General features: G+C 35.6%; 4 protein-coding genes across 8 annotated transcripts; 1 reads left to right on the top strand and 3 right to left on the bottom strand.

Annotated features, from left to right (window-relative positions):
• Nucleotides 1–9,269: 9,269 nt before the first annotated feature.
• LOC127519756 (gastrula zinc finger protein XlCGF26.1-like) lies at nt 9,270–12,948 on the bottom strand. Its single transcript, XM_051907278.1, has 2 exons — nt 12,675–12,948; nt 9,270–11,440 (listed from the first exon to the last, which is right to left on the bottom strand). Exon 2 carries the CDS (start codon nt 11,396–11,398, stop codon nt 9,716–9,718), a length of 1,683 nt encoding a protein of 560 aa, XP_051763238.1. The 5' UTR covers nt 11,399–11,440; nt 12,675–12,948; the 3' UTR covers nt 9,270–9,715.
• Nucleotides 12,949–14,346: 1,398 nt separating this feature from the next.
• On the bottom strand, nt 14,347–20,039 carry LOC127519767 (zinc finger protein 501-like). The gene is made up of 2 exons (XM_051907305.1): nt 19,756–20,039; nt 14,347–17,767 (listed from the first exon to the last, which is right to left on the bottom strand). The coding sequence occupies exons 1-2, from the start codon at nt 19,877–19,879 to the stop codon at nt 16,461–16,463; spliced, it is 1,431 nt and encodes a 476-aa protein (XP_051763265.1). The 5' UTR covers nt 19,880–20,039; the 3' UTR covers nt 14,347–16,460.
• A 5,071-nt stretch (nt 20,040–25,110) lies between these two features.
• LOC127519760 (uncharacterized) lies at nt 25,111–51,840 on the top strand. Of its 5 annotated transcripts, none has more exons than XR_007931887.1 (13): nt 25,111–25,656; nt 29,171–29,506; nt 32,695–33,021; nt 33,232–33,372; nt 33,569–33,907; nt 34,774–35,064; nt 35,712–38,194; nt 41,804–42,139; nt 42,435–42,759; nt 43,728–43,859; nt 46,305–46,619; nt 48,204–48,494; nt 49,266–51,840. XR_007931887.1 is itself a non-coding variant. In XM_051907292.1 (7 exons), the coding sequence occupies exons 3-7, from the start codon at nt 42,540–42,542 to the stop codon at nt 49,361–49,363; spliced, it is 936 nt and encodes a 311-aa protein (XP_051763252.1). In that variant the 5' UTR covers nt 37,825–38,194; nt 41,804–42,139; nt 42,435–42,539; the 3' UTR covers nt 49,364–51,840. The 5 variants fall into 5 exon arrangements, 2 of the variants coding, with proteins under 2 accessions (XP_051763252.1, XP_051763251.1); XR_007931886.1 differs by having other exon boundaries at nt 25,111–25,661; nt 48,324–48,494; XR_007931885.1 differs by having other exon boundaries at nt 25,111–25,661.
• A 1,654-nt stretch (nt 51,841–53,494) lies between these two features.
• Nucleotides 53,495–59,542, bottom strand: LOC127519795 (uncharacterized). The gene is made up of 5 exons (XM_051907380.1): nt 59,425–59,542; nt 57,388–57,714; nt 54,705–55,010; nt 54,351–54,485; nt 53,495–53,996 (listed from the first exon to the last, which is right to left on the bottom strand). Exons 1-5 carry the CDS (start codon nt 59,471–59,473, stop codon nt 53,764–53,766), a joined length of 1,050 nt encoding a protein of 349 aa, XP_051763340.1. The 5' UTR covers nt 59,474–59,542; the 3' UTR covers nt 53,495–53,763.
• Between the last annotated feature and the right edge of the window lie 9,557 nt (nt 59,543–69,099).

The following is a 69,099-nucleotide window of genomic DNA, read 5'->3' as shown; positions in this document are numbered from 1 at the left end:
ACATGTAGAAGGGAAGAGCTTGAGCTTTTCAAAGTATGTTTGTGATAATGATTATGAAGGTTTGCTTCAATGTAATCAAATGTTTCATAATATGGAAAAGAACGGGGGATGAATGATCTAGAGATCAAATTTGAGTTAGCAACATCTGTGCATGTTTGTGGCTTCAATGAAGAAACTTCATTTATGTTTTATCTCTTTCATATTACTTTATCTTTCTCTTTCTGTATATACCTGTATATAATTAGGTATTTCATTTTAATTATTCAATTATTCACTTATTGCTTTTCAAGTATATTTTTTTCTGTTAGTTCTATGCTGTGTTGTCTTTATAAGTTAATGATAAAATGTCTCCACCTCAAGGTTTGTAACGTCACATGTTGTGAAGCAGTAATTTTCCTTTGCGTTTGCTTTGGTATAACACTTGTTAAATTTGTGCTGGTCAGATAAAATCCGACTGAACATTGAGAAAGACGCAACTAAGATTATTTAATAAACAAATTTTTACCATCACTTCTTCTCCTTCCTCCTGCTCTTTCCCTGACTTGTCTGGTTGGTTGTTTGATTGATTAATGTAATTCACTGAGAGAGCGGATAAAAACAGAATGTGTTTTCATATTCAGTCACAAGGGGGAGCCAAAGCAGCAGCATCTGCATTATGAGAGTCAGCGTCACACTCTGAAAGCATCCAAAAAGAATCAGTCACTGGTAAAACATCTATTATAACATAATATTTGCAATTTATGTTGCTTGCAAATACTCTTGTCATCAGGATACACAAAAGATGTGTATTTTTTATTGTTATGACCTCTACCAGCAGAAACAAACAGGCCATGCTAACCAAAAGAGAAGATAGAAAACAATACATGAGCCACTGAAAATACATATACTGTGGAAATTCTCCAAACTAAAGTGTGTTTTGCAAACTTAAGGCTTTTAACACTGTTGTTTTTCTATGTTCAGTCATTAGTTGGCACTTAACAGCATAGCCTTGTCAAACATCTAATTTATATCTATCACACCTGATTCAACTCATGAGCATATATATGGATATATTATGCTGCTGTACGGTAATTGTAGCATTTTATAAAACAGTTTTAGTGTGGCCCAGATCCGGCCCACATCTGGCATATGTGGATTACATGCGGACCAGATGTGGGCCGGATCTGGGCCAACACTATGTTGCTGTACGGGTATAAAATATGGTTACATTTTCTAATAACTATCAATAAGGGAATTAGATCATTTACATCTTTCACTTTTGTATGTGAAAGCGGCAATTATCATGCCTTTTTAAACCTTTATTTAAATCAGCACACACCAGAAAATAGGCATGAATAACATTGTACCACCAAAAATTCCGAGACTGTTTTCGATGAAAGTAGAATCAGCTAGCAATAAAAAATTACCAATCAAAAGTTGATGATGAAATAAGAAATTTATTTAATCAATTACAAAAATCAGATGAATGACCAGTGAGAATGCAGATGAATTTTGAGACATTAAGTCCATGAAACTGTCCACAATTATATTCAGCTTTAGTCCAAACGGAAGGACATCTTAGATCCGTGCCAGTTTTTCTGTAGCAAACGTCTTTAGAAATATGAATTGAAGCTGGTCTTAAAGATGAACTTTGTTCACTGTAACAACTTCTACTAATGATGTTTTAATGAGGCTGGTTGTGACAGATTTATATGAAAGAGAGCTTTTATTACGTTATTGGCTCACATTTGGCGAGGACGCAGCAACTTTATATGTGCTGGATCTGAACTAGTTTAACTACTTTAATTTCAGACAGCTGAACTACTTCAATTTCAGACAGCTGACGGTGTAGTGACCCTGAGTGAAACTTTTCCCACACCGATCACATGTAAAAGGCTTCTCTCTGGTGTGAATCCTCTGGTGCTTTTTCAATAGCCGATTTTCCACCGTCGGGCCGAATGGTTCTTAATGATAAGGAACGGTTCCAGTTGTGTTTCCACTGCAGCCTGGTATGGCATGGCACGATTACAAACCGTTCTCGCCCCAGAATTCTCGGCACGGTTGTCTAACCGCACACAGGATTGGTCACTTGTCTGTTGCCTGGCTACCAGTTTCTCCATAGCTGGCTAAGCGCTGTATTTGAGCGACGTAAACACACATTATTAATAAAATTTAAAGAAATATCTGATCATCCTCCATAACACAGCCCCAGAGTGGAAAATGAAACCGTACCGGCTGGCCCGGATCAGGACGGAATGGAACGGTTACACAATGAGAACCGTTCGGCTAGACGGTGGAAAAGCGGCTTGTCTCAGCTGCATTCAAAGCACATTTAATCCTTCACACCACTGTGTCTTTTCTGGTGTACTTTTAATTTACCCAGTCGACCAAAACTCTTTCCACATGAAGAACGTGTGTAAGGCTTCTACTTTGTATGGACTTTCAGGTGGTCCTTCAGGTGATCTGCCCTAAGAAATGTTTTACCACATTGATCACAGGTAAATGGTCTTTCTCCAGAGTGAATACGCAGATGTGATTTAAGAGTGTATGCATGTGTGAAACTCTTCCCACATTGATCACATTTATAAAACTTCTCTCCGTTGTGGATTTTCATGTGGCCATTAAGGTGTCCTTTAAGTGTAAAACTCTTCCCGCATTGATCACATGTGTGCGGCTTCTCTCCAGAGTGGATTATCTCATGTCTTTTCAGGTTTCCAGACTGACTGAATCTCTTGTCACATTGTGAACACTTGTAAGGTTTTTCTCCAGTGTGAATTCTCTGGTGCTGTTTCAATACAGCTGCTGTTGTAAAAGTATTGCCACAATCAAAGCACATATGATCCTTTACAACGCTGTGACTTTTCTGGTGTAATTTTAAATTAGCTGACTAAAACTCTTTCCACATGAAGAACACATGTAAGGCTTCTCTTTTATATGGACTTTCAGGTGACTCTTCAGGTTTCCTACGCAAATAAAATTTTTCCCGCACTGATCACAGTTAAATGGTTTTTCTCCAGAGTGAATACGAAGATGTAATTTAAGAATGTATGCATGTGTGAAACTCTTCCTACATTGATCACATTTATAACTCTTCTCTCCGGTGTGGATTTTCATGTGTGACTTAAGAGATCCTTTTAGTGTAAAACTCATCCCGCATTGATCACATGTGTGCAGCTTCTCGCCAGCATGGATCCTCTCATGTGTTTTCAGACTTCCTGACAGCCTGAATCTCTTATCACAGTATGAACACAGGTTTTTCTCCAGTATGAATTCTTTGGTGGTCTTTCAATGTGTCAGATCTAGTAAAGGTCTTCCCACAATCAAAGCACATATGATTCTTCACACCGCTGTGTATTTTCTGGTGTACTTTTAAATTACCCAGGTGACTAAAACTCTTTCCACACAGAGAACACACGTGAAGCTTCCGCTTTGCATGAACTTTCAGGTGGACCTTCAGGGATTCTGCACTATGAATTTTTTTGCCGCATTGATCAGAGTTAAATGGTCTTTCTCCAGAGTGAGAACGCAGATGTAATTTAAGACTGTTTGCATATGTGAAACTCTTCCCACACTGATCACATTTATAAAGCTTCTCTCCAGTGTGGATTTTACCTTGCAGCAGCCATTTTGTAAAATGCATTTTTTATGAAAATTGTCACTGGTGTTTCAGTCACTGGTGTCACCTTCCTTATGGGTAACACCAGTAAACATCAGTAACACCTGTGACTCCCATTTATAGAAATTAATGGCTTTGAATAAAGTTTTTTTTTTTTTTTTTTTCAAATATTTTCATTGCAAATAAACTAACATCATTCAATCACACTTTTAACAAACATGATCAAAATAAATAACACAATCTAATTTTCATAAAAACTTTTAATATTGCCAAAGAAGTAAGGTAATGAATGTGATGAAAAAAAAAAAAAATAAATGGTACATGCGGTCTTTAAATAAATGCACACACAAAAAATAATTAAGCTGTCATTTATGTGTATTCATAAAGTCAAAGGGTAATCTAATAATGTGGTCTAAGTTTAAATGTTAGAAAAAGAAATACATTTTAAGACATCTTGCCATACCAAAAGTGGACATTTCTGTATAATGGCCCACAGAATAGTCACTTCCTGTCCTCCAACTGCATTTCGTGCCACAGCAATGACGTCATGTGCAAACAGCCTATATTTCATTAGATTAGGCCTGTCACGATAACTACTTTTTGTTGTGCGATATATTGTTCCAGAAATAATTGTGATAAACGATATTATTGTCATTTTAAGACCATTTTATGCTACTGAATATATAATCATAATATAACAGCATAATAATGCAAGTAGACCTACACACTTTCAAATGACAACAACCATTTAATTCTTTAGATCATGGAAATGAAGGATCAAAACATGTAATATCCTAAATAAAAAACTTGAATAAATGGTTAATATTTTCTAAAAAAAAAAAAAAGAAAGAAAGAAAGAAAGAAAGAAAGAAAGAAAGAAAGAAAAGAAGAAAAGAAAAGAAAAAAGTGCAAAGTGACAAGTAAAAAAAAAAAAAAAAACCATGCACAAAAGGCACGGAGATTTTCCATTTTCCAGATTTTTCCCTGACCTTCTTTTCTCAGTAAAGTAAGGGTGCACTATTGCTGAAAACACAAACCCTACTTAGCAGTCAGATGTCCATATGATCAAAGACATTCATATTTGCACCGGAACAGTGGATTGCGACTATGAAATCGAGAGAATTCGGACTTGTTCTTCCAAACTGTTTGTAGTTGTCAGAAAAACACTATAACGCCTCAAATAACGCTTTTTTCGCCTGTCAGTGACTGCTTTGTGTAGGAACTGCAGATGACAGCATGATTGGCAAAATGTTGGTGACATTCATTATCATGTAAACATAATGTATGAATATATTATGAAAATAATCATATATTGCGACACCAAAAATTATTGAGGTCACGTACATATATTGCGCGACAAGTCGATATATTGATTATTGCGACAGACCTACATTAGATATAGAACTGTTAATGTTAAACAAAGAAAGTTAACGGTTATGCGGAAGAGAACAGCATTTCCTTTATTATTAGTGACAGAAAGGCAAACAATATAATACTTTCTCATTTACCGTCAACATTCAGCAGAAATACGCATCTATATCATTTAAACAAATCTCTTAATATCTCATAAACATTTAATTTCACAAACCTTAATCGATTCCAGCAGTCAGATCTTCAGAAGTGTGCATTTGTTTCCTGTGTGAACGTGTTTCTGTGTGTAACAGTCGGTCCCGCGCGAAGTGAACCTGGACAGGATGGTTCAGCTTCGACGAAATCGACAAACTTTAAATCCGCGTGTGTGTTTAAGGCCGATATTGCTAATGAGAGACAGTCCAAATGGCACCCTAAACACTCGCGGTCTTTTCAAGTCTGCAGGACAGTAATGATCAGTGGGCGAGGCCATAAACAGAGGGGTGTTTTTGAGAGCGTTACCTGATTTGTCCACGTCAGAGTGTGGGTAGGGTCAAAGTCCCTTTAAGACAAGTCATTTCACTCGGCGGCCATCTTTGAAACGCCTCTCGGGCATCCTGGGCATCATGCAGCTCCTATCTCTTTGAATGGGGAAACATCAAATTCTCCAAAGCTGTTTGCCAAGCTTTCGATTAAATTTCATATTTGAAATCACCAATGAAATCTGACAACTGTCTCCTTTTTTTTTTTTTTTTTCTCCAAACGCTCAAATCATGACAAAAAAACAGTATTTAGGGTGGATCGCTAAATGCGCGTCTCTTGTGCCTCATTTCGGAGGCGCGCGTCTGACTGTTTCTATAGAAACCGGTGCTTCTAACTGCTGCTGCAGTGACGCGATGACTTTACAGGTCGTCGATTGGCTCTTATTTTGAAGGCGGGGCTTATTCCGCCATATTGAGCGTTACACTTTCTCCCTTTAAAACAATACGAGTGACATGTCTTGTGTTATTCTATAGTCTTTGGTAGGGTTTGGGGGTGGGGTCGAGTGAAGGGGATCATTTTCATTGCATGATATATAAACACCCACAAATATAGAAACGCCCACTTTTATTCCGCAGAGACCTCATACTCGTCTTTTTGGTCGTCTTCTTCTTTTCTTTTATTGGCAACCGCAGTAAACAGTGCACTACTGCCTAATACGGTCTAATATACTCTTTAATGTAAACACTTTTCCTTCATTCTTCCATACCTCTTCTCTTAGCACTTCTCTTTCCTCATCATAATCCTTACAATTAATAATCACGTTATACAGTATCACTCTATTCACACTTGTCACACAATCCCGTTGGATGTTTAGATATTAAATGTAATATTTTATTCAAACCTGTATGTCCCATTTTTAATCCTTAATTATATTTTACTTATTTCTCCCGCTCTTTCTACCTTTTCCCCTTTCCTTTGTATTTCATATCTCCCTTTAGTATCATTATCCTGGTAAGCTACTGTTCCCACTTTCTAATCACTTTCTCTTTTATTACTGATTTTATTTCTCTTATACTGTGTGGTAGCTCAATTTCTACCATTTCATCATCTACTTCTTGCTTAGCTAATTTATCTGCTTCTTCATTCCCTTTAATTCCCACATGTGCTTGAACCCATAAACTTTGTTTTAACTCAGTGAGATTTGAAGGGTTTCCATGACTAAATCTGGCCTTGATTCTGACTTTTGGTTATCAATACTGACTATTGCTGAATATGAATCTGAACATATGACCGCATTTTGTATTTCTCTTTCCTTAATTAGCTGTACTGCTAGCAGAATAGCCATCAGTTCACCTGTAGACAGTTGATCTCTTATTCTTGCTTTTTTCTTTATCATTAACTTTGGAACATTGACTGACACTCCTACTCTCCTTCCTTTTTTGGAAGGATCTGTGTATATCCGTATATTATTTCCGTAGGACTTAAATCCTAAATATTACTTTGCTCTCATTACTTCCATCTCATTACTCTTTGTCTTATCTTCAGTAATGTTAAATCTACTATTGGCTGAGGAAGAATCCATATGTCTTCATCAAGATCTTTATCAAGTGCAAATCATGCAGTTATTGCATGCGTTCATTTGAGAAGTGACAGAATAATAGAATATCCTCTCACCAAATTGTTTTTTAATGTGCAAAAAACATCTGCCTTGGAGACGTTCGGGTAACTCCCAACGGATAAGGTTAAATAAGCAGCAGGCTAATTTAACTTCACTAATTAACTTAACTAATTTAACTTTCATTTATACAACATGAGTCTAGCCTTTGGACATTTAGTATACACACTTTGTGAATAATACACATATATGACAATAATTTCAGTATTTTTTTTTTTTTTTAATCAAAATGACATTTAAGGACCGGTTGAATAATAAAACAACAGATGCAGTAAGAGCTACGTCATCTTTATGCCCATTAGTAACTACGTACAGATCGAAAAGGATATTTCACCCAAAAATGAAAATTCCATCATTTACTCAACTTCAAGACACAAACATGTATTCATTTCTTTCTTCTGTTGAACATTATGGAAGATACTTTGAATTGGGTAACTAAATAACTGATGGACCCCACTGACTTCAATATAGTATGAAAAATTATATATTATGGAAGTCAAAGGGACCAGAGGCATTTATGTATTATGTTTATATATACATTTATCAAAATGTAAAGCTACTGAAGTTTTGTATTATTAAAAAAAACAGTGTATTTTTGGTTTGTCTAACTCTTTTTTAATCTTTTATCTTCAGTATGGACATATGGCAAAATATTATCCACAAATACATTTTTAAAAAAATCCACATTAAAAATAATAAAATAAAATAATAATAAAAAAAATAAATAAATAAATGTAATAACACATTAGTTTAATTAAAGTTCCCTAGTCATTTAGCTGATGAGTTTTTGTTCACTGGTTTTTAATTTTTTGTTGTTTTTAAATGAAACATGGTTTATCACAAACTATAATGAAATGCAGATTTATGGTGATGGTGTAGTTTGTTTCAGTCTGTTGACACCAGTGAACTGAGCTTTAAGTGTCAGTTTACAGGTGATTTAAACAGCATAATCAATGAGGTGAAAACAGGAACTATTGAAGCTGTTTAGCAGCTGTGTAATAGTGAAACACCTGAAACAATCTTTACAGGATCATCAGCAGAGATCTGACTTTATTCAAATAGTCTGTTTTAGAAACAGATCATTTGAGCCAGGATATATGCTGAAAGACATTAAAACTGATAACAGTGTTATTTCTCAGTCTGTGACGAACAAAACAATAATAAATCAAAATGCAAATGATACCCATCCTTACAGTAGTGTTTACTTTTTCCTTTCTGTGTCGAAAACCATTTTATTAAATGCTACAATTACCATACAGCCGCATAATATGTCCATATGAAATATAGTTCAATTTTCTAATAACGATCAATGAAGTAATTAAATCATTAACTTCTTTCTCTTTCGTATGTGACATTTTCGATCAAAGAAGAATCAGCTAGCAAAAAAAAATAAGCAATCAAAAGTTAATGATAAAATAAGAAATTAATTTACAAGATTAGTTCGCTTCAGTCCTGATAATTTACTCGCCACCATGTCACCCAAGATGAATGTCTTCCTTTCTTCAGTCGAAAAGAAATTAAGGAAAACATTCCAGGATTTTTCTCCATATAGTGAACTTCAGTGGTGTTCAACGGGTTGAAGGTCCAAATTGCAGTTTCAGTGCAGCTTCAAAGCGCTCTACACGATCCCAGACGAGGAATAAGAGTCTTGTCTAGTGAAGCGATCAGTCGTTTTTTAACCACAAATGCTCATCTTGCACTGCTCTGCGATGCGCCACACATTACATAATCACGTTGGAAAGGTCACGCATGACATAGGCGGAAGTACCAAACCCAGTGTTTCAAAAGATTTAAACATCCAGGATACGCACGCAAAAGGACCAATTTAAACAATAAACTAACACAAAGATATGTATCATTCAACACACAACAACTTTTGAAAGGTCCTCCTTCTCCACACTTGTAAACAGGGTCGGTACTTTCGCCTACGTCACACGTGACCTTTCCAATGTAATTACGATTAATAGAACTAGTGCACGATGAGAATTTGTGATTTAAAAAGTATATATATATATTTTTTTTAGAAAATGACCAATCGCTTCACTAGATGAGACTCTTATTCCTCAACTATGATCTTGTAAAGCTTTGAAGCTGCACTGAAACTGACATTTGGACCTTCAACCGCTGAACCCCGTTGAAGTCCACTATATGGAGAAAAATCCTGGAATGTTTTCCTTAATTTCTTTTCGACCTGAAGAAAGAAAGACATGAACATCTTTGATGACATGGGGGTGAGTAAATTATCAGGAAATTTTAATTCTAAAGTGAACTAATCCTTTAATCAATTAATTGGTGAAGCAACTACAAAAATCAGATGAAAGACCAAAGAATGCAGATGAATTTTGAGACATTAAGTCCATGAAACTCTGTCCACAATAATTACATTCAGCTTTAGTCCAAACAGAAGGACATCTTAGATTCGAGTCAGTTCTTCTGTACAAAACGTCTTTAGAAATATTAATTGAAGCTGGTCTTAAAGCTTAATGATGTTTTAATGAGGCTGGTTGGGACAGATCTTTATGAAAGAGAGCTTTTAGTACTCAGTGTGTTATTGGCTCACATTTGGCGAGGACGCAGCAACACACTTTAAATATGCTGGATCTGAACATGAATTACTTTAATTTCAGACAGCTGTTTCTGGTATGACGATGTAGCGATCCTAACTGAGTGAAACGTTTCCCACACTGATTACATGTAAAAGGCTTCTCTCCGGAGTGGATTTTCATGTGCGACTTAAGGGATCCTTTTAGCGTGAAACTCTTCCCGCACTGATCACATGTGTGCGGCTTCTCTCCGGTGTAGATCCTCTCATGTGTTTCTTCTCCAGTGTGAATCCTCTGGTGCTTTTTCAGTGTCTCAGCTGCAGTGAAGGTCTTCCCACATTCAAAGCACATATGATCCTTCACACCACTGTGTCTTTTCTGGTGTACTTTTAAATTACCCAGCTGACTAAAACTCTTTCCACATGAAGAACATGTGTAAGGCTTCTCCTTTGTATGAACTTTCAGGTGGACCTTCAGGTGTGCTGCCCTAGGAAATTTTTTACCACATTGATCACAGTTAAATGGTTTTTCTCCAGAGTGAATATGCAGATGTGATTTAAGAGTGTATGCATGTGTGAAACTCTTTCCACATTGATCACATTTATACGGCTTCTCTCCAGTGTGGATTTTCATGTGTGATTTAAGAGATCCTTTTAGTGTGAAACTCTTCCCACACTGATCACATGTGTGCGGCTTCTCTCCAGTGTGGATCATTTCATGATTTTTCAGAGCTCCAGACTGACTGAATCTCTTGTCACATTGTGAACACTTGTAAGGTTTTTCTCCAGAGTGAATTCTCTGGTGCCGATTCAATATAGCTGCTGTTGTAAAAGTACTTCCACAATCAAAGCACATATGATCCTTTACAATGCTGTGACTTTTCTGGTGTATTTTAAAATAATCCATTCGTGAAAAACTCTTTCCACACAAACAAACGTAAGGCTTCAGCTTTGTATGAACTTTCAGGTGCCTCTTCAGGTTTTCTGCCCTAAGAAATTTTTTCCCGCACTGATCACAGTTAAATGGTCTTTCTCCAGAATGAGAACGCAGATGTAATTTAAGAGTTTTTGCACATGCAAAACTCTTCCCACACTGATCACACGTGTACGGCTTCTCTCCAGTGTGGATTTTCAGGTGATCATTTAAGCTTCCTTTTTGTGTAAAACTTTTCCCACATTGATCACATTTATAAGGTTTCTCTCCAGTGTGGGTCCTTTCATGTCTTTTCAGATGTCCTGGCCGACTGAAACTCTTGTCACAGTATGAACACTTGTAAGGCTTTTCTCCAGTATGAATTCTTTGGTGCTCTTTCAATGTGTCAGATCTAGTAAAGGTCTGCCCACAATCAAAGCACACATGATCCTTCACACCGCTGTGTCTTTTCTGGTGTAATCTTAAATTACTCATCCGTGAAAAACTCTTTCCACACAGAGAACACACGTGACGCTTCCGCTTTGCATGAACTTTCAGGTGGACCTTCAGGGATTTTGCACTAAGAATTGTTTTGCCGCATTGATCAGCCTTAAATGGTCTTTCTCCAGAATGAGAACGCAGATGTAATTTAAGAGTGTTTGCTTGTGAAAAACTCTTCCCACACTGATCACATGTGTGCGGCTTCTCTCCCGCATGGATTTTCATGTGAGGTTTAAGACTTTTTTTGTATAGGAAACTCTTTCCACACTGAGGGCAGGTGAAAGATTTTTTAGCTCTTCCTTTCAATGAGCAACTCAAAGATTTCTCCAGTTTTGTCATGATGTTTCAGTTATTCACTCTCCTCTTTCTCCTCTAACAGGTCTAAAATAAAAGATAAAAAGGTTTAATTTTAAGAAGAAAAAAAAATTCAAAGACGGAACGTGAAGGGAAAGGACATAAAAGATGTAATAACAGAAAGTAGATAAATGCTTTGCAAAATCGACCCTTCTCAAAGACCCGCCCCTTAGTTATTTTTGCTTTGTCCGACAAGCCATGGCGCTGTCACACCACACACAATGTAAAAAATACATTGCGGAGCAAAGAGGACACTGACAACACGTTGACAGACAAGACAGAGCAGGTTACTTATGACATTAAACAAAGTCCCAGATTTCGAATTGTGTAATTTTTAAAGAAATTCGATAAAGAAAACCCGTTTTGTGGCTCTTTAATGTGTCGTGACAGATCGCTGTAGTGTCTCAGCTCAAGTGGCTAGTGAACTGATCATCTCTTAATTTATAGCATCAAATAAACATTAATGAATGAGAAGGAATGTTGTTTAAAACGCGCAAAGACGTCAATACACACTATTTTTCAAGTTCAAGTCCACCGAGGTTACTAACTCCTGACTGCTTTTTTGGACAAAATGGCGGATTTGGCGTTGTGATTGGTTAGATCGCTTGTTAATCAAACTCCCGGCGAAGGGTCAATTATGATAATTTTGATGAATTTTTATAAATTAATAGAAAAATAAAGTGTGTGTGCAGCGTACACAAAGAAACAATGACAACAGAACAAACAGAAAGCAGAATGGACAAGTAGTGGTCAACTGATATATCACCAAGGACCATAGCCTATATCGGCTGATATTTGGTATTTTTAAAATATCAGTACTGGCCGATAAGTTTTTCTGAAAACACTTGGGCTGGTTTCACAGACAGGGCTTAGCCTTAGCCAGGATTAGGCTTTCATTTAGGCCATTTAAATAGCTTTTATAAACGTTTACTAGAAAAAAACATTACTGAGACAAAACAATGGCACTAACATATTTTAAGATCTGTCAGTACAAGCTACTTTCAGTTAAAACAGCTCAAACATGCAGCTGGTCTTTATAGTTTACGATTTATGTTTCACAGTCATATCTAATTAATACATCTTTAGACATAACTATTAAACAAAGTTGCGGTATGCGAAAGTGTAGCCTATAACATTTGCTTTTATATTATTAGTGACAGAAAGGCAAACAATATAATACTTTCTAATTTACCGTAAACATTCAGCAAATATATTCAGCATCTAATCTCGGAATATATCATAAACATTTAATTTCACAAACCTTGCAGACTTAATCGAATCCAGCAGTCAGATTTTCGGAAGTGTGCATTTGTAACCGTGTGAACGTGTTTCTGTGTGTAACGGTCGGTCCGCGCGAAGTGAACCTGGACAGGAAGAGAGTTCAGTTTCACTGAAGACACAATCGACAAACTTGAAATCCTTGTGTGTGTTTAAGATCGATGGAGTTATTGCTAATGAGAGACAGAATGACAGACGCTTGCGCAACACACAGCTCGAGAGCAGCGGAGCTTTTATTATGCCCGTCGACCGCTTCCGTTACGAGATTTTCGGTTTCTGAGATTTTCGGTTTCAGTGGGTGGAGCTTACATGAATATTCACGAGTGGTCCGGACATGCAGCTCCTCGTATCTCAGTGAATTATTAAAGCGCGAACTTATGCCTAAACTACAATTGTTTATCGTTTTGTAACAGTTTATGTTTTTATTAGTTTGCACGTTTTGTGCAGTATGTCGTCCCCTGACTGAATGCAGACATTCACTTCGTGTAATGTAAGGATAAAGCAGAGCATATATATGAGCATATACATTGATTTCATTTCATTGTGCTGTTACTTTTAACCTTGCAATGCTTTAAAATTGTGTCTATTAGTTGTTATCATTTGTTGAATACATTACCTGCTGCCATAACACCTGAAATAAACCTGTAAATGTATCTGTGGACATTATATATATATAATTTTTTTTTGTAACATACTGGTGTGATGATCCATATGATGTTTAACTTACCCTGTTCCAAGCAATATCCAACATTCTCCATGTTCTCTGGCTGTGAACTGTATGCTGTCTGGTTGTAAAAGTCACACAGTGCTAAAAATGTTGCTGAAATCTCATCTTTCTTTTTTTTTTTTTTTTACAAACAAATGTAAATTTACAAATTAAAATTATCACAAGGTTTAAGGTTCCACTTGCACTGTGAAACCAAAAACTCCAGAACACCTGAAAGATTTACTGATTTCCAATAGAAGAGCAGATATAGAGTATTCTTAAATACATTAACCTTCTACCACTTAATTTATTTATTGCAATGCTCTTCTGTTACCTTACCTTTTGAAGCTTTAAAACTGTGTCATCCCTCTGGGAATTACTGAAATAATGTCCACAACCATATCAGTTATCAACCATATCAACCACAAACATTTTGCACCCTGTTACTCTCTGTCATCTGTTCGTTCTTTCTTTGCACAGTGTGTACATGATAACACATTGATGTTCATTGATACAAATGCATGATCTTAATGAACAACAAACACTCATTCAACATTTTTTCAAGACAAAGTTTCATAAACATGTATGTTCTTAATTGGGTTCAATTAGAATAGCACTTTTGACTTTTATTGAGCAAGGATGCATTAAATTGATCAAAAATGACACATGAAGACATTTTACAGAAGATTTCCATTTCAAATAAATGCTGTTCTTCTGAACTTGCTATTCATAATGAATCTTGAAAACACTGTAAAGTGGATTCCACACTTCATTAAGCAGCACAACCATTTTCAACTGTGATAATAATGAGAAGAAAAAAAAAAACATTTTGAAATATATTCAAACAGAAAACAGTTGGTAAAAATATTTCATAATATTAGTGTTTTTTTTTTTTTTATCAGATAAATGCAGCATGGTAAATATAAACATAAAAAACGTTACTAATACCCAACTTTTGAACAGTATTGTATATATTAGTTTATCAAAACAAGCACAAGCACACTTATTAATCAAAACATTTTTAAAATATATATTTTACATCATTTTGACAGTATGCATATTTGTAAATAAAATTATGTAAACATCAATCTGGTTGCTGTAAAAAGACATGAAGTACTTTTCTCATTTACAGTAGTTGAACCAAATGTAATTTTTACACTTTTGCCCATACAATTTTGTTCAATTTTACTTGTGTATTAAAGCAGCTCATTCATGCTCGTGTATGGTATTAAGTTATTTGGCTTATATTTACAAAATGAACAAGAATTTAAGAACAATCACACCAGGACAGATTAAAAAAAGTGTTAGTCTACATCATACAGGTTTATTTCAATTATTGCATTCAACAAATATAAGAATTAGTAAAACAGTTTTAAAGCATCATAAAGTACAAAGGAAGAGCAAGAGGAAGAGGCTTTACCCTAATTGAATGCCTGCAATCATTCAGTCAGGGATGACTGCACAAAACGTGCAAACTAATAAAACAAACGGTTACGAAACGATAAACAGTTAAAGTTAAGGCATATGTTCATGCAACGCTGAAACTATTTACCTTTTTGAAATAATCCATTAAACCTGCTGAGATACAAGGAGGAGCTGAAATAAAATACTCAGTTCTACGCGCATGTCCGGGAAACTCGTGAATATTCATGTAGCCTATGCTCCGCCCACTGGAACTGAAAATCTTAGAAACCAAATATCTTGTAACTGGTCAAGAATATCTGGGTTACCCCAGTGCTGTTTATCATACTAGATACATTTGAGTGAGTTGAAAGTACTGGTTATAATGCTACTCTGTGCGTTCGCTCGGCAGCTGCTATGAGACACTTGTTGCACGCTGCAGTAAGCTAGATCGATATTAGAATATAATATTAATAAATACTGGATGGCTTGTGCTGCTGAATGGCATGCAATTAATTTTAAAATATATTGTATGATGAATAAAATGCTGTATTACTATTACTGCAAACTAAGTTGCATCTGATTCTTGACAAAATAGTGTTGTCTCTGACGCACGGTAAAAACATGGTAAATCAAGAAAACGAGTACAGTACCAGTGTTGAGCTATATGATTAGTTTTCTGTTTGTATAAATGTATACAGTTGGTCACCTGTCTAAACACATAATATATTTAGGCATCTGTGGTATTTCCATGGTTTATACGGAAGTAAAACCGGAAATCGAGGGTAACGCGGGTATGACGTCATTGACAGGTGATGGGTCGGGGCACTAAAATTGCTCATTTCTCTGGATTTAAACATTCTTGGAAACATTTGAACTAAACCAATGAACACAAATGAACTAAACATATAACACAGTTTTAGTGTTTTAAAGGGTTAGTTCACCCAAAAATGACATTTCTGTCATTAATTACTCACACTCATGTCGTTCCACACCCGTAAGACCTTCGTTCATCTTCGGAAAACAAATTAAGACATTTTTGATGTAATCCGAGAGGTTTTTCTATCCTCTATAGACAGCAATTTAACCACCACTTTCAAGGTCCAGAAAGGTATTAAAGACATTGTTAAAATAGTCCACATGACTGTAGTGGTTCAACTTTAATGTTATGAAGGGACGAGAATACTTTTGTGCACAAAAATAACGACTTTATTCAACAATATCTTCTCTTCTTTGTCTTAAATTAATTTTTTGTGAAACTCCTAACATATATTTGTGGATCTCATTCTATTTTTTGTGCATAATTGCATTTGATTATTTTTTTGTGAATCTCTTTACATTTATTTGTGGATTATAATCTATTTATTTGGAATAATGGAACAATTCTATCTCCATATAAGTTACTGCTGTGTAGAAAGACCAGATCTGCCAAAATCAAAAATAATTCATATATAGCATTGATGCTTTCACTCGATCTTCAACCAGAAGGAGCTGGATAATTAAGACTACACAATAATTAAGCAGCCCACATCACTTTTATTACATGCTCAACTAAACGTCAGCAGTGCAGGCAGCGTCTCAATGTTCGGCAACAGTATACCACATTTGTTTTTAGTATGACGCAGTAGAGAACCTGAGAGAGTTAAACTCTTCCCACACTGATCACGTATGCGGCTTTTCTCCAGTGTGGATCTTCTCATGTCTTTTCAGGTTTCCTGACTGCCTGAATCTCTTGTCACAGTATGAACACTTGTAAGGTTTTTCTCCAGTGTGAATTTTCTGGTGCTGTTTCAATACGGCATCTGTAAAAAAGGTCTTCCCACAATCAAAGCACATGTGATTCTTCACACCTGTGTGACTTTTCTGGTGTATTTTTAAAGTACCCATCTGAGTAAAGCTCTTTCCACACAAAGAACACATGTAAGGCTTCTCCTTTGTGTGAACTTTCAGGTGGATCTTCAGGGATGATGATGAAAAATATGATTTACCACATTGATCACAGGTAAATGGTCTTTCTCCAGAGTGAGAACGCAGATGTAATTTAAGAGTGTTAGAATGTGTGAAACTCTTCCCACATTGATCACATGTGTACGGCTTCACTCCAGTGTGGATTTTCATGTGTGACTTAAGGGTTCCTTTTTCTTTAAAACTTTTCCCACATTGATCACATGTGTGCGGCTTCTCTTCAGTATGGGTCCTCTCATGTGTTTTCAGATTTCCTGACAGACTGAAACTCTTGTCACAGTGTGAACACTTGTAAGGTTTTTCTCCAGTGTGAATTCTCTGGTGCTGTTTCAATATGTCAGATCTAGTAAAGGTCTTCCCACAATCAAAGCACATATGATCCTTCACACCACAGTGTGTTTTCTGGTGTATTTTAAAATAACCCCGCTTTGAATAACTCTTTCCACACAAAGAACACATGTAAGGCTTCTCCTTTGTATGGACCTTCAGGTGGTCCTTCAGGTTATCTGCCCTAAGAAATGTTTTACCGCATTGATCACAGTTAAATGATCTTTCTCCAGAGTGAGAGCACAGATATAGTTTAGGACAGTTTGCTTGTGCAAAATTCTTCCCGCATTGATCACATGTGTGCGGTTTCTCTCCAGCATGGATCCTCTCATGTCTTTTCAGATGTTGTGACTGACTGAATCTCTTGTCACATTGTGAACACTTGTAAGGTTTTTCTCCAGTGTGAATTCTCTGGTGCCGATGCAATACAGCAGCTGTGGCAAAAGTACTCCCACACTGATCACACGTGTGCGGCTTCTCTCCACTATGAGTTCTCATGTGACGTTTAAGACTATGTTTGTATGAGAATCTTTTTCCACACTGAGGGCAGGTGATATATTTGATGGCTCTTCTTTCTACACATTTACTTTCAGTCTGTGAGCAAGTTTCTGCAGTTTTGACATGACATTTCTCCTCCACTTCATTCAGTTCTTCACTCTCCCCATCTTCTTCCAGGTCTAAAATGAAAGAAACAAAAATGTAATTTGAAGTCACACATAAAAAATATCAAAAACAGAAATGTGAAGGCCAAGGACATTTGCTATGATTTCTGTACAAAATAATTGGTATGATGAGTTTTTAAAATAATTTAATTATATGTGATTTAATCTCTTCCAACTCTAGCAACTACCCTGATTTGTAATAGCAAATTAGAGGTAAAAAAGTTAAATAAGTCTCATTACCATTACATGTAATCAAGGTGTCACATATGAATCAGTAATGACTAAATGCAGAGGAATGTCTAAAAAAGACATTATTAAAACATAATGTGCACATGCTATTTGTGGGTAAATACTTAAGCAGCCATTATCATTCATTTGAGGGTAAACACAGAGTAAAGAATCACACCAAGAATGATAGGTTAACTATAAAGCTTAAAAACCCTTTCTAAATTTAAAAGAAGAAGGGACATGAGAAACACTGGGGTATTTATACACAACAGGTGATTGGCAAACAAGACACACATGGGAACAATCAAGAACTAATCAACAAGAAAAACTACAAAGAACTACAAAACATGACACAAGACAGGAAATAAGACAAAAGTCCTTACAGCAGACAGAGGAACACAGGCTGGGATCATGACAGATAACATTACAGAGGAACAATATTCCAGAATTAACTTTTTCAGGTGATAAACGATTAAAACATTGACAATCTAGCAGAATTCACCAGATTTTATAGAGCTCTAGTGCACATGCTCAGCGTCATATCCAGAGGTTGTGTTTGGGAAATAGATGTATGAGTGCTGCCAGCATTGCTGCAGAGGTTGAAGGGGTGGGGGTCAGCCTGTCAGTGATCAGACCATACGCCGCACACTGCATCAAATTGGTCTGCATGGCTGTCGTCTCAGAAGGAAGCCTCTTCTAAAGATGATGCACAAGAAAGCCTGCAAACAGTTTGCTGAAGACAAGCAGACTAAGGACATGGATTACTGGAACCATATCCTGTGTTCTGATGAGACCAAGATAAACTTATTTGGTTCAGATGGTGTCAAGCGTGTGTAGCGGCAACCAGGTGAGGAGTACAAAGACAAGTGTGTCTTGCCTACAGTCAAGCATGGTGGTGGGAGTGTCATGGTCTGGGGCTGCATGAGTGCTGCCGGCACTGGGGAGCTACAGTTCATTGAGGGAACCATGAATGCCAACATGTACTGTGACATACTGAAGCAGAGCATGATCCCCTCCCTTCAGAGACTGGGCCGCAGGGTAGTATTCCAACATAATAACGACCCCAAACACTCCTCCAAGACGACCACTGCCTTGCTAAAGAATGTCTCCAGACCTAAACCCTATTGAGCATCTGTGGGGTATCCTCAAACAGAAGGTGGAGGAGCGCAAAGTCTCTAACATCCGCCAGCTCCGTGATGTCGTCATGGAGGAGTGGAAGAGGACTCCAGTAGCAACCTGTGAAGCTCTGGTGAACTCCATGCCCAAGAGGGTTAAGGCAGTGCTGGAAAATAATGGTGGCCACACAAAATATTGACACTTTGGGCACAATTTGGACATTTTCACTTAGGGTTGTACTCACTTTTGTGGCCAGCGGTTTAGACATTAATGGCTGTGTGTTGAGTTATTTTGAGGGGACAGCAAATTTACACTGTTATACAAGCTGTACACTCACTACTTTACATTGTAGCAAAGTGTCATTTCTTCAGTGTTGTCACATGAAAAGATATAATAAAATATTTACAAAAATGTTAGGGGTGTACTCACTTCTGTGAGATCAGTTACTTTAGGTTTTATATAGGCATTTTTCTACTGAGCATATTTTAACTTTGGCTATAATCAATTTCCATATGAAAGCATCTCACGTTTACGTAAAGGCCATTATAATGATTGGATAGGCTTCGTTATACTAACGGACAGTCTGTTGAACTGCTTTAAGTTTTATAACCTTCATGTTTCACAGCATCATTAATGAAAAACAAAGAATAAACACCAACCTCTCTGTTCTTCAGTATCTTTTTGTTTCACTATGAATGGTTCTGGATCACTCTTGTTCTCGCTGTAATCTTCAATAAACTCCATCTTTACAGGTTTCTGCTCTTCCTCATAGTCTGAATGCATGGCTTTACTTGTATATTGTGATCGTTTTTTTTTTTTTTTTTTATTATTATAATTTTGTTAAAACTGATTCGTGATGCTTCAAGAACGCAAATCTCTTGTTTTGAATGGCAGTTCGGAGCGCGTCTTTTCGTCTTCTTCGATGTTTTTGGCATCTTGGTAAACCAACATAAACTGTGCATTTCCGCCACCCACTGGTCTGGAGTGTGGCGCACACATTGCAATAGTTGAGTATAATAAGGGGATAAAGAGAGAAAAAAACGTAAGTTGTGGTTTCTGCTTTCTTACTGACAATTCTTCAAAGGACCAGGGAAACACTGTAAGGCTGGTTTTCCTTTTTGTAAGGCTGGTAACAGACTTAAGAAACACTTTCAGCATGATTGTGTAAAATCCCAGTTCATCCATTATTTCCTCAAAAGAAATATTAAAGTGAAAGCACTCACCCATAAGTTATTATGGGAATTACAATTTTCAAGAGTCTCTTTTCTGAGTTTATTACATGGAATATAAAATTACTCCTACCACACCACTGACATTTAACTGTTTTCCCCATCATCAATTTTCATACTGTTTGCTGTCTCTCTAAAAACACCAACAGACTTCCATCACTTAACAGTTTTGCACATTCACTATGCCTAACTTAGCCTTCAATATATCAGTAAGTTTTAAAGGATCTTGGGATACTGGCGATTCAATCCCTTTTTGAGGGACAGTTAATAATATAGACAGACTATAATAGCTACTACAAACCCAGAAATCTCATTAATTCTCAGTCATGTTTGGGCAAAAATATAGTTTATTAGACATTAAAAGATTCAAAAGATGAAAAACTTACTAAAACTTTTTTCATTTTGTTTTTTTATCTTCAGATATGGACATATGGACAAAGAAATATAGGCTACCACAATTAAAAAAACCCAATTAATAAAAAAAATATAAAAATAGGGATATACAAACATAGCAGGCACATTCAAATATCATATAATATATATTACAAACACAGTTTCTAGAAAAACACATTTAGTACCATTACTAAATCTGAGAAACATTATTACTCAGGCAGTCGTGGGAGGTGTCCAATATCTAACAAAGCACATATAACTAAGATATATCTTTTTAAGAAACATGAAATAAGTATACATAATCTTGGAGAATACTACATATGTAATAAATGAAACAGAATAAAACATTAACATAATAAGTAACAGTAAATGATTAAACACTTGAATATGAATATTTGATGGAGATTAAAATATGAATTCAAAGATTTTTAATCACTAAGGAACAAATTAAAAACACAGATAGGAAAAATATTAATTAAGGAACTCATAATAAACTTTTGACAGTTTAGATGCACCAGCCCCCATTAACATTTAGGCAGACATCTATATAGAAATTTAGAAAAGAACATATGAAGAAATACCACAACTAAAAAAATACTGTAAAAAAAATAATTGTAAGAATAAAAAATAAAAGCATAAATACAGAAAAACACACATCTGAAACCAGTTCTATGTCTGTGTAATTCCCTCAAATTGGGTTTAATTTAATTTATAATACAGACAGTTCTGGTCCTTGATTCTGATTGGTTGGTTAAACCACTTTGAAGTGTACAAAGCACAGTGAACTGCTCAACGCTGAGTGACCAGTGTTGGGGACAGTTACTTTTAAAAGTAATGCATTACAATATTGCATTACTCCCTAAAAAAGTAACTAATTGCGTTACTTCATTACTTTCTATGAAAAGTAATGCGTTACATTACTTTTGCGTTACTTTTTCTCACCTGGGCTGGGCTTGCTTGTTTTTTTTTTTTAATAACAACAAATACAGTTCTATTTTTGGCAAATGTTAAGGCCCTTTCACACCAAAAGTGAAATGAATAAACCTCAGGCTGAAGGAAATTCAGATTTACGCCTTTCAGCTGTGCTGCTATTCTGGATTAAAAAAAAAAGGCAGCAGGATACAGGAGATGGAAATTCAACACTCTTATTTCTAAATCTAATCTAAAGTAATTTTTTGCTTATTAGTATGGTTGAATTAGATCATTGAAGATCAGCAGCAAAGACATTGGTTAATAAATTGAGATTAAATACATATTTGTGTAATTTAATATAGTTAATTATTACAGGTTTGTATAAAATTCTGATATTGCATTTCACTGTTTTTATTCATTTTGAGGAATACTGAATGTTTTTGTGCAAGTGAGGTAAGTAAATGCATGTTAACATTTAGTCTAGAACTACAATCATGTTCACGCAGCGCACACAACACCTCTGACCTCAACATGGGGACAGGAGAGCTGCCTGTCAGTCAATAAATGTGAAAAAGTAACTTGCATTACTTATTTGAAAAAGTAACTTAGATATTTTGTTGTAAACTACAAACCCGATTCCAAAAAAGTTGGGACACTGTACAAATTGTGAATGAAAAAGGAATGCAGTAATTTACAAATCTCATAAACTTGTATTTTATTCACAATAGAATATAGATAACATATCAAATGTTGAAAGTGAGACATTTTGAAATGTCATGCCAAATATTGGCTCATTTTGGATTTCATGAGAGCTACACATTCCAAAAAAAGTTGGGACAGGTAGCAATAAGAGGCCGGAAAAGTTAAATGTACATATAAGGAACAGCTGGAGGACCAATTTGCAACTTATTAGGTCAATTGGCAACATGATTGGGTATAAAAAGAGCCTCTCAGAGTGGCAGTGTCTCTCAGAAGTCAAGATGGGCAGAGGATCACCAATTCCCCCAATGCTGCGGCGAAAAATAGTGGAACAATATCAGAAAGGAGTTTCTCAGACAAAAATTGCAAAGAGTTTGAAGTTATCATCATCTACAGTGCATAATATCATCCAAAGATTCAGAGAATCTGGAACAATCTCTGTGCGTAAGGGTCAAGGCTGGAAAACCATACTGGATGCCCGTGATCTTCGGGCCCTTAGGCGGCACTGCATCACATACAGGAATGCTGCTGTAATGGAAATCACAACAATCAAGTTAAGATGATTTTTTGGTCACTCGTTTCGGCTAGTTAGGACAGGATTTTGTGGAAGAAACAACTCTTACTACTCGACGTGTTACGTTTGAACCTAAAAGTTCTGGATCTGAACAGGAACTATGATTTCAAACATTATGAGTGAGCAGAGAAGCTCATGTATTTCTCACACGAAGTGAAATGGCTTCTGTTCAGTGTGGATGCTCTTGAGTATTTTCAGTTGTCCTGATGGACTGAATTTCTTGTCACAGTGTGAACACTTGTAAGTTTTTTTTTTTTCTCCAAAGTGAATTCTCTGGTGACGTTTTGTCAGCTGTAGCAAATGTCTTTTCACACTGGTATGTGTTTTCTTGTGTATTTTAAGAGCGCTCAGTCCTGTAAAAGTTTTTTCACATGCAGAACATGTGTAAGGCTTCTCCTTTGTATGAACTTTCTTGTGCTTCTTTCTTTCTCCAGAATGAGAACACAGATGTAATTTCAAAGCTCGAACACTTCTGAAACTCTTCCTGCACTTATTGCAAGTGTGCAGCTTCTCTCCCGTGTGGATTTCCATGTGATCATTAGGGGGTTCTTTTTTGTGTGCAGCTTCTTTTCTGGTGCTTATTCAGTTCACCCTCTCCAAAATAGGTTTTTCTACACACATAGCACACATAATTCTTCACACCGCTGTGTCTTTTCTAGTGTAATTTTAAAGTACTCAGCTGTAAAAACCCCTTTCCACACAGAGAGCACATGTGAAGCTTCTCCTTTGTATGAACGTTCAGGTGCTTCTTCAGGGAATCTGCTCAAATAAAATTTTTACCGCATTGATCACAGTTAAATGTTTTTTCTCTAGAATGAGAACGCAGATGTACTCTAAAAGAATCTCCCAATCTGAAACTCTTCCCACACTGATCACATGTGTGCGGCTTCTCTCCAGTGTGGATCCTCATGTGATCCTTAAGGACTCTTTTTTGTGCAAAACTCTTCCCACATTGATCACAAGTGTGCGGCTTCTCTCCAGTGTGGATTTTTATGTGATTCATAAAGCGTCCTTTTTGTATAAAACTTCCTTTTTTGCTTTAATATTAAAAATAGAAAAATGAGAAAATAGCTCCTTGCTCTTAAAAAAATAAAAAAATAAAAAAAAATTGTGGGCTGCCACAGACCTGCCGCACAGGTTACATGTGTTTTCCCAAATATGAGCTGTTAACCATAAGTTAAAATATTTCATCGTGTGCCATAACTAAGCCACAAATGATCTGCAGTTGTGTGTGGTCATCTGGGCCATTTACCTCAATACAAATAGTGAGCCAAACGAAAATTCTCTCAAAACCTTTGGCCCATATGTGCTCACCCATGCCACATCTAGGCCAGATGTGCCAGCTATCAGTCACATTTGGCCTAAATGTTCTTGCTATCTGGGATGCTTCGCAAAATGATTCAGTTTCGAAGCGCTCGAAGCCACACGCGGATGACGCCTGCTGGTCAAACAGTGTAAATGCAGCCTAAAAAACACCTTTTAAAACAATTGCAGATGTTTTATTGGAAGTGTAATCTATTAAAAGATATAAAGAAATAATATAATACCATTTAATATGAAGTGTCTTCACAGTATGTGCTATTAAACTGTTTGGCTTGTTTTCTTTATTTATGGAGAGTTTTGTTATCGGGCGTATTACAGAAAATTTCTATCTTAGGTCTTAACTTAAGATGATAACTTAATTTAGGATTTTTCACAAATTCGTATTACAGAAGCAAATCTTAACTTGATTTAGGATTCTTATCCTATCTTACAAATTCTCATCTTATCTGTAGTTAGGAAATCTTAAACCGCTCCATCGAGTTCGGTAATCAACTGTCAGGTCTGTTACCAAGCAACCAACGACGCGCAAACTGATTCTGAGGTAAACCTAACAACAAAATGGAGAAACCACGGTGTGCTTTTAATTTCAGTGCGGCAGATATTGAAAGTTCAGTTGAAAAGGTAACGTTAAAGTCTGTTTTATTCGGCAAGTTTTCATCTTCTCTAACTCACGAAGATAAGAAAATATTTTATCATCAAAGCGCAGCACATCCTCTGGGTCCTCCAAAAGTCTCTCCACCATCAACCGTCGCTGCTCTTTGTCTTGTATAATTAATAAATGTAACGCCATTCTCGAAAAAGTCTTTTATACTGGGATTTTTATCGTTGGATTTCAAAAAGGTTTGAAGTTAGGACACCAGTGGGGTTGTCCTAAAGTTAAGACAGCTTTTAGGATTTTTTTTGTCGAGTTAGGATGCTTCTGTAATACCCGTTTCCTATCCATAGTTAAGATAAGATTATGCACTTAAGAAATGTCATTCTCTAATAGCGTTTGTCCTAAACGAGGTCCTATAACTGAAATTGCCATGGTTACCAAACAGATAAGATAGGATTCTAAAGTTAAGATCTTTCTGTAATACGCCCCTAGATTTTACAACTCTTTGTATTATATATGTGTCATTAAATGTCTACAAAAAAAAAAAAAAAAAAAAAACCTTCATTACTAAGGTGAATTCGGTCTTTTAATATCACTTTCACATTAGTTCTTAGTACCTGGTAAAAATGACTGTCAGGCAATAGAGCAAAAGCCTTCCAGGTAGGTGTCATGTGACAGGTTCAGTATCAGTGGGTGCGGCTTTAAGACAAACAGTGGCGATTCGGCGGAACACAAAGATACAAAAATATATTCGAACATCTTTATTAAATTCAGATTCTTCACAGCTCTACAACAACATGAGCAACTGGTTACTGTTTCTGTTTTTATTATTAATGTACGGTAAGTTTACGTTTCGATTTATAGACATGTTTGTATGGGGATTAAAAGATTTAAGGATGACTAAATGATGACAGAAGAACTAACAAATCCAGATAGCATACTGAAAAAAAATCCTATTCTTGATAAGTGTTTTCGCCCTGAGACGAGATGCATTTAGGTAGGCTATATTCGAGAAGCAACAAATGCGTCCCAATTCGCCTACTTATACTATATGCCCTAAAAGTATGCACCGTTTTAGTGAAGAAAAAGTACATACTTTTGAGTGTGTAGCAGGCGCGTTTAAAGTCCTCCTGGGAAGTTTTACGACTGCAGGTGTGTTCAAATCAATTTCGTCGGAGTAACATGGCGGTGTACCTTCTCTTAATTAATAAGCCTACACAAAATAGCCTACAGCACTTCTACTTCTAGAAAATAAAGAACAAAGAATGTGCATCAGGTGTGTTTTGCTTTTTATGTTTTTAATTAATTTATAAAGCCACTGTAAACTTTATTGTTACATATTATATTGTTATAATCATATTTTGTGCAGGCAATTAGCTTACTTTGTTGTAAAAAGCCTGGCAATGTCACTGCTAAATACCTATAAGTATTGTTCTATTGTTCAATTGTAGTAAGTGAAGCGCCAGTGTGCCAATATGGTCCCAGCTAACAGAATTTTGTTATAAGAACGTTCTCTAAACATTCAGTGTTTGTTCTGGGAACATTAAAAACATCCAGTTTTCTTGACGTTAGAGGAACGTTTTTATAAAGTATGATGTTCCTCAAATGTTCTTTCAACTTAATTTTGATTTAAAATTCAACATTCTAGGAACGTTGATTTGTAACATTCCAAGAACATGAAAATGTCCAGTTTCCTTAATGTTAGTAGAATGTTATTTAAAGGTTAGTATGATGTTCCTGAAACGTTCTTTCAATCATTCAAACACCTGCTGTGAACAAGCACTGAAAGAAAGAGAAATAAGAACACAAACTACAACTTTCTTCAGCCACAGCCTTAGATGAACTGAAGATAAAAGACATTAAATCTCTGAAGATCTAATTAAACAACTCCACAAACAGCATTACCAGCGTCACTTATTACTAACCAGACTGACTTTATTTCTGTCACACGTCTACAGAAGATCTTACTTAGAATTAACAGAGGTTTAGATGTTGATGTCTTATTGAAAATGTTTCGTTTGAGGTCACCATCATGGGGATCCGCATTTGCTTTAGTTGGGCTCTTGACCCTTGACTTTTGATGAGTTGCTTCTTTATCTGCAATTGCAGGTGTTTTCAGAAAACATTTCTGCATTGATAAAGCAGATCAACATGTCTGTTTTAATAACAGACAAATGACTGCATTAAAGTGGTTTAAATAACTGCTTTTTCTTTAGTTTTGCTTACTTTTGGAGTTGAAATGTTATATGAGCAGGAAAAAAACAAAACAACTCAAATGAGATAAAATTTGTTTGTAACACTGAAGTGACTTGTGTAAAATTGTCCAAAACTATTTAAAAGTTAAATATGACACACTTAGACATCAGCACTCATCATACAAACCTCAACAATGGTGACAATAAAAAAAAATTCAGCTGCATAATTTATTCATGCCGCAATGCATGCTGGGAGTCATGAACGTGTTTTGTATGCTGGCATGAAGCAGGTCACCATTGTTGTGTTTCATATGCTGAATGTTGATGTCTGAGTGTATAAATGACACAAAAACATGTTTTAAACAGAGTTAACAATGACTGTTAATTAAACAGAAATCAAGAAATCAACATTCAGCGTCTGAAACACAACAACGGTGTTATATATTATTTCCACATTGGTTGAGTTTCATATTTCTCAATAACATTTCAATTCCTTAAAGCAATTACTGAAAAAAAAAAAAACATTGTAAACCCCTTAAAAGCAGTCATTTGTCTGTTATTAAAACAGACATGTTGATCTGCTTTATCAATGCAGAAATGTTTTCTGAAAACACCTGCAATTGCTGATAAAGAAGTAACTCAACAAAAGTCAGGGGTCAAGAGCTCAACTAAAGCAGACACTGATCCCCATGATGGTGACCTCAAACGAAACATTTTCAATAAGACATCAACATCTAAACCTCTGTTAATTCTCAACAAGAACTTCTGTAGACATGTGACAGAAATAAAGTCAGTCTGGTTAGTAATAAGTGAAGCTGGTAATGCTGTTTGTGGAGTTGTTTAATCAGATCTTCAGAGATGTAATGTCTTTTATCTTCAGTTCATCTAAGGCTGTGGCTGAAGAAAGTTGTAGTTTGTGTTCTTATTTCTCTTTCTTTCAGTGTTTGTTCACAGCAGCTGTTTGAATGATTGAAAGAATGTTTCAGGAACATCACACTAACCTTTAAATAACATTCTACTAACATTAAGGAAAATGGACATTTTCATGTTCTTGGAATGTTACAAATCAACATTCCTACAATGTTGAATTTTAAATCAAAATTAAGTTGAAAGAAAGTTTAAGTAACATTAAACCTTATAAAAACGTTCCTCTAACGTTGGTTCTGGTTCCCCAGAACCAACACTGAATATTTAGAGAACTCATAACAAAATTCTGTTAGCTGGGGCATTGACGTCTGGATTCTCCAGTCTGCACATAGTGAACTTGGAGCCAGAGTCTGCGCAGTAGTGAACTTGAAGTGGAGCTGCGATATCAAGGTCCTGCCCACACTCCTGCAGAATTTACGACATCATGGTGGTGTTCATGTGTGTTCAGCTTGTAAATATGATCTTTCTGACGAAACTTGAACACACCAAAAAGTAGGCAGGCTTTGGGATATACTAGCCTCCTTCGTCATAATTGCGCCGCTTGGCTACATGCATTCTGACACAGTTTACTGGCCTGTCTGTCAATCATCTTGTCACAGTTAAAATCTCCCACATTCCACATTCCAGAGAAATGTATTGCACATTGATCACGTCTTTCATGCTCATAACTCTCCTCATGTGTTTGCATAATGGTGCATTTAAAAGTTAAATATTAAAAGTATCAAAAGTTCACATTGTTGTTGCAGATGAAATATAATGTACTAGAAAACATCATAGAAATATATTTTCATCTGGTTAGATACTGAGTATCACTCACTCAAAGTTTCTTTGTTCTGTTATAAATACAATATTTTGAAGAATGTTGGTAACCAAAAATTTGCTCGGCACCAATGTCTACCACATTATGAAAAAAATACTATGGAAGTCAAAGGCCCTGAAACCTTTTAGTTACCAACATTCTTTAAAATATCTTCTTTTGTGTTCAACAGAACAAAGAAGCTCATACAGGTTTAGAACAAATAGAGGGTGAGTAAATGATGACAGAATTGGGTTGAACTAAATTCATTGCTTAGCTTCGTTGTGTATGTCTTAATTTTCTCATTTTTTTTTACCTTCACAATCTGAACAGTAATTCCATATCTGTTTGTCTTTTCAGCAGCTCACACAATACGTTGAATGTGCTGAAGTGAGTGTGGTATCAGTAAAACTGTTCTGTTTGTTTTCCAGGAGTGTTTGGTGCAGAGCCAGATGAAACTGAGCCAGCGACCGTGATTGAAGGAGATTCTGTCACTCTACACACTAACCTTTCTGAACTACTGAACGATGATACGATACTGTGGCTGTTTGGACCTAAAGACTCTCTCATATCTCAGATAAAGAGAAAGGATGACCTGACCTCATTTTTTGTCACTGATGATGAGAGATTCAGAGTCAGATTGCAGGTGGACCAAAAGACAGGATCTCTCACCATCAGAAACTCCAGAATCAGACACTCGGGACAATATAAAGTCACCATCTCTAGAGAAAAGACTACAATAAAGATATTTAGACTTGCTGTCATTGGTGAGTATCTCAAGTCTTTCATTTTATTATCTCATAACATTTCATAACATTAGCTGCTCTTCCATTGCTTAACTGTTCCATTCCGTGCTGATCCAGCCCAGCCGGTATGGATATGGTCTAATTTTTTACTGCGGGGCTGGTAAAAGAGCTCTTTGGAATGTCATATAAATGCTACAGTCATTGCCTCGGCAACACATGAGTTTACAGACAATAAGATGTAAATAGTAACCATGTTATGGATGATAATCAGATATTTCTTATTAACTTGCGTTAACTTCGCTCAAATTGCACATTGAAGCTTGTTTCTGCTATTAAATAAAAGAAATTGAAGAGATAATTGTTTTTATCTCACAATTTTGACTTTTTTTCTCACAATTGTGAGTATATTTCGCATCTCTGACTTTTTTTCTGCAAATGCTAGTTTATACCTCACAATTATGACGTTTTTCTCACAATTGCAAGTTTATGGGCCCTATCATACACCTAGCGCAATGTGATGCCAGGTGCAACACAAGAGTTTTTTGCTAGTTTCAGCCCGACACAGTTATCATTTTCACATCCAGTGCCACGTTGTTTATATAGCAAATGCACTCGCTCCCGTCTGTTCGCCCATGGGCGTTGGTCTGAAAATGAGGTGTGTTCAGGCACATTGTTGGCGCGTCGCTACTTTGAGGCAACTGAAAATGTCTGTGCCATTGACCAACTGAAACCTGGTCTTAAGTCAGTGGCACAGTATTTTTTTTAAAGAGTGTGTTAGTAATATGTGCCTATATGCAGGTGCACAAAGTGCGTACACTCTGCTTGTTACACACACAGGGACGTGCAGCAGCACACAAACATGCCAAATATAAGCAAAAGTAAAATAAAAATAAAAGGATTACAATGTAAAAGTTTATTATTGTGTACATAAAGATAAAAATGCCTACATGTCATAATAGATAGCCACTGCACGTATCAGAATTACCTATTTGCAGTAATGACGAATGAAATTGGCTAATTATTTGACCAATCGTGGCAATACACACATGTATTTAAACTGACTGCGTCAGATTGAGGGTGTCTATTTTCCGCCATGTAAATAGCAATCCATGGTACAATCACACCTGGCTTTTAAAGAGAATGAGAGATGACACTCTGATTGGTTTATTGTACGTTACGCCCAAAACACACCCATGACTCATTAAGAGATTAGGTACAACCCTTTCGGATCATTTTTTTCGTCTTTAAACTAGCAAAAGTGCATTCTGACTTTTTCTCACAGTTGCATGTCTATTTCTCACAATTCTGACTTTTTGGTCACATTTGCAAGTTTATTTTGCACTAATGTCTTTTCTTGCAATTGCAAGTTTATCTTGCATTTCTGACCTTTTTTTTGTAATTGTGCATTTTTATCTCTCAATTCTCACTTATTTCAATTATGCAACTGTGAGTTTATATTTCACAGTTCTGACTTTTTCTCAGAATGTTTCTAACAATTTTGACTTTTTTCTTGCAATTGCGCATTTAAATCTCACGATTCTTTTTTCTTGCAGTTTTTTCTTCACAAATGTGAGTTTTTATTTGACAGTTCTGACTCACAATTGCACATTATCAAAATCCCACAACTGCAAATTTATTTCGCAATTATAGCTTTTTTCAACGCAGTTGCATGTTTATATTTCGCAATTCTGACCTTTTTCTTGCAATTAAGCATTTATATCTCAAAATTCTGACTTTTTTTCTTGCAGTTTTTCCCCCGGTTTAAGTTTAAGCTAGTCCTAGACTAAACTGCATGTTTGAGCTGTTTTAACTGAAAGCAACTTGCACTGACATATCTTAAAATATGTCATGGCCATTGTTTTTAAGATGCACACCAGTAATGTTTTTTTCTAATGTACGTTTATAAAAGCTACTTAAATATCCTAATTGAACTAAGGGTTTAGGTTAAGCCCTGCCTGTGAAAATGGGGCTATATAGGGCTGCACGATTTATCGCACGATACAAAAAACAACTTTTCAATCAAGTATGTCTCCAAATACTAATCCAACTAAAAGCACTGCGAGTTTGAGTCGCTTATAATGTACAAAAAGCAACACGCGTCAAACATCTTTCCAGACATGAGAAGCATTTATTAACATCTTGTCCAATAAAAGACAACATTTAATAACATGTTTTTACTCCAAACTCACTTCATAACGTGTTTACTTCTGTGAGATGATGTGGCTTCTTACACAGAATAAGGCAGTCATGTGTTTATTAGTCATGTTTAATCAATCAAAGCGTTTCAATCTTCTGTTTTTTTTTTTGTTGTTTTTTTTCAGCTACAGCGATATGATGCATGTTATCTTCTTCTGTGGCAGGGCATATTTGCAGTTTCTGCGCAAGAGCGCCCTCTTGATTTCAGATGGAGAAGCATTTACTACTGATCACAGAGCGGTACAGCTCTGACAAGCTGGGCATAAAATAATCGCAGCCTTTGCCAAATTGTGTGTGGTTTAATCGCGATAAATCGTGCAGCCCTAGGCTATATCTCACGATTCTGACTTATTTCTCACAATTGCACATTATATCTCACAATTTTGACTTTTTCCTCACAATTGCATGTTTATATCTCTCAGTTCTGAGTCAAAATTGCAAAATGTAAACTTGCAATTACAAGGAAAAAAAAGTCAGAATTGGGAGATAAAAAGTTGCAATTACCCTTTTTATGTTTTATTCAGTGGAGAAAAAAAACTGCCATAAATAGTGTTGTCGGCCAGCTAGTGAGAAACTGTCAGCCGGGCAACAGACAACTGACCAATCCTGAATGCCGCAATCACTACACACGTTTAGCCAACCGTAGTGAGAATTCCAGACCAAGAAAAGTTTGTAATCTTGCCATGCCGAACCATGCTCAAGTGGAAATGTAACTGGAACCATTCCTTACCCTTGTTAGAACTGTTCGGACCAAAAGGTGGAAAAGCAGCTAATGATCCGGATTTAGAAATATTTGGTCATTCTAAATCCTGGATTATTTCACACTACTGATATTTACCCTGTAATTATGGTTATTCAGGTTTCATGATTTCAACTCAAACATTTGAATATCTGTGTGTAAGCAATAACTGAGTGAGAGTTTCTTGATTCTGCAGGTTTTCATGATTCACTCTCTTTCCAAATTTTTGAAATGTTGTGAAATACATATTGTTCACATTCTGCTCGTTTTGCAGGTGTGGTTGGTGAGACGGATGGAGTGAAGTCAGTGTCAGTATCAGTGACAGAGGGACAAACTGTCACTCTAGCCATGGATGCTGAAATGCCCAAAGATGCTCTGATGCTGTGGAGGTTTGGAGATAAAGGCATCCTCCTAGCTAAAATTGATGTTGAAACTAATGAAATCTCATTAAACAATGCTGATGAGAGATTCAGAGATCGGCTGCAGCTGAATCAGAATGGATCTCTGATTATCAAGAACACCAGAACCACAGACGCTGGACTCTATGAGCTACAAATCAGAGGCAGTGAGAGCTCACGGCGATTCCTTCTTTCGGTCAATGGTGAGTTTTATTTTTATTTTTTATTTAACCTTTATTTAACCAGGAGAGTCCCACTGAGATTAAAAACCTCTTTTTCAAGGGAGTCCTGGCCAAGAGGCAGCAACATTTATACAATTATAAACAAACAAAAACATTAAAATAACTCTGAGTAGATGAAAAAGCAAGTATTATTAGCATATATAACTGTCTCTTCACTGTCTCTTTTTATAGCCATCCCAGATCCAGGTCTTTCTTCAGGTGCTATAGCAGGAATTTGTTTTGGTGTTTTAATTCCTGTTCTGCTGCTTGTGGCTGCAGCCTTTCGTATGATTTACTATCGCCATAGGATCTCTAAATTAAAAAAGCAAATGGGTAAGTGTTATATACTTTAAACAGGATTTAATCGTAAGCTTGGTGAACAGCTTTGAAGAATTTAATGTTTCCCCATTCAAAGAGATAAAAGCTGCACTTGCATGACTGAAATAGCTGCTTGAGAGACTTAAATGGGGACTTTGAAAGAAACTTTGACTCTCATGAACTCATTTCTGTTCTCTGTTTCTATGTGAAGCTGTGGCATGTGAAGTGAAGGAAGAGACAGTGACGGAGGGAGATTGTCCAACTCTACACACTGGTCTTACTGAAATACATGGTAACGATACAATAGAGTGGTGCTATGAAGCTGAAGACAATTACATTGCTGAAATCAGTGGGGGAACCAGAAGGCCATCTACATTGGTGGGTGCTGATGGGAGATTCAGAAGCAAACTGATGCTGGATGAGAGAACTGGAGATCTCACGATCAGTAACGTCAGAACCATTCACTCTGGACTCTATAAACTCAAGATCAGCAGCAGCAGCAATAGCACAATAAAAATCAAACACAAGAGATTCATTCTTACTGTCAATGGTAAGTATATCAACTATTCCAATGTGGTAATGAGCGTGCACCAAATAATTTGAATCAAATTCACACTAACACATGCTCAGAGTGCTCAAATATTAAATTTCTCTTAGATGACATGAGAATAAAGCCTATACAATTAGGAGATTAAAGTTGTAATGTATATAAACCGTCCACACTAGCGTTTTTAAGCATTTTCCAAAAGTTGCTCATCCACATTGAGACTGATCTGAAAATGCTTAAATCGCTGTACTGTGTATGCGTAAAACATAAAAGCTCACGAGATGATACCATTTATGAGCCATTTACATGACACTGTTTTCAACTAAAAACAGAAAACTTTATGCATTTTCGCCTTTCATTTACACAACAACAGTGTTTTGGGGCCCTGAAAATGCAAACTTGAAAACAAATTTTAGGTTTTAAAGTGCAAGTTTTTGATAACGATACCATTATCATCTCTGTGTAAAATACAAATGCATGAATTTGTGAAAACGTTGATGTCATAAACATGCATATTACATGTACAGTAGTGTTTCTGTACAAAGCGACATCGCCATCTACTGGCCTGGTAGCATAATACAGCGTTTTCAGACAAAATTATAATTATAGTAACAAAAATGATTTAAAACATTAAAATTTTTTTAAAACTTTTGTTTAAATCTCATTAAATTTGACTGTTGATTATTTTATCTAAAAAATAAATCTGGACTAAGATGATTCCCTATATAGTTTACAGCATTAGCCATTACTTTAAAAAAAAAAAAAAAAATCTCATGTAAATGTATGTGATATTGAAAATGCAAGCAAAATTCATTCAGTCACTTGTTTTTCAGTATTTCTCCATTTCTGTGTGTTGTTTTGACATGAAGTGAAGTCAGTGTCTGTGAAGGAGGGAGGTTCTGTCCTTCTCCAGACTGCTGCTAATATTCAGACCGATGATCTAATACTGTGGACATTTGGACCTAAACACCGTCTCGTTGTTAAAAGTGATTCAGGAAAGATAAGTATTGGTAAGCGATTTAGAGACCGACTGGATCTGAACCAGATAACTGGATCACTGACCATCAAAAACATCGGAACCACAGACTCTGGACATTTTGAACTACAGATCATCAACAGCGAACAGACCACATTCAGAAGATTCAATGTGACTGTCACTGGTGAGTAGAACAGTATTAATGTGTGTGCATTTATTTATTTATTTATTATACAACAGTTCTCAACAGGGTTTTCCACTTGCCTGTGTTTGCACATTTCATATTAAAAGCAGCACAAACCACTAAGGATTTTATTTATTTTATTACTTTTTTTATTTTTTTTTAAGTTTTAAGAATTTGCAAATATGTTGCAATTAAAAGAATTTTTGTTAAATTTCAAAAATGTGAAGGAGCATCTCGCTGCATTTTGGATATCCAGGGATCATGTCAGTAGAGTTTTAGTTTTCATTAGTTTTCTTGTTTAATTGTTCAGATAAAACTTTACTCTGTGATTTTACAGTGTTTCTTATTATTGCACATTTATTGAAAAAATATGTGCAATTATTTCTTGTGTCTGTCCTGTTCATATTATGTAAGCCAAAATGTACAGTCAGCTGGTTATTATAACAAAATAAACCCGTTCATGCTCAGTAAACACATCTGTTAATAGTTTAAAATGGTCAGAGATAGTCCTGAAGATGCTGTTTGTGAGGAACAAGTTAGTCTTTATTCGCTGATAATCTTTTGTATATTTTCTGAAGTCAACAGGAAGGTTAACTGCTGCTTTCAGTCATTTTAATTTCTATGATTGTCTCTGTATTTTCTTTCAGATTCCACAGGCGAACAGGTGAATGAACAAACAACTGTAGTGACACCTCTATTGAATGAGGAAGTTACTGACGGAGCAAATGAGCAGCAGGCAACGAGTCCAGTTTGATTAGATAAGACATAGCCACCACTGCGACATCATCGACAATCAAGCTCAACAACATTTATGCTGTTGTTAAAAAATATGAAAAATGAACCCGCATACTGGATATAGTTTGAATGAATTCTTGTGTGATGAGCACAGTTTAACAGCAGGTTACAGAAGACGCGATAACTGATGTGGCATGAGCAGAGAGAGATTCAAGGCTTTAAAGTCAGCATGAAACGGAAGTTGCGATTGCGACCTGTGCCTAGACACGACGACAACGCAGCCCTGAAGTGGCAGCAGAGATTGTGCCAACTAGATCATCCCCTGTGAAGGTCTCACCGTCACGACAGCCAGTGGCACAGATTCCCAACAATACGATCTTCAACTAGATGGAACTGGATTCAATATTTTGAATGTTGCAATCCTAATCGGACTTATGACCTGTAGCGCTGCCTGAATCATAATTATGCACTGTTCGCTGTTGGCCAGAGGAGAACTGGCCCCCCAACTGAGCCTGGTTTCTCCCAAGGTTTTTTTCTCCATTTTTGTCGCCTGTTGGTCACCGGATGCCAAAAAACGAGCGTTTAAGGACACAAATGTGGATACAGGCAATTGAGACAGATCGTTATGCATAATACTCTGAGAACTACTGTATGCCCACTGGAGGGGAACGTAATCGGCGACAGGATATGCTAAAAATAAAAATATTCACTATTCACAAAAAAAAAAGTTTACTGACTAAATGTTTACTGCACATAGGCATACTGAGTGTCAGGATCCCACAATTTTAATCTTTCTTCCTGCTGATGCTTCATGTCTTACCCAGATAGCAACTTTGTGTCGGCCCAGATCCGGCCCACATCTGGCACATGGGGAATGATGATCTGGCCCACATTTGGCAGGAATGATGGCACTTGGGCGGACCGCTCCTGTTTGCCAGATCTGGGCCACAATCAGGCCATAGAAATGCCACATGTCAGCCAAGAGCAAAGAAATAAAACAACTGGACCTTATCTGATCCACAAAATCTTTATATATTATTTATAGAGTCATCTCAGCATTAACAAGCCTGTTATCAAGCAGAATCACTGAAGGAAAGAAGAAAAAAAAAAAAAGAGAAGAGCAGAAACACAAGAACTACAACCGACTTCAGCCACAGCCTTAGATGAAATCAACTGAAGATAAAAGACATTAAATCTCTGAAGATCTGATTAAACAACTCCACAAACAGCATTACCAGCTTCACTTATTACTAACCAGACTGACTTTATTTCTGTCACACGTCTACAGAAGTTCTTATTAAGAATTAACAGAAGTTTAACTCTCATGTTTGTTTCATTTGAGGTTACCATGATGGTGATTGATGTTTCCATTAGTTGGCCTCTTAACTTTTATTAGATATTTGTTTATTCTGGCTGTTGTGATAATGTGTTTGGTAAGCACATTTGCAGTAACAACAAAAATTGAAGTGAGATTGGGTGTTGGCAATTATTTTGAAAAAGCTGATCTTCTGCTGTAGAATCACAGTGCTGCTGTAATCAATAATGTAAATCTAACTCAGAGATTGGGCTCTAAATGAGTTCAGCGATTCAGATCAAATAGTGATTATGTGAAAACATAACCAACACCACCTGATCATCTCTTCACTTTGCTTGTCTGGTTGTTATAACTCAGTTACAACAGCCCAAACAAAATCTACCATTAAAAAGTCAATGGTCAAGAGCTCAACTAAAGCAAACCCTGACCTCTGTGATGGTTTCTTAAAAATTGTGATTTTTCTCCTTTGGTGATTCAGCTTGTTATCATCAGGTGTCTTCAATAATATTCAATCATCACCTCAATTAAACACTTATTTATCTCATTAACTTTAACACTGCTTCAGTGGGTGGAATAAAAATATGGCAGGACTTTTACTTTCTGACCCCTGGACTTTCCACCTCTGCTAGGGAGCAGATTGAGACGCACGCATAGTCAACGGAGAGAGTTGGATTGTTTCCCCCCCACGATGTGGGCGTGGCCTAAATGCCCTCTGTTTCTATATGTGAATCTGCGGGAACGTACTCGGTCATGTGAATAGATCCCTAAAATAACTTGCGCTATAGTTTCTACATTTCTTTAGAGGATGAAATTACTGGGACTCTTGAAATGTTATTCTTATCGCCGAGAAAAGTCGTATTCGATGTAACGTCTCTCCGTTTAGTGTTTAGTACTTTTTGTTATGGTGTTTTGAGCTTTTTTTATCAGACTGGATGCGGCTTCGTGACGACAAACGCAATGGAGGTTAACAGCATAAAAATATAAAATAATCTCATTGACCATCTTTATTAAATTCAGATTCTTCACAGACCTGCAAAACCACGAGGAAGATGTTAGTCTTTCTGTTCTTATTAATGGCTGGTAAGATTTTGGAAGTTTGTATACGTTTTGGTTTCGGTTTAACGTTAGATGATCTTGATCAACGTCAAATACATGGCAATTTAGACAATAGAAACATACGTTTAATAGCCTACTGGTAATAACGTTAATAAATGATGTGCGAAACAGTGGTTTTATGTGTGATTCGTGTCGTCGTCGAAATCTTCTGGAAAGTTAGGTAGACTTACGCGCACATACCCAGTTAACACGATCCCAAATACATTCCATAACACCAAACAAGAGCATTTGCTGTAGTTCCTATGGTTCTCTTATTTCTAGAATTGTGCTAATTTTACGATATCCAGACTTAATTCTCGACATCAGGAAACCCAGCTAACAGAATTTAGTTATAAGAACGTTCTCTAAATATTCAGTGTTGGTTCTGGGAACGTAAAAAATTTCCAGTTTTCTTGACGTTAGAGGAACGTTTTTTAAAGGTATAATGTTCCTCAAACGTTCCTTCAACTTAATTTTGATTTAAAATTCAACATTCTAGGAATGTTGATTTGTAACATTCCAAGAACATAAAAATGTCCAGTTTCCTTAATGTTAGTAGAATGTTATTTAAAGGTTAGTACACAGCAAAATCCCCAGTGTTAAATTAACACCTAAAGTGTACATATGAGTCCATCTTGCCGGGTGTTAAAAAGTAACACTGAAGCAGAGTTAAAGTTAATGAGATAATTGATTGATGATTGACAATTAGTGGTGACACCTGATGTTAATAAGCAGAATCATTGAAGGAAAGAGAGAAAAAAGTTGTTAATTAATGTTTTATGGAATGTTTCATTTCAAGTCACCATGAAAGAGGTCAGCGTTTGCTTTAGTTGGGCTCTTGACTCTTTACCTTTTATTATTAGTTTTTGTCTGGCTGCTCCAACTTTGTGTTTGTAAAGCACATTTGTTATGGCCAGAGAGAATATGATCTGGTCACAGTATGTTTTGGTGATGATATTATCATCATGCAATGGCCTGATGTCATTTAGAGTCTAAATCTCTGACTGTATGCTTGATGTGTAGCTTCAGTGTTAGTGATTGTAGTCCTGTGATTTTACAGCTTGAGATCCAACAGCAGTATAAACAATTATTATTTACTTTTTTTTTAAGAAAAATACATTATGCACAGAAGCTTCTGTGTTTAGACACACAGACATCAAGAATCAGCATATGATTCTCAAGAACGGTGACAATAAATAAATACAAAATACTGACAAACAGATCAACTCTGAACATCACAAAACAAGCTACTGTCACAACAAAACAACAGAAAAATAAAAGCAAACATGAACAATCTACGAAAATTACAGGACAATTCAGCTGCATAATTTATTCATGCAGCAATGCATGATGGGAGCCATGGATGAGTTTTGATTGGTGGCTCCCATCATGCACTGCAACATGAAGCGCTTTGTTTGATTGTCACCATTGTTGAGGTTCATATGTTGATTCTTGATGTCTGTGTGTGTTTAAAAAAAAAACTTCGGATTATAAAAGCTCTGCTGGATCTCAAGCGGTAACAGATTTAGCATAAAGAAATAATAGAACATCTATATGACTGGTTAACAATACAGGATGTCACCAATGAATCAGGCCATTTCACAATGAGAATGTCATCATCAAAACACAACTGTTATGACTGTGCTTCCCAAAACTGATCATCTTTGACTTACAACACTTCTGGGAAACGCAGCCCAGATCACAGTTTCTCTGGCCATAACAAACGTGCTCTACAAACACAAAGTTAGAGCAGCCAGAGAAAAATGAATGTTAATAAATAAAGAGTCAAGAGCCCAACTAAAGGAAATGCTTTTCACCATCATGGTGACTTCAAACTAAACTTTCATTAAAACATTAACATCTAAACATCTGTTAATTCTCAATAAGAACTTTTGTTGATGTATTACAGAAATAAAATCAAACTGGTTAATAATAAGTGTAATAATGTTTAATGGCTGGAAGTCAGTTGTAGTTGTCGTGTCTCTCTTTTTTTCTCTTGTTGTTTCTTCAGTGATTCTGCTTATTAACATCAGGTGTCACCACTAATTGTCAATCATCACTCAATCGTCAATCAATTATTTCATTAACTTTAACACTGCTTCAGTGTTACTTTTTAACACCCGGTAAGATGGACTCATATGTACACTTTGGGTGTTAATTTAACACTGGGGGTTTTGCTGTGTATGATGTTCCTGAAACATTCTTTCAATCATTCAAACACCTGCTGTGAACAAACACTGAAAGAAAGAGAAATAAGAACACAAACTACAACTTTCTTCAGCCACAGCCTTAGATGAACTGAAGATAAAAGACATTAAATCTCTGAAGATCTGATTAAACAACTCCACAAACAGCATTACCAGCTTCACTTATTACTAACCAAACTGACTTTATTTCTGTCACACGTCTACAGAAGATCTTACTTAGAATTAACAGAAGTTTAGATGTTGATGTCTTATTGAAAATGTTTCGTGTGATGTCACCATTATGGAGATCAGTGTTTATTTTAGTTGAGCTCTTGACCCCTGAATTTGTTGAGTTGCTTCTTTATCTGCAATTGCAGGTGTTTCAGAAAATAGTGGTTTAAATTATTTATTTTCTGTGATTGTGGAATTGAAATGATACATGCTTCATGCCAGCATACAAAACACATTCATGGCTCCCAGCATGCATTGCGGCATGAATAAATTATGTTGCTGAATTATTTTTTATTTATTTATTTATTTATTTTTTCTTGCTGATGGCTAAGTGTGTCATATTTACCTTTTAAATAGTTTTGGACAATCTTACATAAATCACTTCAGTTTTACAAATGATTTTTTTATCACACCGGTTGACTTCTTTCTATAATTAATTTCTATTTAAATAACATTTAAATTCCAAAAGTAAGCTAAACTACCAAAAAGCAGTTAGTGCAACTTTAATGCAGTTATTTGTCTGTTAAAAAATCAACGTTCCTAGAATGTTGAATTGTTAATCAAAATTAAGTTAAAAAACATTTGAGGAACATCATAACTTTTAAAAAGTTTCCTCTAACATCAAGAAAACTGGACATTTTTTATGTACCCAGAACCAACACTGAATATTTGGAGAACAATCTTATAACAAAATTCTGTTAGCTGGGAAAATGCTTAATCCTTTAATTATTTTCTTGCTCAAAATTTTTTTCCCCTGATCATTTCGGTAACTAAGACCCCCAAACATAATGAGATCCTTGCTAAATTAAATTTAATATAGCTTTCAATCAACAAAAAGCCTATATCATTTTTGTTTTAATATTGCCTATTTTCAAAGTAAACAGCTCAACTTCGTCGGAATCTCGTTTGAAGTCTGATTGTTAAAATGTTTAATATTTCATTGAGAAATGTTGCTTCTCAATTACATTTATCTTGTTGTAATATGTAGTAATATCAATACATATTGTTTGAATTTTCAGTTATGGTATTAATTTTCACAATTTTTGTCCCATCACAATCGGAAAAGTAATCACATCTTTTTTTTTTTTTTTTTTAGCAGCTCACACAATGATTTCAGTTTAATCTGTTTGCTGAAGTTAGTGCTGTATCAGTAAAACCTTTTCTGTTTGTTTTCCAGGAGCGTCAGGTGCAGAAACTGATGAAATTGAGGCCGTGTTGGTGGTAGAGGGGGATGCTGTTACTCTACACACTGATATTTCTGAAATACAGAATGATGATACGATACTATGGATGTTTGGACCCAAAGACTCTCTCATATCTCAAATACGGAGAAAGGACGACCTGACTACATTTTTTGTCACTGAAGATGTTGGATTCAGAGGTAGATTGCAGGTGAACCAAGAGACTGGATCTCTCACCATCAGAAACACCAGAATCAGACACTCTGGACAATATAAAGTCACCATCTCTAGAAAGAAGATTTCATCCAAGATATTTAATGTTACTGTCTTTGGTAAGTCTTACATTGTAATAATTTAGTCATTCTGTACTCTGGGTTATGTTTTTATTCTGTTTCACACTGTTCATATTTACCCAGAGTTTGTAATAATTTGGTTGGTTGGTTTGGATGATTTCAAACCATATATTTGTATAACCGACACGTCTGTGTGTAATAAACATTTATTAAGAGAAATTTTCCAAATTTTGCACCACACAAGCAGGTCTTCATAATGGGACAAACTTTCAAAATTTTAATTGTGAAACATTTCAAAATTCTACATTTTATTAATGTTCTGCTTGTTTTCCAGGTGTGGTTAGTGAGACAGATGGAGTGAAAGTCAGTGTCATTATCAGTGATTGAGGGAGATCCTGTCACTCTACATGCTGATTCTGAAGTACACCAAGATGCTCTGATGCTGTGGAGGTTTGGAGATAAAGGCATCCTCCTTGCTAAAATCGATATTGAGACCAACGAAACCTCGTTAAATGCTGATGAGAGATTCAGAGACCGACTGAAGCTGGATCAGACTGGATTTCTGACTATCAAGAACACCAAAACCACAGACTCTGGACTCTATGAGCTACAGATTAGAGGCAGTGAGAGCTTATGGCGATTCCTGGTTTCTGTCCGTGGTGAGTAATTCTTTCAAGTCTTTTAATTTAAAGCTGCAGTCCGTAAGTCTTGGCTCTTTTTCACCATCTCTGTTTGAAACCTGCAACTGCAGTTATTTGTAGAATTGTAATCTTTATGTGGGTTGTGCATCGGCACGACTCCTCAGCCTGGATGAATCTAATGTTTTGAGGAAAATGTGTGACTGTCAGTCACCGCACCAGTGGATAATGTACTTCGGAATCACAGATTGCAGTCTTGGAAGTATGACCAAAATAAGAATTTTCACCAGAAAATGTCATCTGAACAATTAAGTAACAAATCTGCCACTTATGTTCTGACCAACTAAGAAAAAAAAACATTACAGTAAATCGCTTTACCAATGTGATTAAATCTAACGATCGCTTAGCTCATATCACATCAAACGTGCAAATTACTATTATCGTTATACTTTGTTCTCAAATTTTTAATGTTAACAACATCAGCATTGCGTTGCTGTGTATTTCATGTGTATTAGTGTTACCTGTAGATTTCAATTTCTGTACAGTCTATTCTCTAACATTTGTCATACCATACAATCCGCTATCAAAATTATAAGTTGAATTATCCAGCTGTTGTGAGAAATATATATGATCCGTCACCTGCAGCATCCTCACATGCCATACTAGCTGGGACTCCTTTATGTATACAGACATGATGTAATGATGCAAAGATAAATGACAGCATGCTCGAATCGAATTTCCTGCAGAAACCTACCAGTACCACTCAGATTAGAAAACATTATTACAAGCTTACTGTTGTGAATCGGGCTAAGGTAAGAGATAGTTTTGAACACTGTCTGGTTATGTACTTGCTCAAAAATTGATTTTGGATTATTTTTAACCAAAAAAGTTACGGACTGCAGCTTTAATGATATACTGTATTATTAGTGCATTTTTACATAATTTTAGATGATCACATTGACTGACACCTTTATTGTCTCTCTTTATAGCTGTCCCAGATCCAGGTCTTTCTTCAGGTGTTATAGCAGGGATAGTTGCTGGTGTTTTGATTTCTGTTCTGGCTGCAGCTGTTGCTTTGATTTACTATAACCACAGGATCTCTAAATTAAAAAGGCAAATGGGTAAGTATTTTATTATTTAAACAGAATTTTTTACTTTAAAAAGCGTACAACCCCAATTCCATAATATTTGGATGTTAAGAGTTGGAGTTACAAAAGTAAAATGCAATAAGAAATATGTGATTTGTCCATTCACTTTAACATTTATTTAATTGACAAAAGTACAAAGAAAAGATTTCCAATGTTTTGACTGGCCAACTTAATTGTATTTTATAAGTATAAGCAAATTTAGATTTTGATGGCTACAACACGCTCTTAAAAGTTGGGACAGAGGCATGTTTACCACTGTGTCACATCACCTTTCTTTTTAATTACACATTTTAAGGATGCGATTTTTTTAAGTTTTGCAAGAAAATGTTTTGCCCAATCTCACTTGATACAAGATTCAACTGCTCTTCAGTCCGTAGTCGTCATTGTCTGATTCTCCTTTTCATGATGGGCCATACTTTTTCAATAGGAGACAGATCTGTTGGCTACTCAGTCACATCCATGTGTGTCTACCTAACCATGCTGTTGTAGGACATGCAGAATGAGTCCTGGTATTTCCTTGGTCCATGAACCATGGACTTCCCATGAAACATGTCATCTCGATGACAGTATGTCTCAATCCCAATATATGCCTCCACACCAATGGTAACTTCACACATATGCAAGTCACTCATGCCGTTTGCACTGATGCACTCCCATACCGTGACAGAAGTTTGCTTTTGCACCTGTCGCTGATTCTCCTTGCGTAACAGAGATTCAGGTTGCATTTCTTAATGCACCGGTAGACTGTTAAGTGACACTGGTTTTCGATAGTACACCCAAGCCCATGTGGCTATATTTAACACAGTAGCATGATGCCATCTGACTCATGCAGTGCCATCTGAGGGGTCACATTCAACTGAGGTGTCCTGCCTATCCCTACACGGCCTGAGATTTCTCTGGATTCCCTGATATTTTCACAATATTATGTATGGTAGATGGTGAAAGAAGTAAATTCTTTGCACAATTGGATTGAGAAATGTGATTTTTGATTTGTCTGACAATCCTGTCATGAATTTTGGCACAAAGTGGTGTGCCATGATCCAGCTTTCCTGGCAAAGACTGAGATGCCCCTTTTACATCCAGTCACGATACCCTCACCTATTACCAGTTCACCTGCTTATTTGACTGTTCCAAAAGAGTTTAACTTGGATATTCTATAATGTTTTCACTTTTATTATGCCTCTGTCCCAACTTTTTTGGAGTGTGTTGCAGCCATTAAAATCTATTTATATTTACATAATGCATTTAAGTCGGTCAATGAAAACTTTGGAAATCTTTTCTTTATACCTCTGTCAATTAAAAAAATGTTAAGGAGAGTTAACATCTCAGATTCTAGATATTACATTTTACAAAACGTCCAAACTTTTCTGGAATTGGGGTTGTACATTATAGTCCTCATTTTGAGTCACGTGTTTTTGCATCTCTTTTAAAAATCAAACCTCCCGTGGGGATGTTCATTCTCTAAAATAAGCATTGGATTAGTGAGATTTGTGATATTCAGTGAATTTCTAAAAAATCCTGTCAGAACAGAATCAAGTATCCATCATTCCTGGTCTTCATGTAACCAAAGCCAGACTTTTGACTATGGCATTCAATAAGTTTGTGTCCGTTAAATTTGTCACTAACATACACATATACTCTCTTTTGCAATTCTTAGCCTTTGTATTTGTTATTTTTACTAAAATGAAAATTCATTTTCTCATGTCATGTCATTTCAAACTTATATGCTGTTGTTTATGCTGATCTTTTCCATACAACATTTCATACTGACCACAGCATTCAAGCTCTAAATAAAAAAAAATCATAAATGCACTGTAGGGTCCAAACAATTCATGCCACATACAATTATTAGACCACCACCACCCAATGTAAGGTTTGTGCCACAGCTGCCCTAAACTAACAGTATTGGTGAATTTTTATGTTTCTATAATGCTTAATTCACCAGTATGTGTATACAGTCAATAACAAAAGAGACTGTGGAAAAGTACATAAAAACGATGCCAACAAGCTGTTATCAAGGCCAAAGCAGGCCATACAAAATATTAAGCTTTTTGATTATTATGTGTGAATAAAGACTGTTTAGTTGTTTCAGTTTGTTGTTTTCATAATAAATGACAATAACATTTTCAGTTTTAAACAAGTTTTTGACAGATTCTAAAAATTTTAGTTTTCTCTCTATTTGTTAAGCACCCTATGTCAAGTCTTCTAAAGTATGATCATTTTGTGTAATTAAAATTGTTTATTCACTGCCAATGTTTGGCTAAAAGTGTTGACATGCTGTGGCAAATTTTACATTTCTCACTCAGAAGACTTGGAATATAGCATGAGTCATATGGACTTGTTGGTTGTGTGAATGTAGTTTTACAGCAACTGAGATCTTTACCTGAACCCTCACGTATCTATGTGTTTCTATGACAGGCAAAGAGAAGGAAGAGACAGTGACAGAGGGAGAATCTGTCACTCTACAGACTGATACTACTGAAATACAGGAAAGTATTACGATAAAGTGGTGCTATGAAACTGAAGACAATCTCATTGCTGAAATTAAAAGAGGGACCAGAAACACATGGGAGGGTGCTGATGGGAGATTCTGGAGCAAACTGAGTCTGAATGAAAGAACTGGAGATCTCACTATTAGTAACGTCAGAACCATTCACTCTGGACTCTATAAACTCAAGATCAGCAGCAGCAGCAGAAGAACCAAATACAAGAGATTCATTCTTACCGTCAATGGTAAGTATCAGGTCGTCCAGTGTGTAAAAAATCACACAGTAAGTTAGATGATCTCAAATGAACACATTCTTAAAGTGGTCAAGTTTTAATTACTTTTAGATTTCAGTAATTAAAAAAAAAAAAGGGAAAATTTTGCATACCTCATTAGAAAACAAAGCAAAATACAGGTGCTGGTCATATAATTAGAATATCATCAAAAAGTTCATTTTTTTATTATAAATTATTTTTAAAAATGAAACTTTCATATATTCTAGATTCCCTACATGTAAAGTAAAACATTTCAAAAGTTTTTTTTTTTAAATTTTGATGATTAGAGCGTACAGCTCATGAAAGTCCAAAATCCAGTATTTCAAAATATTCGAATATTTCCTAAAATCAATCAAAAAATGGATTTGCAAAACAGAAAAGTTAAAGTTCTTTAAAGTATGTTCTTTTGTGCACTCAATACTTGATCGGCAGGACGTATTACAGCAAATGACTTGCTCCTAGCACAAATTACTGCATCAGTGAAGTGTGACATGGAAGTGATCAGCCTGTGGCACTGCTGAGGCACTATTGAGCCTTCAGATCATCTGTATATTGCTGGATTGACTGTTTCTCATCTTTCTCTTGAAAATATCCCATAGATTCAGGTCAGGCATATTGGCTGGTAAATAAAGCACAGTAATATCATGGTCAGCAAACCACTTGGAAGTGGTTTTTGCACTGTGGGCAGGTGCTAAAGTCCTGCTGGAAAAGGAAATCAGCATCTCCATAAAGCTTGTCAGCAGATGGAAGCATAAAGTGCTTCAAAATCTCCTGGAAGATGGCTGCATTGACTTTGCACTTGATAAAACACAATGGACCAACACCAGCAGACGTCACGCCCCCCCCAAATCATTATTGACTTCAGAAACTTCACACTAGACTTCAAGCAGCTTGGATTCTGTGCCTCTCCAGTCTTCCTTCAGACTCTGGGACCATGATTTCAACATGAAATGCAAAATTTACTTTTATCTGAAAGGAGGACTTTCGACCACTGTTCACTGTCCAGTTCTTTTTCTCCTTAGCCCAGGTAAGATGCTTCTGACATTGTCTCTGGTTCAGAAGTGGCTTGGTAGTCCTTTTCCTGAAGATGTCTGAGTGTGGTGACTCTTGATGTGCTGACTCCGGCTTCATTCTACTCATTGTGAAGCTCTCCCAAGTGTTTGAATCAGCTTTACTTGACAGTATTGTCAAGCTTGCGGTCATCCCTGTTGCTTGTGCACCTTTGCCTACCCAATTTCTTCCTTCCAGTCAACTTTGCATTTAATATGCTTTGATATTTCACTCTGTAAACAGCCACCCCATTCAGTAATAAAAATTTTGCATACCTCATTAGAAAAACAAGCAAAATATATGGTTCTATGCATGAATGTCTAGTTTAATTGCATCTATGATACGAAATAAAAATGAAGTTTCTGGTTATGAACATGCCAAAATAATAATAATAATAATAATAATAAAAAGTCATCTAAAATTGTGACATTGCCAGACAAAATTTATTCAGTCACTTGTTCTTCCCCTCTGTATTTCTCTGTTTCTATGTGTTGTTTTGACATGAAGTGAGGACAGTGTCAGTGGAGGAGGGAGGTTCTGTCACTCTCCAGACTAATGCTAAAATACAGAGAGATTATCTGATTCTGTGGACATTTGGAGCTGAAAACCTTTTCATTGTTAAAAAAGATTCAGAAACGACTCGTATTAGTGAGAGATTCAGAGGCAGACTTAGACTGGGCAAGAGGACAGGATCTTTGACCATCACAAACATCACAAAAACAGACTCTGGACATTTTAAACTACAGATCATCAACGGTGAAAAGACCACATTCAGGAGATTCAATGTGACTGTCACCGGTGAGTAGAACATAATTTATTCTAATAACTATAGTTTTTTTTTTAGTTACATGTTTTGTAACTCTGGTGTCTTTAAAGGGTTAGTTCACCCAAAAATGAAAATTCTGTCATCATTTGTTGATCTTCGGATCACAAATTGAGATATTTTTGTTTAAATCCGATGGCTCCGTGAGGCCTACATAGGGAGCAATGACATTTCCTCTCTCAAGATCCATAAAGGTACTAAAAACATATTTAAATCAGTCCATGTGAGTACAGTGGTTCAATATTAATATTATAAACGACGAGAATATTTTTGGTGCTCCAAAAAAAACAAAATTACGCTCCGAAGCTTCCTGAAGCAGTGTTTTGAAATCGGCCATCACTAAATAATTCATTATTTTGTTTTTTTTGGCGCACCAAAAATATTCTCGTCGCTTTATAATATTAATATTGAGCCACTGTACTCACATGAACTGATTTAAATATGTTTTTAGTACCTTTATGGATCTTGAGAGAGGAAATGTCATTGCTCCCTATGTAGGCCTCACGAAGCCATCGGATTTAAACAAAAATATCTCAATTTGCGTTCCGAAGATTAACGAAGCTCTTACGGGTCTGGAACGGCATGAGCGTGAGTAATAAATGACAGAATTTTCATTTTTGGGTGAACTAACCCTTTAAGATTGTATATCTGTAATATCATCTATAAGTAGATGTGTAGAGCAAAACTGCTTCTTTCTCTTTTTTAATTTCTATGATTGTCTCTGTATTTTCTGACTGATTCCACAGGAAACAGAGTGGGTGATTTAGTGACTGTAGTGATGCCGCTGCTGAATGGAGATGATCTGGATGGAGTGAATGAGCAGGAAGAGACGTGGTCACTTTAATGGAATAAGACACGCCCACCAGTGGCAAACACTGTGACATCATCAACGTTAGACCTCAACAACATAGTTCTGTATTTATGAAAGTGATAAGTGAACCTGTATGCTGGAAAAAGTTGGAATGAAGCATTGTTGTGATCATTATGTGCCTAACAGCAGGTTACACTTGAAGTGAGCCGAACCTCAAAGGATGCATTTTTTTGCAGTGATGCCACTGAAGAACCATTTTTGATTCTCCAAAAACAGTGCACAGTTCTTAAAACAACCATTTTTTCATCTAAAGAAGCTTTTCTCACTATAAAAAAAAACAACTTTTGTGGAATGGAAAGGTTCAGTGGAAGCACAGATGCCAGTAAAGAACCTTTAAAGGCTCATGAAACCCCAGAACACATTTTTTGTGATGTGAACAGATATGGACAAGTGGAACAAGTGGAAATTGGTTATTTTTGCATTTTTCAGCGCAATGTTGTACTTCCGGTTTGAAAAGCAAGTTGAAGCTACGTTACAAAATCTGACGTAGATTTGGTCCTCGGAGTGTGTCTATGTCACGTGTGTGTGTCTACGAATCTACGTCACACGGTTCTCTGCATTTATTCATGAGAAAGAGCTTGCTCAGTCCAATCCCTGCGCATAAGAATATAATTGCGGTATTACGCATGAGGAACTATCACTTCTGTTCAGTGTTGCCAATTTAGTGATTTTGTCACTACGTAGATTTAGTGACTTCCCTGCCCCTTTTGAGACTTTTTTCAAAAGTTTAGGGACAAATCTAGCAACTTTTTGGACAAACCTTATCTAGATTCATGACACTTTAATTCATGTACGACACTTTGTTTAGTATTGACAGTTTTAGGAGTGTTTTATCTTGTACATTACAAAGGGAGTGTTGATTTTTTATTTTCCTATTATTATTTACTTCAGTATTTATTTACTCTTATTCTGTTTCTGTTAATGTTGTTGTAAGTCAAATCTTAAACAAATCTTAAAGTTTTTATCATCATGGGACTATGTTGTGGGCATTGAGAAGACTATTCAGTTCAATCTACAGTATATATATCTGCACCTTTTGACTGGCAGAAGAATTTAACAAGATTGTTTTGGATATCAGGGGAAAAAAAGGGATGGTCCAGTAAGGCTGGATCTGGGTAATAGCTGCTGGATAAAGTGGATCATACATGCTATATCATCATTATCATCAATATCATCAAAAAAAAAAAAGCATGTTAGCTTTATTAGTATAGGTTAAATCTTTTAAAACTTTTAAACTCATAGGAACATAAAATTTTGAAACGTAAAACTCAGAGGAACATAAAATTTGATCTCCAAGCACATTTACCGTAATGTAAGGATCTTGTCTGCTATTTAGTATTGGTTGTTTAGTAGTAAGATAGATAGAATCACATTGATCACTCAACAACACACTGGAGAGAGAGTTGAGAACATGAGAGTGTTTAAAAAGAGAATGTTTCCATATTCAGTGACAAGGGAGAGCCAAAGCAGCTGCTAGAAATAACTTGATTGACTTGAGTTTGATTAAATCATATTACATTTTTGTTTCTCAATTGATTTGACACATTTCTCCAAATGAATGTAATTGCTCTCAAACAATTAACACACACTGTAAAAAATGAATGTGATTTTAAAGGTAAAATATTATAAAAAGGCTACGGAATTTTTTTTTTTTTTTACAATTTTTAGAAGTAAAAAGGAACAAATCATGTAAAATGTAAAATTTACAGTCAAAAACTGTAAACTGATATTCCCACAATTCCCTGTGACACTCCACATTTTAAAGTATTTTGTTTAAATAATCATGTTTCTTAATAGTTTTGTTATCAGTTATGTACATTAGGGTTTTATGTTACATCTTCTGTTGTTTAATGAATGTTTATTGCATTATGTAAGTGTTGTGGGTTACCATGATGGTGTTTTGCGTTTGCGTGAATGACTCTTTGCACCTTCTTTATATTAGTATATACTTCAGCTTGTGGAAAAGTTACTTGTGATGAATTCTGATTCTTCATGTGGCTTTCAACCTGCATTATTATGGTGGTTGTCAGTATATGTTAAAGGTACAAAACAGATTTTAGTAGTGTGCAATGTTGAATTTACTGGTTTACATTCAAATTTTGAAACTCTAGATGGTGCAGGCTGATAGGTTTAACTAATTAGGTAGCGATCATGTCACTATCTACATAGCAGTTTATTGGTTGTTGTTGCCTCAGCGGCAAATGAGCTGTGGCTCAACATTCAAACAAATAATGGTGTGTTGCTGGTAGTAGTATGCAGCGCGCTTTAAAGTAAATAAGCATTCATATTCAATAGGATTACATCTTAGTGAATTGGTGAATTGTGTATTGTTTTGCACTTTTGCTCAACACTAGCACTTAAAAGAACTGTAGTATGAGACCACATTGTGTTATTATAGATTATTCACTTGCTTGTTTGAAAAATCGTTTAAATAAATGTTCATATAAAGATATTGGTCTTCTATGTCTCTTGTCTTTTTTTAATCTGATTATTAATGTCCTCCTGACCTCGTGGAAACACGGATTCAGTTGTTCACTGATACAGCTGCTCCTTGTTTGATTCTAAATATAAATACATTTGTATGTGAATTGTTTATATTTTTTATCAAGTCATGTGAAATCTTGTGGTTCATACTGTATTATCTATGACAAAATCAAATCCTCGGATCATCAACAGCAAACAGACCACATTTAGGAGATTAAATGCAACTGTCACTGGTAAGTAGTACATTTATTTATTATAATGTCTATATGTTTATTTATACAACCATTCCAGTCCTTGAATCTGAAGAGGCGTTCCCAGACTTTTAAATCCCATTATATGTCATGTGGCTGTCCGCAGTTGTTTTGCTGCGTTTAACTGGTCAGATAAAAATCCTTGTTGTTTATTTTATGATTGTACTTTTTTTTTTCTTATTGTACATTTATAAAAGAATCACAAGTAATTATTTCTTTAGCAACTGTTCTGTCCACATAAAGTAATGGAAAATGTAGATTCAGCCAGTCATTATAGCAAAATCAACTAAACAGGAACTGTTCCTGTTCAGTGACCATCTGTCCATCCTTTAAACAGAAAAAACACCATAAAAGTTTCGTCATTTATTATTCCTTAACCCTTTAAATGCTTTTTGTTTGGAACAGACCTATCTATTATTTTTGAGGACATTTGAGGAAAATCATCTCTTACAATTCCTATTGTAATGTAATATATTGTCATATTGTAATATTTTAGATGCATTTGTAGCAAAACTGTTTCTTTTTCTTTTTCATTTCTGTCTTTGTCTATGTTTTCTTTCAGATTCCTCAGGAAACAGAGGGAATTAATCAGCGACAGTAGTGACGCTGCTGTTGAACAGAGAGGTCGGAATACTGAATCTGTTTTTGTGCAAGTGAGGTGAATAAATGCAAGTTCACATTTAGTCTAGAACTACAATAACCACCATGTTCACGCACACAGCGCCTCTGTACTTGCGATTTCCCTCAACATGAAGACAGGAGAGCTGGCAGTCAATAAATAGAAAAATAAAGTAACTTGCACTACTTATTTGAAAAAGTAATCTGATTACATAACTCATGTTACTTGTAATGCTTTACCCCAACACTGCACGGGTTGATATCGTGAAGCAAAAATTTTCTGTTGCCTTTGTTTGGGTATAATAACACTTGTTGAATTTGTGCTAATCAGATAAAGTACGGCTGAGCATTGAGAACTAAGATTATTCAATAAACTCATTTTTAGCATCACTTTGCTGCTTCCTTCCTGTGTTTCCATATTCGGTCACAAGGGGAAGCCAAAGCAGCATCATGTGCATTAGAATCATTGCTGTTGGAAAAGGATAAGTTTGCTTAAATCCTATTAATCAGACCTGTTACCTTCAAGTAAATTATAACAGTTTTGAATATGTAGGAGAATGTGAAGTAACAGGTTTGCTTTTTCCCCTTAATTCCTCTATTAGCTGGACTCTTTCACAAACAGTTTGTCCAGCCATCAGATTAAACCACAGCTGTACAGATGTAAATAACTGAGAGCACAGCCGGTTTCACTCCATTCACTTTTGTGCCGTTTTGTGACAGGAGAACAGAGAAAAACACATGCTCTACTACACCCTGTTGTAAAACTAAATCTTTATTAAAAGTCACCAAAAAATGCAGATCAGTCACATCTGTGAGATTCATTTCAGGAGTGAACAAATACGAGTGCTTATGAAATCATTCTATGCCATTATTTGTGCTACTAATTATTATTTTGCTTACAGTAATTATATTTAGAGTGACGTATTTAAAAGATCAATCAAATTAATCAATGAATGCAAAAATGATCTGTTAATAAATAGCTGTGCAAGGAACAGGAAAGGTGCAGAGCATTAATAAGCATCAATATATGTTTTGCTTTATATCTGGATATCTAAACCTTCTGCTCAATTCATACTGTTGGTCTGATTTTACTCGATGGGTCTGATGGTGATGTCTGGTATCTTTTGTTCTGATCAGCTCACTTCTTGTAGACCTGATGTCATAAACCAGCACAGCAACAGTAGCTACACCCACCAGAGCAGAGACGACCAATCGGATCACAGCTTCAGTAAAACCACAACAGTGGATGTGATCTGAAATGAAAAACATTGAATTTAGTGCTCTTTCCTATAGATTTGCTAAGCACACTTCCCTTGCTTAGCCAAATAATCTTAGCTAGTAGGCCTATTGTATGGTTAACAGAAGCAATTCAAAACTCTTTAAAGGATTCCTTGAGGAATCTGTGTGATCTTGTGATTCTTTCTCCATAATGATTATTGCCTAGAGCGTTAATGTTTTCTGCATTAGTGCAGCATGAGGTGCCACACACACTACTCTGAGATGCACGATTCACTTCTCTGTCTTCTGTCTGCTATCTGTTTTCTGTTTCTGTGAAATCACACAAGAAAATGTAAGCAAATGTGCCCCATAAATGCTCAGTGATGTACCTGAACTTGGCTGATAGAGATCAGTAATGTTGGCATCCTCAGTCTGGTTGATGGTGGAATTGTTCAACGCACAGCTGGACGACACACAATTTGAGCTTGCTGATCTTTCTGATGATGAAGAATATTGTGGAGTCGCTGATAATGACAAATTGTGGCGTCAGTCTCATCACATATACAGATCAGTGCTGATTATCCTGAACTTTATTCATAATAGATTCATATATGAAGTGTAATTAAAGCAGTCAATATCATAACTTGTGGATATTGAAAATAATAGAAAAGAAACGTTTTAACATATTAATATGACAAAGATATCATTTAAATGAATGGCAAATTATACTGTAATTCTCTTACCATAGACTTTAACATTAAAACTCATGTAGCTGGTCTCTTTGCTGACAATTGTTAGTTTATAGAGTCCAGAGTCGGTGGTTTTGGTGTTTGTGATGGTCAGAGATCCGGTTTGATCCAGCTTCAGTCTGTCTCTGAATCTCTCATCATATGTAGAGCTGGTTTGCATGAGCCTGCTGACTTCAGCTATTCGAGTGCTTCCGAACATCCACTGTATCAACAAATATTTCTGTACTTCAGTAAGATCAGTGTTTAGAGTGACAGAATCTCCCTCCATCACTGACACTGACTTCACTTCATTTGTCACATCTAGAAAACAAACAGACACATGTTTTGTCAAAGACTACGGTCATTATGTCGATCATTAATGACCAAATTACAATTGTATTATGCAGACGTTTTCCTCTAGCATGGATGTTGAATGATTTTCAGTGAACCAAGACTTTAAAATGGGATCTTATAAGAGATGAATAATAATGTGTTTAGGAGTCAAGTATCAGGTGAGGTTTCTTTAGCACTCACTTTCATGTGCAAATAGAAGTGAAACATAAAACACTCATCTGTGGATCAGACTGCTTTAACTTTGTTCAGTGGACCCGTTACAGTTAGTGATTACCCACATAGAAATGTTTTTCTCGGCCCACATGCCGCAAAGAATGACGGCCCTGGAGTGTCCCAGATATGGATTAAAGACAAGGGCCACACATGGGCCATAACTGGCCCAAGTCTCAGCCAGTTACTAACCCATAACTGGCCCAGCACTGGGCCTGAATAAGTTTTAGTGTTGGTACTGATTCTCAGCCTTAAGTAAACCAAAAACTGAGCCACACCTGAGCCTTATCTACTGTATAAAAAAAAAAAAAAAAAAAACATGATCAATGACTGGCAACTACAGTTGCAAAACAAAAAACATAAAATTAAAGTATCCTAATTTAAATATAGTGCAAAAAACATTTACAGAAAAATTCATTAAACTTCTTAGAGAAAAACACTGTAATTTTACAGGTATATACTGAACTAACTACATGTATAAATTAATGTAACTCTATATCACACTACATCAGTAACTACACAGTTATAGCCTTTAAATAAAACAACATGCTACATAAAATCAGTGTTTTCTGGCTCATCCTGGACTGAAACACAGTCTCTACTCTTCAGCACAATGGTGACCCACAAAACTCTTAAATCCCAACAGAACATTAAACACTAACAGATCTCTCAAGATCTCAGCTTCTTCAATTATTACAATCTAGACTTCATTTCTTTCATACTAAAATTCTTGTTGAGAATTAACAGAGGTTTAGATGTTGATGTTTTATTTTTTAAAAAACATTGGGTCACCATTATGAAGATCAGTGTTTGATTTAGTTGGGCTCTTGACCCTTGACTTTTTAAAATTAGTTTTTATTTGGCTGTTTTAACTGTGTGTTCTGATACACATTTGTTATGGCAAAGCAGAAGCAAGAAAAACTTTGATCAGATGATGGTAGAGTCATTGTTTAGTAGCCTGATTAAATGTGATACTCTGTGATACTCTGAAAGAGTTTATGAAGTTATCATGCAGAAAATGTTTTAACAGGATCTTGTAAACTCACACAAATATCAAGAATCAGTGCATCAATCTCAACAATGTTAACAATCAAAACAAAAACAAAAAAATATTCAACTCTGAACATCACAAAACAAGCTACTGAAGACACAAAAAAGCTTCATTGATTGTCACCATTGTTGAGATTCATATGTTGATTCTTGATGTGCACCTACAAAAAAGAAAAGAAAAAAAAAAAACTGCTGAACCTTTTCTGTTAATGTTAACTTAATCTGTTAGTGTTTAATGTTCTGTTGCTGCTAATCATTTGAACTAAATCAGGAAATACCTGTAAAATATTTCTGTCAAGGATTTTTATTTTTTTTGTTGCACCATTTGAATTAGGGCATTTTACTTTAATTTTGCGGTTTCTGTTTGGTAGCCGCTGCTGCCAGTTGTTTAACTGTTATTTTAAGATCAGTAGTGAGGAAGGAGATAAATTTCCCAGTTTGAATTTGGATCTGTTCCTGTCATAATTTGAGAGAGATTGGTCTGAGAATTTATCATTTACTGAGTGAGTTCAACAGCAAGCAGTACAATCAGCCACATCACAGGTGGATCCACATGCACAAACAACAGCTTGTTCTTTGCTGCTTTTTAAGCTAAGTTGAAAAGCATTAGACTTATAAATATTCACATACACCTTTTAAATCTCACTCTACAACAGTTCCTCACACAAAGCATCACATCCCGAAGATTTGGATTAAATGATCACAGAAATTTTAATCAATTCAGTATTTTAAAATGTAGTTTGTGTGTTTTAAATGAATCTTTAAAAAATCCTAAGTCATAACAGATGAAATGTTATCATTTCAAATTAAGTAAATTGTAAATCAGCCAAGTCAACTGCATTAAAGTGCACTTAATTGGCCCAAGGTCACAATCCTGAGTATTTTGATTCCTTGGATTAACTATTATATTGAAATTAACATTTTAAGTCATTCATGTTGGATTACACAGCAATTGTGACAGTTCATTTGTTCAGATGTAGTTAAAGACATCAATATCATAAGGAATATTGAAATAAATAGAAAAGATCCATTATGATGCAGATATATTTCACATGAAGGGCAAATTATGCTTTAATTCTCTTACCATAGACTGTAAGATTGAAATTAATGTAACTGGACCCTCTGCTGACAATTGTTAGTTGATAAAGTCCAGAGTCTGTGGTTGTAGTGTTTGTGATGGTCAGAGATCCGGTTTGATCCAGCTTGAGTCTGTCTCTGAATCTCTCATCCGGACCATCATACGTTGAGTTGGTTTGCGTGAGCCTGTTGACTTCAGCTATTCGAGTGCTTCCGAACGTCCACTGTATCAACAAATATTTCTGTGTTTCAGTAACATCAATGTTTAGAGTGACAGAATCTCCCTTCATCACTGACACTGACTTCACTTCATCTGCATCATCACCAAACACACCTGATGAACAAGCAGAAACATGTATTATTAAAGACTAAAATTAAAATACAAATCCCACATAGCAAGCAAGCTTGGCCCGAATGTGTTCTCAAGCTGGCACTGCTGGCCTCCTGTCATCAATGGCATGTATCCTGTCAGCCAGAGCTGAGCCATGTGTGGCAGTGATGGCACAGCATGGGTCACGGCAAGCAACGTGAGGGCTGATTGTTGGTGGGAGGAGTGTGGCCCAGATCAATCCAGTGATCATCTGCTCCAAATCAGGATTGTGACCTTGGGCCAATTAAGTGCACTTTAATGCAGTTGATTTGACTGATTTACAAATTACTTCATTTGAAATGATGTTTCATCTGTTATGACTTAGCATTTCAAAGATTAATTTTAAACAATACTACAGTTTAAAATATTGTTTATATAAATATATTAAATATTGTATATTTTTATGATCATTTAATCCAAATCTTAAGGATGTGATGTTTTGTGTAAGGAACTGTTGAAGAGTGATTTAAAAGTTGTATGTGAATATTTATGTCTAATGCAGTTCAATTTAGCTTAAAAAGTAGCAAAGAAGTTGTTGTTTGTGCATGTGATTTGGCTGACTGTACTGCTGCTGTTGAACTCACTCAGTAAATGATCAATCTTTAATTCTCTCTCAAGTTATGACAGGAACAGATCCAAATTCAAACTTTTATTCAGGGATAATTCTCTCCTTTCTCACTACTGATCTTAAAATAGCAGTCAAACAACTGTCAGCAGCGGCTGCCAAACAAAAAACGTAACATTAAAGTAAAATATCCTAATTTAAATAAAGTGCAAAAAAACTTTAACAGAATTATTTTACAGGTATTTCCTGAATTAATTCAAATGACTGGCAGCAACAGAACATTAAACACTAACAGATCTCTCAAGATCTCAGCATTTTTTTTTAAAGTCACCATTATGGTGATCAGAATTCGAATCCCCGATTTATTAATCTGAGTTTAAAATTAAGTGGTGTAACACAACTCGATTTAAAATAAAACCCAGATCAACAAATCCAAGATTAGCTCTAAACTTAATTTAATCCTTTTTGGTGCAACCCACCCTAAAGATGCTAAATAAAAGAAGCAAGAAAATGAGAACCTGGGCCCCTGGGCTTTGGCTCCAATCCATAATACATTTATGTGTATAATAAATATCTGGTCAATGCCACTGCTGATTATAATGGGAGAAAAAAACTCTGCACATGGTAGATCAGTGAGTTTGTGCAGAACAAAACTGAAAAGAGGATGAGCAGTGCTGAACTGATTTGTTCCTCCCCAGTGATGTTTTTTCTGCACTCATTTTCATGTGCAAACAGAAGTGAAACATAAAACATCATCTGTGGATCAGACTGCTTTAATCTTATTCAGCTGACTAGTTACAGTTACTGATTGGCTCATGGACTAATTTAATTTTTATACTGAGAAAATGAAATGCTGTAAATGGCTTTAAATTAGCTAAATGCATGTTGAAACGTAACATTGATTTCAATTTGTGTAATTAATGATCAGTGTTTCAAAACAAAATTTTGTTTTGCTACATTTCTAGAAGTCCTTCAAATAAACATGCCCTTCAAATAAATGACTCAATGTATATACTGTCTGAGAAGCTTTTTGTGAAAATAACAGTAACAGTGAACCTCTACCTAAAACAGCAAGAAGTGAAGTCATTAAAAACACATTTATAACTTACCAACCAGATGCCACAAGCACAACGAGAACAAAATAAAAGCAAGAACCATATTCCCTGGCTGTTTGCCCACCACTCTTACCCTGTAAATGGGTAAAAACACAACAGGCGATTTTGAGCATTTGAGTGTTTACAAACAGTGATGATGTGTTTTGTGGGTGGAGCCTATCTAGAGGCAGAAAATTACAGTTCTGCAGCATGTCTATGGAAACCATGGAATAACTAAGAATAATAAAGTAATTTCAAGTTTATATCTCACAATTCTGACTTTTTTCCTCAGAATTGCGTGTTTATATCCAGCGATTCTGACTTTTTTTTTACCTCAGAATTGTGCAATAAACTCAGAATTGCAAGTTTTGGAGAAAAGTCTTCTCTTTTTTGCAAATGAATCTCAAGAGGCAGTGTTCCAGAAGTCAAAATAAGACTTTATTAAACAAAGCAACAAAGCCAGGGTGCCATTCTTGTACTTTTTTAAATCTCTGAAGATCTGATTAAACAACTCCACAAACAGCATTACCAGCTTCACTTATTACTAAACGGACTGACTTTATTTCTGTCACACGTCTATGTGTTTCTCAGTCATCACTTAATTAATCACTAATTATCTCATTGGGCTCATATAAACACAGATCAGTGTTTACTGAGGATTTTGCTGTGTGTGTTGTACATTTCAGCATCTATCCAAACAGAGTTTTGTGCCTGTAAATGTATGTATGTATGTGTCTAAGGGCTGCACAAGTGTCTCAGTGGGAAACACTGTCTCCTCACAAGAAGGTTCCCGGTTCGAATCTCAGCTGAGCCAGAAAGTCTTTCCTTCAGATCTGGTTTCCCTCACAGTCCAAAGATGTGTGAATTACAGATGCTAAGTTGTCTAAAGGTGTGAACGTGTGTTTTACTGCCTATGGATGGATCTGTGGCAGAGGTTTTTTTTTTTTTAACCTTGTACAGAGGTTCCATGAACGTCTATATCGGACGTGTAGAAGACATCAAAAAAAGACGTTATAAAAACTTTCATTTTGGCTCCTCAGTGCACGTCTTTTCAACATACGACTTTTGTGACAAAGACACTGAAGAGACAAATCACTGCAATATAGTACATATAAGGTCCATACATTAACAAAGGATTGTAGTAAAAAAAGCTTTTTAATCATAAAAATATATATATATGAACCAACTGAACAAAGTTAAGATATGATCACATTTATCTTTTTTCACAAACACCAAAAATAAAAATCAATAATACATGTTTACATACAAAACGTGCACTTAGACACGCACAGACATCCAGAATCAACATATGAATCTCAACAATGTAAGACAATATAAAACAATATAAAAGGGTCAAGAGCCCAACTAAAACAAACCCTGACCACCATGACGGTGACCAATTTTTTTTTGACCAATAAAACATCAACATCTAAACCTCTGTTAATTCTCAATAAGAACTTCTGTAGACGTCTGACAGAAATAAAGTAAATCTGGTTAGTAATAAGTAAATCAGATCTTTTAATCAGATCTTCAGAGATTTAGGCCCGGTTTCACAGACAAAAACTCATTTTTTTTTTTTTTTTTTTTTTAATCAAAACAACTTCTGCTGTAGAATCACAGTGCTGCTGTAATCAGTAATGTAAATGTAACTAGATTGGACTCTAAATGAGTTCAGTGATTCAGATCAAATAATGATTATGTGAAAACATAACCAACACCACCTGATCATCTTTTCTCTTTGTTTGTATAGCTGTTGTAACTCAGTTACAAACAAACCTTGTTTAAGCAGACTGGTTTGCTGTATACTTACCATCTTAATTTAGTTTTAGCTGCTATTTAGTAGCAAGTTAAATGATCAAATATTTAATATATCCTGAGGTAATTGCTAGATGAAGTGTTCAAAATTACATCTCTAATGTGTTTGAAAGTGAAATACTCGATGGTGATTGGCTTACGCTGAGAGAGAGAGAGAGAGAGAGAGAGAGAGAGTGAAATACAGCGGAGGTAAAAGTCTATCGTTTAGCAACAGTTGTAATAATATCAGCAAATTCAGCAGGTTCATTAGGTAAGTGAAGCGTATATTAATTTATATACAAACATTCTAATAAGCAAATAAGTGATTATTGACAAAGTTTCCATATAATAGTTCTTGAAGGCCTTGAGAAACCGAATGTGTTTCCATATTCAGCCACAAGGGGGAGCTAAAGCAGCGCCATCTGCAGCTGGAGAGTCATGTTACTGTACACCATCGCTCTGAAAGCATTCAAAAATATTGCTTGCAAATACTTAAGTATTATCAGACTACACATTTGCTTCTGAATGGTCTTCAAAGAAGGAAGATGGCTTGTGTTCCCAGATAAGTGTAGTTACAACATCTACCAGCAGAGGCAAACAGGCCATGAACCATGAAAATACATATACTGTGAAAATCCTCAAAATGTAAGTATTATGTAAAGTATTATGAATGTCCTTGTATTTAAAAAAAGCACATACAGTAGTAACTGGGAGCAGACCAATTCAACCCATTTGAATCCATCTCTGGAAAGTATTTCAATAACCTTCACTATGATAAACATTAAAAACATTTAATCAGAGTTCAGTGAGGAAATGGAGCTGCTGCACAATAAAGTCTGTTTAAACACTGCAGATCACTGAATAATATACAGACAGTTTTCACAGGAGCTTCTAGTGATGATGATCAGATTAAATCTGAATCAAAATTACATATATTTTAACAGATTATTGAATATCAAAATATTGAATATTTAATAAACACTTGAATAAAGAAGTTTCCATAATAGTCTTTGAGGCCTTTGACACTGTAAAATAACATGTTGTTTTTCCATGTTCAGTCACTAACTGGCGCTTCAGCAGGATCTTTAGAAGAGACGTACTGTGTGTGTACACCATTAAACTTAAAGAAATTCAGTTAAAATGACTGAATCTGAAGTTAAAAAATGATTCTGACAAGCATATTGGTCGTAAACCCCTGATAAGAGTCTGTTTAATATACTATGATGATCAGCTCTCTCTGTGTGATGTTCGACCTTTTGACCTTTAGTCCAAATTAATCACACAGTGACATTCAGGATCACATTAAACGTCAAAAATTCTAAATGGTTCAAACGGTTCGTGTTCAAAACAGTAATGCTGCAGACGAGAATCATTTTGATTAATCAGAATTCATTTGTCTCTTCAGTCAACACAGAAATGTCAATCATGTACAAGGTCTCATTCATTTTCAAGAATGGCGCTGACAATTTCTGAAGAAAAGTTAAATATATATATATATATATATACTCTGTTCTATAATTTTTGTGATGTATTGTGATGTATTGACATGATTATGTTATATAAAGCATATTTGAATGTCAATGTTCAATATTAAAAAAAAACTTTCCACTGAACTGGTCAGTTTCCGTTCTGGTTTTCACACTTCATCTCTCTCAAACACATACACATGCATAAAAGCAGAAGTAACTGCAGCTTTTTTCACACCTTTAGCTCCTGACAGTTTCGTTTTCGTGAAAGAATGCTTATCAGTATTTCATCAGAAGCGCATTAAACCACAGCATGTTTATGGTTAATGTGTCTCAGTTACAGTTTTTTTTCTCTCATCTGATCTCAGTTGATCATTTGCTACTATATTTGCACAAAAACGTAGTTGATTTAAAAGAATCAACTGTATTAATTGTTGTATTGAACTCATCTGTGGTTTTCTTCACAGCTTCTCATTTCACGCTCAGTGTTTTTTTCCACTACACTTCTAAGAACTAGCAGTGTTTTTAGCAGAATCACCCACAGCCATAATGAGTTTATTGTTTTAAGGCAGTTAATAATGTTCAGTCATAGAATATTACAATATATTGATTTTGAGATTACTCTTTTTCTTTGTAGTCGTTATACTTAAATGGACCTGTAGTGGTACATATTTGATAAATGAATGAATGCAATAAAAATGATGACATGACTAGAAACAGGAGTGATCCACCTAAGTGCCATCATTCCCACCACATGTGGCCCAGATCATCATTCCTCATGTGCCAGATGTGGGCCGGATCTGGGCCGACACAAAGTTGCTATCTGGGCATTGTGGTATCTGCATCCAGGGTGTAATAGTGGAACAGAGTTACAGTTGATTTAAACCAAGTGGGCCTGAAGCAAATTAAAAGGGGCCCAGAAACCCAGGCGACACCACTGTTTGCATCAAGGAGGTTTAGGGCCATAACATTAAGATGAAGATGTAAGAAGATGAAGAGTATAGCAGTTATATGTGATTACATAGTGTAATATGTAAGATCTGGCCTGGATGTCAGATCCTGTCAAAGGATAACTATTTTGTCTGGTGTCCAAAACCAGTAAAACTCATCAACAGCAAGTCTGGTACTCAGGACTCTATTAACAGAAGAGAAGAAGGAGACAAAGTGATGATCATAAAAAGGATAAAAAAAGTTTATTGAATAATCTTAGTTGTATGTGTTTCAGTGTCCAGATTTTATATGACCAGCACAAATCCAACAAGTTATTATACCAAAGGAAAAATAATGGAAACTTACTTCACAACATCATCCTGTGACATTAAAAACCTTAAAAACAGACACATTCTCTTACATGTATCTCTAACTCATGAAGACAAACATGTATTAATTGTTGTATTGAACTCATCTGTGGTTGTCGTCTTTCTGAAAACCTTTTCATGTGTCGAGCCAGTCGACTGATACAGCTGATGTCAGTGGTTTAGTTGAGTGTGGTTTGTGTGGACAGATCTGAACTAAAAGACACACAAGAATCTGATTTTAACAGCACAATAGAGAGACTTGATCTGGCCAAACATCTGTGGATCATGAGGTTCAACAGACATGAATGCAAACATGCTAAAATAGTGATGAGAGATAAAGATCAAAGTAAGCACAGAGTGGAATACAAACTGAAGACTAAAATTCACACTTTTTGTGTTCATGTGATGAGGTCTTTTTTTTTTTCTTCACAGCTTCTCATTTCACACTCAGTGTTTTTTTCCACTACACTTCTAAGAACTAGCAGTGTTTTTAGCAGAATCACCCACAGCCATAATGAGTTTGTTGTTTTAAGGCAGTTAATAATGTTCAGTCATAGAATATTACAGTATATTGATTTTGAGATTACTCTTTTTCTTTGTAGTCTTTATACTCAAATGGACCTGTAGTGGTACATATTTAACAGAGGTGGACATTCCAGGGCTCAGAAAGTAAAAGTCCTGCCATATTTTCATTCCACCCGCTGAAGCAGTGTTAAAGTTAATGAGATAAATAAGTGATTAACTGAGTGATGATTGACTGTTATTGAAGACACCTGATGTTAACAAGCAGAATCACCAAAGGAGAAAAATCACAATTTTTCAGTCACCATCACAGAGATCAGAGTTTGCTTTAGTTGAGCTCTTGACCCTTGACTTTTTAATATTAGATTTTGAAGGTTTGTTTGTAACTGAATTATAACAGCTATCCAAACAAAGACAAAACACAATCAGGTGATGTTAGTTATGTTTTCACATAATCATTATTTGATCTTTGATTTTTTATTGAAATTAGTTTTTTATGCCACCATCATGGTGATCAGTGTTTACTTTAGTTGAGTAGTTTGACTTGTCTTTGTAATGTTAGAGTTTCTCTGGTTGTTTTAACTGAGTTTGTTATAACAAGAAACGCAAGAGAAAACATGATCTGATGCTGTGGCTGCTTCGTGATAAGAATATAATCATTGTATAGTGGCTTAATTCAGTGATCTTATGATGTGTTTAACAATATCTTACTAACTTTGTTTTATTGTGATTCATGTAAAGATCCAGCACAGTTTTAATCAGAAAATCTGAATGAGTTTTAAAACAGATTGTACTCTAAGCTCTTTAAACTACTGTAAGATTTACTCACAAACATACATCGGGAATCAGCCTATGCATCTCAACAATGGTGACATGCTTAATGCCGCAATGCATTCTTTTCTGCATGATGCACCCAGAATGCATTGTGGCATGAAGCATGTTACCATTGTTGAGATTTATACGCTGATTCTAGATGTCTGTGTGTGAGAAAGTTTTGCAGAGAGTTTTAAAGTGTTTAGTGTACAATGTGTCCTAAAACTAATTTTGCTTTTCTGTTTAAAATTAAAGATCCAACACAAACTTAACATTTTGCTCATAAAACATTAGATCAGTGAATTAAACCACTACATGACAACTACATTCTTATCATAAAGCAGCTGACAGTAGTGATCACAAATTCTCTTGTCTTTCTTGCCATAACAAACAACTACAACAGCCAAAAAAAAAGCTAACACTAAAAAAGTTAAGCGTAAAACTGCCTAACTAAAGCAAACACTGACCTCAATAATGGTGACATCAAACCAAACTATTATTTTCAACAAATCATCAACATCAAAACCTCTGTTAATTCTCAATAACAACTTTTGTAGATGCATGTCAGAAATAAAGTCAATCTGGTTAGTAATAAGTGAAGCTGGTAATGCTGTTTGTGGAGTTGTTTAATCAGATCTTGAGAGATTTAATGTCTTTTATCTTCAGTTGATTTCATCTAAGGCTGTGGCTGAAGTCATAGATCTTGTTGTTCCTCTGTCCTTTAGTGATTCTGCTTGTTATCACCTAATTATCTCAATAACTCCAACACCGATTCAGTGTTACATTTAACAGCCTGTAGTGTTCACACTGAGTAGTGTTCTGGGCTAAACCATGTGGGGCCTACATGGGTGTGCTGGTTGGGAGGCGTCCAGCCAGCGGGACCGTGACAGTTAAAACACTTATTTTACAGGTATTTCCTGAATTATTACAATCAAATACCTTCACTTTAAAAAAATCGTTAAAAAAGTGGTCAATGACTGGCAGCAGCGGCTGTCAAACAAAGACATAAAATTAAAATTAAAGTAAAATATCCTAATTTAAATAAACTGCAAAAAAACTTTAACATACATTTTCTTTAAATGTATGTTACATTTAAATGTTAATGTTACATTCTTTAAATGTATGTTACATTTCGCCTCCCAACCAGCACACCCATGTAGGCCCCACATGGTTTAGCCCAGAACACTACTCAGTGTGAACACTACAGGCTGTTAAATGTAACACTGAATCAGTGTTGGAGTTAATGAGATAATTAGGTGATAATGAGCAGAATCACAGAAGGACAGAAGAACAAGATCTATGACTTCAGCCACAGCCTTAGATGAAATCAACTGAAGATAAAAGACATTAAATGTCTCAAGATCTGATTAAACAACTCCACAAACAGCATTACCAGCTTCACTTATTACTAACCAGATTGACTTTATTTCTGACATGCATCTACAAAAGTTCTTATTGAGAATTACCAGAGGTTTAGATGTTGATGATTTGTTGAAAATAAGTTTGGTTTGATGTCACCATTATCAAGATCAGTTTTTGCTTTAGTTAGGCAGTTTTACTCTTGACTTTTTTAGTGTTATTTTTTCTTTGGCTGTTGTAGCTGTTTGTTATGGCAAAAAGAAGACAAGAGAAAATATGATCAGTTACTGTCAACTGCTTTATGGTAAGAATATAATCATCATGTAGTGGCTTAATTCACTGATCTAATGACTGAGCTTTATCTGAGCAAAATGTTAAGTTTGTGTTGGATCTTTAGTTTTAATCAGAAAAGCTGAATAAGTTTTAAAACACACTAAACACTTTAAAAACTCCTGCAAAACTTCCTCACACACAGACATCTAGAATCAGCATATGAATCTCAACAATGGTGACATACTTCATGCCACAATGCATTCTGGGTGCATCATGCAAAACTCATCTATGGCCCCCAGAATGGTTTTCTTGCTATAACAGACTCAGCTACAGCAACCAGAGAAACTCTAACATTACAAAGATAAGTCAAACTACTCAACTAAAGTAAACACTGATCACCATGATGGTGGCATAAAAAACTAATTTCAATAAAAAAATCAACTACAAAAAACTCTGTCTCTTAATTCTCAATAAGAGTTTCTGTATATGGAGTTGTTTAATCCTGAGAGATTTGAGAGATTTTATGTCTTCTTTTATCTAAGGCTGTGGCTGAAGTCAGTTGTAGTTCTAGTGTTTCGATTTGTTCTGTTTTTGTTGTTTCTCTTTCCTTCGTTGATTCTGCTCGTTAACAGCAGCTATCTTCAATAATGCTCAGTCATCACTTAATTAATTACTTAATTATTTCATTAGCTCCAACACTGATTCAGTGTTACATTTAACAGCCTGTAGTGTGCACTCTGAACAGTGTTTCATCTGGGCTAAACCATGTGGGGCCTACATGGGTGTGCTGGGCAGCTTTAGTTGGGCAGTTGGGCTCTTGACCCTTGACTTTTTTATGCTAGCTTTTCTTTGACTGTGTGTTTCTGAAGCATGTTTGTTATAGCAGAAACTCTGATCAAATGATTTTGGTTGTTTATTGATGATATAGTTATCATGAAGTGGCCTGATTCACTGATATCACATAGTGTCAAATTTCTGAGTATATTAACTGTTAATTTCATACGATTTTATGTAACCTTGTGATATTGTGGAATCATTATGATAACCTGGTATTCTGATTTTCCAATTTAAAAAAAAAAAAAAAAAAATGCTTTATGAGCACAGAGACATCAATAATCAGCATATGAATCTCAACAATGGTGACAATCAATTAAGCTTTTTTGTGACTTTAGTAGGTTGTTTTGTGATGTTCTGAGTTGATCTGAATTATTTTTTTTTTTTATTGTCACCATTGTTGAGATTCATACGCTGATTCTTGATGTCTGTGTGAGTCTGCATGACCTTTATAAAACATTTTCTGCATAATGGTTTAATAAAATTGTTTAAAGTATTATAGCACTATTACAGCACAAATATTAAACAATTTAGTCAGAGACCAGACTCTAACACCAGTGAATCATTACTTAAAAAGTGACCAACACCATCTGATCATGTTTTTCTTTTTTGCTATAACAAACATGTATCAGAAACACACAGTTAAAGCAGCCAGAGAAATACTATTGCTAAAGAGTCAAGGGTCAAGAGCCCAACTAAAGCAAGCACTGACCACCAGAATGGTGACTTCAAACTTTATTATTTTCAATAGAACATCACCATCTAAACCTCTGTTAATTATCAACAGGAACTTTAGTATAAAAGAAATAAAGTGTGGATTGTAATAAGTGAAGATGCTGAGATCTTGAGAGATCTGTTAGTGTTTAATGTTCTGTTGGGATTTAAAGGGTTTCTGTATCGTCTGTTTTGTGGGTCACCACTGAGCTGAAGAGTAGAGCCTGTGCTTCAGTCCAGGATGAGCAAGAAAACATTGGTGTTATGCTGTATGTTGTTTTATTTCATATAGTTACATTAATTCATTCATGTGTGCTCTTTCTGGTTAAATACAAGAGATTCATATTTTACAGTCACTGTGTTTTGTTAGTAATAATTCAGGATCTATCTGTAAAACAACAGTGTTTTTTCTGTAAGAATGTTTTGCACTTTATTTAAATTAGGATATTTTACATTTATTTTACAGACTTTGTTTAGCAGCCTTTGCTGAAAATCATTTGGCAGTTTTTTTTTTTTTTTTTAAGATTATGTTTTGCAGTGAAGGTGTTGTATTGTAATAATTCAGGGAATACCTGTAAAATAACTGTTTTTCTGTAAAAAAAAAAAAAAGTTTAATG

Source organism: Ctenopharyngodon idella, chromosome 10 (assembly GCF_019924925.1).
Source record: "Ctenopharyngodon idella isolate HZGC_01 chromosome 10, HZGC01, whole genome shotgun sequence".
Lineage (NCBI taxonomy): Eukaryota > Metazoa > Chordata > Actinopteri > Cypriniformes > Xenocyprididae > Ctenopharyngodon > Ctenopharyngodon idella.
This window is presented reverse-complemented; position numbering and strand designations above follow the sequence as displayed.

Bases quoted from the DNA above. Each gene is read 5' to 3' on its own strand.
- LOC127519756 (XM_051907278.1), bottom strand. From the start codon at position 11,398: ATGACAAAACTGGAGAAATCTTTGAGTTGCTCATTGAAAGGAAGAGCT.
- LOC127519767 (XM_051907305.1), bottom strand. From the start codon at position 19,879: ATGCATTCAGACTATGAGGAAGAGCAGAAACCTGTAAAGATGGAGTTT. The intron at 17,768-19,755 runs GTTGGTGTTTAT...CTTTCATTTTAG, and splicing joins AGATACTGAAGAACAGAGAG to ACCTGGAAGAAGATGGGGAG.
- LOC127519760 (XM_051907291.1), top strand. From the start codon at position 42,540: ATGCTGTGGAGGTTTGGAGATAAAGGCATCCTCCTTGCTAAAATCGAT. The intron at 42,760-43,727 runs GTGAGTAATTCT...CTCTCTTTATAG, and splicing joins ATTCCTGGTTTCTGTCCGTG to CTGTCCCAGATCCAGGTCTT. The intron at 48,495-49,265 runs GTGAGTAGAACA...CTGATTCCACAG, and splicing joins ATTCAATGTGACTGTCACCG to GAAACAGAGTGGGTGATTTA.
- LOC127519795 (XM_051907380.1), bottom strand. From the start codon at position 59,473: ATGGTTCTTGCTTTTATTTTGTTCTCGTTGTGCTTGTGGCATCTGGTT. The intron at 54,486-54,704 runs GTAAGAGAATTA...TGTCATTATCAG, and splicing joins TTTTAATGTTAAAGTCTATG to CGACTCCACAATATTCTTCA. The intron at 53,997-54,350 runs GTACATCACTGA...TTTTCATTTCAG, and splicing joins TCTCTATCAGCCAAGTTCAG to ATCACATCCACTGTTGTGGT.